This window comes from Arctopsyche grandis, chromosome 2 (genome assembly GCF_051622035.1).
Source record: "Arctopsyche grandis isolate Sample6627 chromosome 2, ASM5162203v2, whole genome shotgun sequence".
Classification (NCBI taxonomy): domain Eukaryota; kingdom Metazoa; phylum Arthropoda; class Insecta; order Trichoptera; family Hydropsychidae; genus Arctopsyche; species Arctopsyche grandis.
The window spans coordinates 19,638,903-19,710,991 of NC_135356.1; the positions used below are offsets into that span (position 1 = coordinate 19,638,903).

A 72,089-nucleotide genomic window follows, 5' to 3' on the forward strand; every position below is an offset into this window, starting at 1 on the left:
GCTCGCTCGGCGTCTCCGGTGCCCCTTACTGCAGCCGGGGGGGCGGCGCCGCGATGCTGCGACACTGGCCGCCCCATCTACCAGGATCCCCTCACAGGACAAACGGTGTGTTCATGCCAATACGAATTGTTCAGCTACCAGAGGCTCGCCTCGGCGGGGGTGCCCCTCTCTGTCTACAGTGCCCCCTACTCGGATGCTGCTGCAGCCGCCGGGATGGCCGCCTACTTTCCAGCACTCGCGGGCGACCAACCACCCTTCTATCCCAACGCGGTAAGTTTCACATCACATACCAATTAGGAAAAAATAGGAAAACCATAACCACAATAGGAAAAAAAAAAGTATTAATTTTTGAACGTTCCATTCTATAAAATACAGAAATCTGGAGCAACCACTTTTTTGAGTTGCTTCGCTCCGATACCTCGGTACTTGCTTCAACTTTGCTCCAGCTCCGCTCCGTGCGGTGACACGACAACTCGTTCACAGATTTTCCGTAAACCGAGGATGCGCTCCAGGCATTACGTATACGGCCATCTCTTTCTCACCCCGTCTGTTCACCAAGATATCGTTTACTATGCCATTACGTATGCAGCCATCTCTTTCACAAACCGTCTGTTCACCGATAACAGACGGTCTGTGAAAGAGATGGCTGCATACGTGTAATGGCATAGTAAACGAGATCTTGGTGAACAGACGGGGTGAGAAAGAGATGGCCGTATACGTAATGCCTGGAGCGCATCCTCGGTTTACGGAAAATCTGTGAATGAGTTGTCAGTTAATCGCTCCGTGCTCCGTATATGTAGTTTTAATAGGAATCATATTATTCGTCATCTTTCTTTATTTAATTTATTAATGTTACTCATACACAGACCCATGACAGGAAGTTCTTACCACTAGCGTAAAACTCGTTTTTTGTCGATTTTGTTAAATTTTAGAACAGGAAATGAAACAAAACTTTTTATTATACACGCATAATATATTCATCAATAATATTTTTCACCAAATGTTTAATTGAAAACCATCTAAGCGCATTCAAAGCTCAAACACAGACTGAAGCTTGGGACGAAGTTCGTTCGCTCATTCAGTGTAGAAATGACTCATTTTTTACTAACCACTTCTTACTTTCACTTACGAATCACTAGTCAAAACAAGTTTGTTGTCAATAAGTTGTTTATATTTTCTGGAAGAATTCTGAGAATCGGCACGTACATTCAATCGACGAATATACAAAATTGCACACACATGATGCAAATATGCGCTGTGCAAAGTTACATTCGTCATGTTCAGACTTGAAAATATTTTTTGGCTTTCATGCCTCGTAATATGTATTTTTTTGTCATTCTTCGAATACAAAAAAAATATACAGAGCTCACTGAAAATCGGCACGTGCACGATGTTAAATACGGTGCAAAGGTACATTCGTCATGTTCAGACTTTATTTTGGCTTTCATGCCTCGTGATATTTAGTTTCATTCTTTGAATACATAAAAATATACACACAAGAGTAAAAAAGAGCTCTCAGCAATCCAAGTAACAAAATGAGATGCAAATTGGTCGAACAACAAGAGAGGTAGAAATTTTCAAGTGATTGAAAAAGTGAAGACTTATGTACATGTACGTCCATACTCAATACTGCTTAAAGGGTTAAAATACATTTGTATATACGAATATGATATAAATTTACATGTATTTTAAATTCGCGAAATAAAAGTTGTTTATGAAATCTTTTAAAAAAATAACTTTTTTGCAAAATATATACAAGAATAATATTCGAATAACAAATGGCTGAAAAATCAGACGAATAATTCGAATACTCGAATATTCGAATATTTGATTGGGATCCCTACCCCACAGCCCTGGTACATAGAATACTTTTCAAAATGACAACCTTGAATTACATTTAAAATAAAAAAATAAACAAACAACTGATAAATGTATAATTGCATTATCCATTACAAAACAGTATTGAATATACCCGTTCAAATTTATTCAAAACTACACACTCGTCTACTTGTCTTCAACGGCTTGTACTCTTCCGGAAAATTCCCACATAAGATCAGTACGACCATCGTCTATTTTTAGCAGAGTGACTCGCATTTTTCACGTCGGCGACTCTGTGAACTTCACCGCGTATTTTCCTATTATTTTAAGTGATCCGATGTTAAATAAACCAAACTTGCATTCGCGATTATTGCATACTTGGCCGATGAGACAATCGGGTCGTGCGTTTTGCAGTCGTCGATTACTCATTAATTATACACGACACAAACAATGATCAAATACGACTTTGATTCGCATTGTCGATATATTTGGACATCATGCAGACAGGGCCGGACGAAGTATTTTAGACAATCGAGTAAATTTCAAATTTGGCGTCACCACAGATTATTTAGTATAATATGTACATACACTGTACGACATAAAAAGTACATGCGATTGTTTTCCAGTAACATTTCATTAAATGATTTGAAATAATATTGTAAAAAATAAACAATTTTAAGACTAGATTTTTTCTCTGTGGAAGAGTTGAAAAGTTTTTTTTTGGAGAAAATTCGAGAATCCGTGTAAATATATTGTGAAGAAAGTATTTTAAGCAAATCTTCCTGGGAACCGAGAGTCCAACAAAATAATGTATCTCTCGGGAATCAGAGAATCGCCTAATCACTAATCCGGTGACGTATGCAAGCAAGTATGTATGTAGGCATACGTAAATGCGATTGTCCGTGTATGTATGTACACATACATGTATGTATGTAAATTCTCTATCAAGCAACAATAACATTGGGTGATGGGTTCCGACAATGGTGTCGGATCGAAACGGAGAGGTGGGCTTTCGAAAATTCCAAGGTGAGAAGGATAAACATCTTCAGGCAGATTATATTGTTAGCATCCCCTAACAACGGTAATCCAAAGGGCTAACGACCCGGTCACGTCGCGGCCAAGCCGTACGCAAACAAACCCAACAACTGTCACGTTGTGTCAAACGAGGGTTAATCAATGAATGAATGGTTAACGGCGATTTTGATTTTTGTACACAAACTCCGGTCGTCCGTTGTGGTTTCTCTTGTACATACTATGTCGGTATAAACAAGCATACATATGCTGGTATAATGATTGTGTAGTGTGCTGAGAAGCTTCACACTTGAGATTTGACAGCTTTGAGATGACGCATTGGGATCGGTTCGTATAGTAGGTATATAGAAATTATAAGGTGTGTTAAATATACATATTGATTTGATGTTGTTTCGAAAAGATTCATTAATTTCATCATTGTCATCATTGACTTGTAACAGTTTCACATTTAAAACAAAGATTTCGTACATTAAGCATACATTACATTAAAAATATTACTCAAAGTGGTATTTGTGACATTTGTAAATATTACTCAAAAATTGCAATGGCTTTTTTTCACTAAATACCACTCTAATGTAATATACACAGATTATTATCATTAATGTTCTCTGCCTCATTAAATCATATGTACCATACATAAATATATGTACAAAGGTACATACCAGTGGCGTGCCGTCACTTTTAAAACAGGGGACTGGGTATGGACAAAATATATTTAAAAATATATATATTTAATTGTTAAATTATAAAATCTGTCTTCAAGTGATGAATGTAGTTTTTCATTCTTGTGCTGACAGAAATATCTCAAGTAGCTTACCTTTCTTAATAATATCTTGTCTGTCTTCAAAACTTAATTTTATGAATGCTTGAATGTCATATTTGTATTAAAAAAAATCTGTCCAAATGTGTGCTATTTTACTAAAAATTGTAGTTCAGAATGATGTTTGATAGACACAAATCAAAATATTCTTAGTGAAAATTCCATAAATGCTTGAAGAGACATTTTTTGTATTCAACGGAACGCCTATATGTACATAAAAATTTTTTCAGTACCGCGAAGGGAACATAATTGAGACGGTGAGTCCGTACAAGCGAATAACGCGGTGGACCATAACAATCCACTACCACTTCCACTAATTGAGGTAGGGCCGATTCTGGTTTCAATACTTCACTATTCCGAGTGAGCAATATCAATATGGACAACGATTTGAAATTTTTGTAATAGAATTGTTGATATTTTAGGTGACTAGCCTTGTCCCTCTAGTTCAATGACAGCACACCACTGATAAATAAGCTAGTGCGTATTCAGAAAACTTATGTAGTTACTATGTAATTTAAAATTAAAAAAAAAGCAAAATTCGCACCCCGTTTCGTAAATGTAATACTTGCGTGTATAAAGACCGGCTTATCTATTGGGCAGACATAGGGCACGTAAATAAAATGATTACGTGTGTTTTTTTCGTCGTTTATGACTGTCATAGTTTTAGAACGAGCGACAGAGAAGGAGAGAGAGAGAGCGAGAAAGGCACCGATTGAGGGATAGAGAAACCCTAAAAGGTTTTGCCCCCGGCGATAAACAATGTGTAATGACACACGATTACATAAATGCCTTTGCCGTTTCCCACACAAAAATGTGCAGATAATCCAATACACGGCCGCTAAGTATCCAATAACACGGGGCCAACGTGTACTGCTGAGGCTATGGGGGTGGTGGGAGGAAAGTGAGTGGGGTGTCGTGGGGGTGGTTGACTCGTGTCAAATACTCAAATTGTATAATCATATTACGCGTGAACATAACCACACACACACACACACACACACACACACACATATTACATTTATAATTTAAAAAAATCTTAATAACGAATATTTGTTTCATTTTCATGTCAACGTATCAACGGTCATGTACATATGTTTATTATACACGTCTAAAATAAAGTAATTTGTCTGTAAGATTTGTCCAAGCATATTGTACTTATTATAAAACCGAAAAAAAAAATTAATTTTGTGAAAACCACGCCATGTGTAGATTAACATATGTGCATAATTCAGCTTTCAATACCCCCTCTTAACTAAATTTAAAGTCAGTTATTAAATCAAAATGTCCATTATGTAAAGTTTGAAAATGACAAGTTTCTAAAAATATTTCAAATGAACCGAATATTTATATTAAATACCAGGACCGTGGAGTCAGAGTCGGAATCAACCGATTTCGACTATATATTTTTATTTTCTTTAATTAATAGTAATATGGTATGTGTCAACTAGAGTCTCCAATTTTATTGAAGTAAATCCGCTATTAAATTAAAATTTAATAATGTATTTATAAAAATCATGAATTTAAAAAAAATCGTTGAACTGCAGGTATTTTGATGTGTTGTCTCACATTTCTTCATTTCGAGAAATATATCGCGAAACAAATATGAAGTTTTGCGCTTAAAAATATTGGTGGCATGTAATATTTTTACTGTCAATATTTAGTGATATTGACAGTTTATTTTATTTACTGATCAATTAAGTACCGGCTAATACTCAATAATTAAGAAATTGTCAGTGACACTATGAATCGCGAAATATTTTTATGTGTGTATGTTGTTATTTTCTTGTAAAAAGATAAAATATATCAACAGCATTAAGATTACAAGTCGTTCCCATACTTAAATCGGTAAGAAACCTGATCTATGAATGTATGTAGGTGAACACTTAGTTATTACATAATTTGGGTAGACATTATATACCTATGTATGTACATATGTATGCTCGCGTTCTATATTACATATGTATTTGTTCGTTTAAGGTAGATTTGAATCCATGGTATGTGTGCTAGAGTGGCTCGTTTATCCGGCCTGGGTGTGTCTTCAGACACATGTAAGACACCTTCAGCTGAAATTGTGAATGATGTTCTCGACTCTGTGCCCGTAGGTTGGTTCCCCGTCCACGATTTCCTCTGTGCCGCGACAGATGGGACGGGAGGTCTGCCGGGAGCTAGCCTGGGATGGGACGGGACGGGATGGGGGAGGTTGTAACGGAGTTAGTCGAACCAGCGTCGTACATCCGTTTGCCACCCCTGAACTTGTGCGAGCGTCTGTAACGCGATCGGTGTTACTGTCGTAACGAGACGTCTACTTTCAATTATGTCAGAGTCGGCTGATTTTTAGCTATTAAACCGAATTCGAATATAAAGGTTTATATATGATTATATTAAATCACTTTTTATCTTAGAAGAATTTCAAGCCTTCAGGAAAATCTTTACTGGTGTCGAAGTGTAGATATTTGTTGCGGAAATAAAAATAGCTAATTTGGATTAAACTATACATTTGCTTAGTGAATACCATTTTAATTAGTAATAGTAATTAGTAACAGTCATTTATTGGATTTTGTACAAAATAATTAAAACGGAATGAACAATTTTATTTAACGAGTTGAGATTTGGGATCTAACTGAGGCGAGCTTTCCGTTGTCTTTAAATATCGCAAAATCCTCTATCTATGAAGAATTTCAATTTAATTAAATTATTTAGTATGTGTATTTACTATACACATAAATCTGTATCTGTATGTTAGTATGTGTGTGTGTGTATATATATATATATATATCTATATATATATATATATATATATATATATATATATATATATATATATATATATATATATATATATATATATATATATATATATATACATATATGTATATATGTGTACACCTGTGTGTGTATGTATGTGTGTGTTTGTATGCTACTTTTTTTTTCATTTATTCAATGGTTATTACTTTTTTTTGTAATTGGCCTGGAAGGCACATTGAGTTTTATTGTTAGGCCTTCCTGGTATACATATATGTATAAATAAAACAAAAAAAAATTCTCATACTTAACGGGTGAGGAAGCTGCTTTTTCATTCAATTTAAATGTCGGAAATATTGAAAAAAGGGATTTTGTCTTAATTTTGTCAGACATAGTTGTAAAATATATAATAATAACAAACTTAGTTGTGCTGATTTTATATCTGATATAATTAAATCTTCTTTTTTTACTGTAATATATTTATTTTAAATTTTTGTGTGCCTCTTTTGACTGATTAAAATCGATAAGGGGCCATACAAATATTTCGGTGATTAAAAAAAAATGGATGTCTGCTCTTTATATATTATATTTTGTAATATTAAAAAATAATCTAATGTAAAAATTCTAAGAAACAATTTCAATTATTTAGGTTTCACATTAAATTTTCCGACGCTTCGACATCTCCTTCCATTTTAGATTCGGTGTATTCTTCTCAAACATTTTTCCACTTGGGTTGTTTCGATTTGATAAGAATAGACAGTGAATTTGAATAACATTATAAAAACACTGGTTGCGAGAGATCATCGGTATAGCTTCGGGGACACGACCAGAATGGTTTCGCGCTTGCTCACTTAGATTCGAACTAGTTTGAGCTAGGGAATTGTAGGGATACCCGCTACATTGTGCAGGAAACACCACCACCCACATCCCCCCATACAATTCCCACCCACTCTGTCACACCTGAACAGGTGGGAGGGAGTCCCCGAACTGGCGGGAGTTCCCGACCAACTTTACAGCCTGCTAGCGCACGCTCTTACACTCACTTATATTATACATATGTATGTACGTATTTTCCATGAAACTTAACGATACACATAATATCTACAATATCTTTTGCAATGCGTAAGCTAAGAATGTACACAAGTACATATTTGGATGTGTATATTTAAAAAATATACTCAAACTCTTCATATAGGATTACTACATACATACGTACATAAATGGAAAAATATGAATGACATGGAATGGAGGACAAAATGGTAATATAATTTTTTCTAAATTTGAAAGTAAGTACCTATTTACAATTAATAATATTAACATTAATATACATAACTTTCAAAAGTATTAGGTATGTATTTAGATAGTATATTTTCAAAACTTAATCATTGACTCTTAATATCTTTAAAGTTATATAATATTTGGGTAGAATTACACCTTTTACACATTCAATTGAGATTTTATTTTTGGCTAAAAAAAATAAAATTTGGCATGAGTATCTTATATGTATTAAGAAAAGTCTTAAATAAGGACCGTTTTTTAATAGAATTTAGGGCACAATTTTATAGTAAAAAAAAGACATGTCCTACTTTTTGATACCATATGGTAGGTCTAGATTTTAGAGAAGCTTAAAAAAAATCAATTTCTACCGTTCAACTCTCGATCTATGGCTGTCTCTCTCGTTTTGTGTTCACTGAATGAATTTATTTATATTGGGGTGGGGGCTATAAAGGTCTTTTTTAATTCGACCGGTTGTAATGGGTGCCGAACACGTCGACCACCTACTGAGATATTTACCAATCTCTGGATTTATTGGTATCCCGCGCCGACCGGGAGATTTCGAGCCACTAACGGCTTCATTAGACTCCCGTAGTACGGTTTTTTGATTCCTTCGGCCGAATTTATACGTTATTTATACGAAAGCCGGGGAAAAAGTACAAAATAAAATATTCGGTCAAGCATTGCGGCGTGATATATTGCACGCTCGGTGATAAATCTGATGGTCAGATTAAACGCGCTTAAAGTTTGCCACCGTTGTATTACAATGGGCACGTTTTGTAGAGTTTGATTTAATAATTTGACGACGACGTTGTAGTTGAAACTTTGATGGGATTATAATCGTCTATGAAGTTGTATTCAGAATAAAATATTTTTCACAATATCAAATTTCTAACTTTGACAGATTGTACGTATACAATATGTATGTATGTAGGTACGTGTAGGAAGCAAGTATCTTATATGTATTCTACATACTATAGTAATGTGTCAATTTCGTTTGATTGCTATCAATGAAATTGTTGGAATGTAATTGATTAATGACCATTGTATAATACCTATATTATATACGTAAGTATACTTACCTACAATAGCTTGAATTTGAAATGATTTTGATTAATAAATATAATAATCTTATTTCCATGCAAGTAATGTCTATATACATGTGTAAGTATTGGATTTTCGCTTTCTATTAAAAAAAATACGATAAAATATTTAAATATTAGTTTAAGGATCTGTTTTTTAGTGGGATTTGAATGCTTTGTATACGAATAATATGAATGAATAAATGCAATCAATTAGCATGTGATGATGAAAACTCAAAAGATATTCAATAAGTACTCGGCTATAGCTATGTCTCGTGTGAAATCGTTAATTTTTATATCCAAACATAATAAATATTATTCGTATATACATATATATTTTGAGAAATAAGAACATTTTTTTTTTCGTTTTAAATGTGTGATATGCTTTTAGCGCCGGATATTATAGTGGCATTATTTATTTTATTATCGCGTGGGACACGGATGATTTCGTTCGTTAATTTATTTAACCATTTCATAAGCGTAATAATGAAATTGCTCGTGTGTAATAATAATCGATCGCTTTTGAACATTTCGCCGATTGCATATTTATTAATTGATTTAGGCAATGCGATGTGATTGCGTCCAGTAATTATGGAGCCGATCTATCACAATTATTCGACGGGTGATGTTGTGGTCTCGTACATGGTGTGGCTATATGGGCACCACTATAACGTCAATTGGCTACCGCTTTATGTGGCAACTTTTTACATACACATTTGTTAGTATTATATCCAATTTTGCATAAATGTGTGTGTGGGGATAGGGATATAGGGGCGCGATTCCTACGGTGCGAGTCCTTTCATTACGTAATTAACCCCTAAGTTGTCGTCCGCGTGTTGAGCCTGTTTTGTTGATTAACTTGTTCAGTATGTATGATACGACCATAATAATATTATACTAATCGTTCATTCTGTCAATGGGTTGATGACTTAATGTAGAAATGCTTGTTTTTTGTTGGTTTGACAAGTCAAATGTTTATTTTGAGCATAGCAGTTTGTTCACGTTATATGTACATACTTACATATGTACATGAACAAACTACATACAATATGTATGTATATACGTATTATAATTTTTAGAATCAAATTTAATATATTCTGCTTTGTATGTATGTAAATACTATAAATCAAAAGAATAACTTATATAGCAGGGTTATCAAAAGTAATACTTTTACAAATTATCATGAATTTTTTTTATGATAATTTGTAAAATTATCAATAACAACTTTATAACAGCTTTTGATTTATTTTAAACTAATTTAACGCTGCTACGTAGGAAATATATAAAATAGTAAAGAAAATATGAGTATTCGTATTAGAGTAATTCAAGCTTCTTAATTATAAAAAATTGGATTTTCAAAAAAAAAGGTTTCAAACATTGGCTGGGCTACAATTTGATAGGATTTATTTAAGATATAAAATATAGTGGATAGAGTGAAGAGATTGAAATGGCAATGGGCGGGCCACGTGGCTAGAAGAATTTATTTTATTTATTTATATAATTTTAGCTAGTTAGCTAATTTAATACAACTTCCATTTTTAATGAAATACATATTTTATTACATAACTCTAAAATTATACTATACTAAGCTTATATGCACTGTCTCTCACAGAGGTGTCTCCTCGCACCTTGCAAGAATGCATCCACGGTCTTAGAAGGTATGGTCGAAAAGTGGACAAAAGAAGTGCTAGAATGGTACCCAAAAGAATGCAAAAGGTTAAAAAGAAGATGATGGATGAGAGTTGCTCAAAACAGAGACGAATGGAAGCGTGTTGGAGAAGCTTTCATACAGCAGTGTATGGTGAATGGCTGTAGATGGTGATGACTTGAGATGTGTAATTTTAAAAGAAGGTTTGTAATATTAAAATAAACTTTGTTCGAAAAGCTTGGCGATAGTCTGTTTTTTTTTTCTTTTTGATTTGAATGTACCTATACCTTAGTTTAAAATTAAGTTTTTTTTTAATTGTGGAAAGTGCTTACATTTTACCTTTTAGATGAATAAATAATTTGAACGATAAAAATCGGATATTTTCGATTATTATTTTGATAAAATAAGGATAATGATTAATAAAATTCAAACTCGTTCTTTTAAATGCGGTATGTAATTTCATTACATAGTTTCTTCTAAAGTAATGACTGAAATTCGCTGTCTAGGCTAACATTTTAAGGTTAAGTTTAGATTTTGAATTTGAATTCTGCGAAACGGAATTCGAATATTACGCAACCGGTTGGCGTCCTATCGGTCGACCGGTCGATTCCGTTAAGTGTCGCGATCACAATAACCGGCGACAAATTGCGCAATGGATTCGACGCGCTCTTTATCGCCTCATTTGCGCCTCCGAGTCGCGGGCGACTGCAATTAAGCCGTCACCACCAGTGCATTCTCGAGATTTCTCGAGAATCGAGATTCCCGGTTGCACAATGCCGTCGTGAGACCGAGCGACGACCGGTTCGGGCGCCCTACAAATTGCCCTTGCTTTCTGACATTTTCACAACCGACGACATCGCGAGAAAAACCGAATAAAAATATTACGCGTTGGATTTGTTCGCTTTTTTTTACTGTCAGGGTTATCGCAACTTGGAACATTGTAGTTTATAATATTTGCACAGAGGCATTAGAAGTCGCGTTGCCATAATTCATGAGTAATCACAAAATAAACATCGCCCGCAAGAACTAAACAATAAGTTGAATTGCAAAATTGCACCCGAAGGTCGTAAAACTCTTTGTATGCAACTCAAATGCTGTGAATGTCGTATATTTTATTTGCGATGTCTAAAACGTTTTTTCAAGTACATATTATAAATATATCTATAGCATGGCGATTGAACTAAAAACTTTTGATTATAATACTAATTTTTTTACAAGATTCCATTTTTAAATTCGGGTTGGAATTATATGTACGTAAATGAAAAAAAAAACAAAATATTGAAAACTTATTGCATAATTTCATAATTTTTCTTTGAGTTGTACTACATCCCTACATACACATGTATGTATATGTCTTTTGAGTTTTCAAGTGTTTCCGGCAAAACTATGTTCAAAATTTTAAATTTCCAGAAAGTTGCTATTAAATGTCTTGCAATGTGCTTCTGAATTATTGGTAATGAAATATTTTTGAGATAAATTCATGTAAAATAGTGGCGTGTGCTTGAGTCATAAAGGGCATCTGGAGCTCGAAATATTTACATAATTACGTACGTACATATGTACGTAATGGGATCAAATAGATGTAGTCTATAATTGAAAAAATGATTTGTACTGGAAGATTTTTTTATTATATTTAAAACCCGTTGTTACAAAAACTGGATGACACTACTGCATACATCCCTACTAAAAAAAATGCAGGTGTGTTTAGTTTATTTTTTTCTCAAATGCTAAAATGTTTAATTGCTTATAATTAATAATATCTATTATTTATCATAAGAACAAACAATGTAACTATATGTAATAAGTAACTTTATTAGACTATTGTTGCACTGTTACCTACATATGTATGTACATAATTTAGAACTGAGATAATTTAAGTTATAAAAGATTTGATTATGTTTATATTTTCCAAGTCTATTATATCCGTTTACTTTACTTCATTTAAATAATAACCATCAATTTAAGACAGTTATTTATATATGGTATTAATGTTAGATTTAAAAAAATCTAGACATGTACATATGTATGTATGTATATAAAAATGAACGCGATTACACATCGTTTTATAACTACATAAATAGATAAAGCGAGTTTGATCAAATATACATTCAAATATGCATAAGTACATTTCAATTTACATTACGTAAAAGTGCATTCGTCACCGATCAGATCATCGACAAATCGTATCTGCGCCGAGCTCTTGAACTCAAAACCGACATTATAATAATTATATAATAATAATAATGATGATTTTAAAACGCAGCGACCCGCTTAGTGCAGGAATCCGTTTTTATCTTTGAATTATTAATGGCGACATATCGAGAGAAGCGCGAAGAAGAACAAAAACTGGTTCCTTAGAAAATATTATTTTCATTAAGGCACGACGACGGTGACACGTCAGAGACGAGATAAGACACAGAGGAAGAGAGTCGCATAATGTCTCTGCATATATACATACATACATATGTATGTGAATAATCTGAATGTGTGTGCATGTCAAATTATGCAAATAAGACCAAGAGCGAGCAAGAAGACCAAGGGTCACGTGAGAGTGCAACATTGTTGAGAATGCAACATATTAAAATGTGTGTATCTGTATGTACATAAATGCGCTCTCATTTATATTTCGATGTGATAACGGCGATGTTTGTTAGGCGATTTTAGCATATTATGCATTTAAAAACTGCAATCAGCCTTGCATGTACCACAAAAAGACGACACAAGCTGGGATCTTTGTGCACAATCGTTTATCTCTCGCTGGGGCCAGGTGCGTACGTACATATGTATGTGGCATTTTTTGTGTTGTCCAAGAAGAGGCTTGGGTTAGATTGGGCTTGTGTTTAGTGTACTTTTGAATCGGTGTTAAATTTAAAGGTGAATTTCGAACTCTTGATATTATAATTGTCGTTGGACTATTTCTGTGTTGTTCATTATTTTATTTGATGTAAACACGTCAAATAAAATAATTAATAAAAAATAATTTAAAAACAAATCACACGTAAACAAACGTTTACGTGTGATTTTTTTTATCTATATGTTTACATGCTTAAGTGTTTTCATCACACACAGGGCAATCACCCTCCTTCTTGTTTATAGTTTTTGAATGATTAATAACGAATAGGTATTGATTGTTACAGCAGATGGTGTAGTTTGGTTAAGGAAGTGTAGTCAAATGAAATTATCAGTAATTACTTAGTCGGTTTTTATTTTAATGCAATTTTTCTTACTTCATTCAATGATTCCTCTTTGTAAAGTGAAAGTACTGAATATGACAATTATTCCTTAATCGAACGTATTCGCTATAATTATTTTAAGCTAGAGTAAATTGCGGTTTATTTAAAGTTATATGAATTTTATTCGGAATCAGTTAAGAAATATTGGTATGAGTATGATGAGCGCATATCATATATGAATGTGATGTCATAATTATTTTTAAGTAAAATATATTTACTATCGTATGTACATGTGTATGTATGTAAACAATATTCATACAGAATAGTTTGAATTAACGTGTATTATGTATTTGAAATTGACTTACAATGTCTTTCTTACTCTACTTCTTTAGTTAGTACCTATTTATGTAGATATAAATCAGCAGTAAACTACATACATACGTAAAAATAAATTAAGCAAATCTTTCCACTGTGGTAAAACATACCAGGTATATTATACTTTAATCATAAAATTAGTAAACACCATTGAGATTTTTAATAAAAAATTTTTTTAGTTTTATTGTGTTTGTGCATTTTTAAACAATATATGTATGTATGTAATTAAATATAAATATATTAACCAAAAAGGTCTACGTTTAATATTAATATTAACACGATTTTTTGATACGTAATGTTTCATGGATGTAAGAATTTAGAGTGCATATTTAATATATTTTTTTGATATTTTCAGGCCGTCAGTATAGAGCTGAAAGAAAACCTAGCAGCCGGTGCAGCATCCTGGCCTTACCCTTCAGTCTACCATCCGTACGACACTGCATTTGCCGGTTATCCGTTCAACGGGTAAGTCCACAGTTTCTAAAACATTATTATTATTAATTGACGTATGTAATTGGTATACATTAGTAACAATGAGCGGCAGTGCGCTGGCCGAACATAGTTTCACCGAATGTATAATTTTCCGATTTAGACGCGGGTGAAAGGCGCACCGGGAACAATTGAAAGTAGCTAACGAACCACTTGACACATATATGTATACACACATATATATATATATATATATATATATATATATATATATATATATATATATATATATATATATATATTTATATATATATATATATATATATATATATATATATATATATATATATATATATATATATATATGTCTATGGATAGGACGCATACTTTGTTTCATTTAATCGAAGATGGACATACCTATGTACCTACATATACATAGTTTACTTTTTCTTTATCATATGATACTTTAGAAATTTAACGACACGACGTTTGGGCGATGATGAAATTTTAAATGTGTACCAATTAAGCAAATTAAAATTTTAATTTTATTAAAACAATATTTAACTACTTTCATATATTACATTTTAATTTTAATTAATTTTAATATAACAATGTAAGCTTTGATTCGGCGTCGTAAATTGTGCGCTTGACTTGTGTTGATGCGGAATTGTAGGATTATGTTCTTATTATATTATCTACATACACATACATATCATATTGTGTATTTTTCATATTGTATTTTAATAGTAGAGCGTTGTTTTTTTATCAACAGGGAGGTCATGACTTTACTTCCTGACCGGAATCATTTTTTTTTTTTACGATTACGAGTAAGCTGGCAAGATCTGGGTGGTTGCTAAATCCAGATCGGTCGTCTACTGTTAAATTTTGTTTCGATTTTTATTTAAAATTGGCCACCCATCCGCTATTTTCACAATTCAGATCGTCGTTCACAGACATTATTTGCTTGTACGTATACAAAAATAATATTTGATTTTTAATCTATGAAAAATCATTGTGAAAAATGTGTCACAAAGTTTGCATTACAAATTAAACTTTGATTATGTTGGAACATTTCTATTTGTGGATCGCGCTCTGAAATCTCACATCAAATTTAGTATTTAATTATGGATTTATATGTATGTGATAATTTGCATGTCCTATTTACTTATGTATAATAAAATGCATACATGTTGACACTTATCAATATTTTATAATATGTTCGCGATAAGACATATGTATGTGATATTTATCTATGCATTATAACGTAAGACATTATAGCGTTGTACTCATTTCATTTTGTAAATTTGAGCTGTCCGCTAAATGTCAAATGGTCGGTTTTACGGTGAGAAAGAGGAGTTTTTGGATGTTTGAAAATTATTAATGGATTGTGGAGGGAATCGTTTCGGTTTACGTCGGCCTTATAGTTGGCGACCACTTCGACCGCAAATCCCACGTTTTGAATCGCGGTTTTGAACCCCTCTCTAATCCGGAAAACGACAATACGAATTTTAATATTATATGAAAACACAAGCATCAGTAGGTATTTATTGTTATACTTATAATCTTAACTGATATAATTTGCTAGCTTGATAGTAATTTTCACACTTTCACATATCTAAAATATATTTTTCATATTTGATTTCGGCCAAACATCGGCACGAATTGAGGATATCGCTTTGTGAGTTTACTTATGTATGTATAAAATTTTAAGTATACAATGTATGTATGTATGTATTTTCAAGATTATGTATGCGACTTTTGACTTAATTTCCTTACACTTTACACAAAGAACACTGCATTTTATTATGCATGAAATAATTATGCATACGACGTGTATTCGCTATGAATTGGAAATCGGCCTTTGTGTCGCACAAAACATCGACATTTTAATTGAAGAATAATTTGTTGCGTTGAAACGATGTTGAATGCAAAGAAGTTGTCTTATATTGATACTGGTGTAAGTACATACATACACATGTATGTATAATATATTACACATTTAATGTAACATGTATGAACTTATGAAAGTACGATTTAATTGCTCGTTAAAATCAACAAGAAGACTCTTTATAATTGCCAGCATATTTCAACGTTATGTTATTATTATCATCATCATATGTATTATCAGGGCCGTAGCTAAGCAGGTGTAACAGTTGCACACGCACAGGTCATGAAAATTTAAGCGGAGGAGGATATAAATTGCTCAATATTTCGATACAAATTATTTTATCAAAATCAAAATAATGTTTATTACATTTTTTCGAAATTTTATCACAATTTATTTAATCAAAAATATGTGTATATAAAATAAATGCTCGGGTGGGTGGAAGTTAAAAAAAAAAAAATCTTTCTCCAAAACTTTGTATAAGACTCGTTGATCGCGATCACTTCCAAAAATCGTCTACTGTTTAAATTATGTATGTACATACATATGTAGAGAATTTAAGAGTACCAAAGTACCAAATTATATGGTTCAAAATTGAAAACTACATATGTATATGTATTTAGCAAATAAACAAATTAGTAATTCATCTTTATATATAATTGACAATAAATTATAATCTTTAATTCGATCGATATTTCAACATACGTGTATTTTAGTACGTACATGTAAACAAAATTAATTGATTTCCGTTCGATCAATCGATTATCACGAGCTACTGAAGATTGCAATGCTCAACGCACGTTCTCAACATTATCACCGCCGTTTTGTTTTTTTGCCCGTTTTTATTTTATTTACCCGAATAATAGATATACATATATACATATATGAACACATTCAAACGAAAATATGTCGCGGCGATCGGTATCTTCGGACCAGAGGCGATATATCCGACGAGCAGGTGTACGTGTCGAGTCGGTTAATTGCGTACGAACGCTTGTAAGATTTTTCGATTTGGTAAAATCTCTCGTCGCTTAATTCGATACCGTTTTTTCGATGTCCATATTTATTATAGAGTGGTTGATTTTTCATTGAAATTTTACATACATAAAGTTGCACTTGAAAAAAGGCAACATTGGTTGCTCAATACACGTATGTGGGTGTTGCAAATTAGATACGTAGTACATATGTAGGTATATACATACATACGTATGTGCATTTGGATCTTATATGAATATTGATCATTTAGTTTCCGGTCGATCAGTTACGATAAAAATGTGATATAATTATTTTATTTATTAGAGATTTGTATGACTGTTTACGTATTTACATATGTATATACGTTTATATTGCATATTTTAAATTAGTATTGAATGGAAAACCAAACGTAAGATTGTATCGTATCTATGTATGTATGTACATACATATGTACTTAAATTTTTGAGATTTGTTAAATTTTATTTGAATCTGAAAGATATAGAGACTGTTGACGGAAACTATTTTCTCTTTTCATTCGTATTAAAAAAAAAACTCAAACCCCAATAAACGATCTTTCTATAGAATGCTGTTTATAACAATAATTACAGTTATATATATATGTACTTTGTAAATTGAAAGTTTGATTTTAAATCACGGTTTATTTTATAAGCTTATTAAAATGTTACTGCAACTGCTTGCAATGTTTGTTTTATTTCAATGACTGTGATAAATCGTTTATGTAAAAGTTCCTTTAGTATTTTTTCTGAATATTATTAGACTATACACATTTTAAAGCTATGTAGAGTGAGTATGTATGTACATATGCATTTCTGTTTTGAATTTGACCCAGTAAAAAAATGTCAGTGTAATATTTCTGAATTATATGTACATACATATATACCTGTATATATATTTCCGATTTCCGGTTTTGATAAAGTTAGATTACCAAACGAGTGCTGAACGTACATACATATGTATGTACGTCAACGTCATAAAGCCCGACTCACACTTGTGTGAAAGCGTCAGGGCCGTTAATTAGTTTCGTTCGGTAGGACATGTCGACATTGTTCGACAACAATAACGACGAACATTAAGTTATGTTATACATACATATGTATGTGTATATGTAAGTGTACATACATGCATACGTATATACATACATACATACACTTACCGAAGAACACAATCGATCCATTAAATAAATAAAAATGAGAACTCGAAGCGCCAACTTTTGTACAAGGTGGTTCATAAGTAACGGGAGCATTTTTTTCCCCATTTATTTACGGAATGTCACGTTAAACGATTCGAATACATATTTCTATATGAGAGGTATATATACATCCAAAGTTGACAAAATCATACATATGTATACGCTTTCATTTGGGAAATTACATAAATGATGCAATGCAATTATGTCATTACACTACATATGTAGAATCGAATTGCATTAGTAAAATTTGAACAAAATATGCATTTATTTACATAGCTGTTTTTGTATTTATATCTCTCATATGTGGCTACTGGCATTTTTAATGCTATGTATGGAATGCAGATCGATCCATTTCTGATCATCTTTTTATTGATCCAAAATAAAACATTATATTATAATTTCTGCCTATCAACAAGGGCAGTAAAAATTCCCTTCTAATGACACTTTATAAAGAAACGGTACTAATCACCGCCATGGTTCGATCCTCTAACGTTTTTACTCTAAAATTTTAAAACTATTTGAAATATAAATGTAGCGTGTAATTGGCGTTAAATGTTGTCAAATTAATTACTTAGTATGTGTACGTATGTTCATATATACTTAGTAACTTTTTTTTTGAACTCGCAATTCATTTTGTTTATAAAGTGGGAGAAAATTTTATGCGGAGCTTCTAGTTTTGATTCCTAGGAAATATGGCCACCTTTGTATAGGTCTTCTCTTTTTTTATATTTTTGCAACTTAAAATTCCAATTGCTTTCACGAATTGAAATGTAACGAGCTTAGAAACAAGTTTGAATATTGGAAGTACTTATTAATAAATTATATTAAAATTTTAATGAAAATTCTGCAAAGGTTTGAATCGGGACGATGATTGGTACCGTCACCTTTTTAAGTAATATGAATGGTACAAAAATTCGTTCCGTTTCAAATGAAGTGGATGAGATCTAGCAAGTATGTCTGTACATATGAGTAGGCAGTGTGTTTACGATGTTAAAGTAAATATCTATGTGGAGCTGATTTTCTAAATTAAATCTTAACATTTCATCGAGCAGTTCAAGAGTTATTAACGAGGCAAACACTTACAGCCCACCTTATACTTAATATATACTAGCAAACGTATCTACTTAACCGTCTGTTTCTGGTGTGGTGCGGTCAACCTTTATGAATATGCTAATGGCTGTTGACGCGACAATATAGCCGGCCAAGGGTCACATCCATAATGTCGGCCACGAAAATCAGCATTGTATGTGAAGTAACAACATTCGAAAGTTTTGTAGCTACTAAATAAGCGTTTTTACATAATTAATAGGGCGCGCGACCCCATCGAGCTTGAACTTTTGCCATGTGTACTCGTATGTATGTACATACATAAATGTATATACATTATATGTATGTACATACGTACATGCATGAGCATGGCGGTTCGGTTTATTTGTACTGTGTCTACGAATCGAGCTAGTTTGAATTACATGTTTTCGAAATGTGTACTTTTGAAATAAGCGTGTACGAGTTGTGTGTCTGCGATGTGGATTTTCCCCATTGTAAAAGTTTGCAATGCTATCACTTTTTTCGATTTGAATTTTATAGAATTGTAAGCATTATACAGAATACATTATATAGTTTCATAAGCTATGGATAAAAAACTTCAATGCCTGAATCGTAACATAAAATTGAATTCCATTGAAAAACGTTTCAATGTATGTAAATTGAACTGGATATATGTACATACATATGTATGTAATTTGTAAACCAAATTCTTATCACCTTTTTCTATTATAGGTTTTGTATACAGGCATGCTTATATAACATGTTTAGATGCTGCCATTTCATCAATATTTTAATTATGTATGTACATACATATGTAGGTACCTGCATATCTGAGTTTTGGTTATAATATATTAAACTTAAAGATAATAATTTATTTATTTATTTAATAATAGTTGGGAAGGGCGGCAAAGCCTATATTTTCAAGGGATTTGATTTATTTTTATTTTTAAATGCTTTTTATTAATACTAAATTATGCTCACAATACATATTTTAACGGCTACTGATCTACTGATCATTTTCTATTTTACAATTTTAATTTAATTTTGTTAGTGACCATAATATTATATTATTCTAATATTTATGTACATCATAATAGAAAAAAGAGCTCAAAAACCTATTTACAATAACTCAAGGGGTTTGATAATCATACAGTAGTACAGAAATACAAATATTAAATAAGATGATGCAAAAAAATAAAAATAAAAATCAAAAACAAAGAAAATATAAACCACTCGAAACAGACGAAGATAAAATAAACATGAGAAAATATAAAAGATAAACCTAAAAAAAAAGAAGAACCCATTCATTTTTAGGAAATCATCAAGATTATTTTTCAAAAGGCTTAAGTAATTAATTCATTGGATAGACTATTCCAAACTTTAACCACTCTATTTGAAAATAAATTTTAAGCAAATATTTATTTGAAAAAAAATTATTCGTTTAGTATTTTCGTTACTAATTATTTACAATAAAATTGGAAAAGCTTAAAAAATTTTTAAGTATGTACATACATATGTAATTTTGTTTCTGTAAATTACATTATTTATGTGTTCGATATACATAGTTACATATGTACATAACATTTTTAGAGTCCACCCTGATCTGTTCCCAATGCTTTATATGTATATTGAATTTGTACTTAATCTCGTTAATCTTTATCATATGAAAAGGTCAATATATGTAATGTAACATAGATATCGATCTATAATTTCTTCTACAGAATCATATTATTCTATGAAAATTTTACAAATACGGAATAAATTTTCCAATATTAATGATGAAATAAATGTTTGGATTAAATCAGTGCGTTAAATCAGCAGTTAACATATTGAAATTCAATATAATTAGGTGATGGTTGTAAGGACTGAACGATAGGTATCGCAGAGTGTAAAAATATCCGATGACACACTAAGCTTCGGACCGGTCAGGGCTCGAAAACCGGTATTGATGTGTAGTATTGAATTAGTGAACCGGCGATGTAGTGCCCCTGGCCATTTATTCTAGAGTCGATTCGATGTTTCTGGTAATAAAAGTGCGTTTTTATTGTTGATCCGTTGTTATCATTACTAACGATACACTCGGATGCCCATCCGAAAAACCGACAATGTTCGACATCAAAACAACGTGCCGACATTCGAAAAAAATCGTAATAGTGGTAAGAAAAAAAAAATAGTATCTCTCACAGGCAAGGTTCGATGTAACATTTTTAATCGTAGATGAAAAATCGACAAATTAACCGAACGAAATGAAAATCTCTGAACCGAATTACTTGCTTCCGCGCGTTCCTCAGTTCGCTAATTAATAATTATAATAATTAATTGACCGAATAAAACGAGACGTCGACGAGATTGTATTTATTATTATTGTGCGCAAAAATAATTGCGAAAAATATCATCATCATCATCATCATCATCATCAACGGTCGGTTTTCTCTATCGTTCCACGTATTTATCTATCTCGCTCTCTTTCTATGTGTGTAGAAAAACTGGATTCGAGTGGTGTGTATGCAAATCGCGGATTTCGAGTCGATTCACTTATCTGCGCGAGATTTGAATCCCGTTAATCGCAGTCTCTTTAGATCAAATCTCATTTTAACGGTTAATTATTTCGCTCGCACTAATCATATGTTTGTTCTATTGGAGTCTTATCCAAATTTTAATTTACATTATTACTGTTTACTTAGATTGGAATTTGTAAGAGTCTGTCGAAAGCAACTTTCGATACTGTTATATGAATAAAATACATGCTTAGATATACATAATTAGTTAAATATAGACATTTTCTTTACAATGAGATAATTTACATAATTTGTTATTCGAAATGTTTCACTATGGAATAATTGACCTGGGCGTTTGGTTAACTTTGTAATATCTACGCATCGCTATCTTTGTTCCTTGGCATTGGAATTAAATTCGATTTTAAATGCTAAAATGATTAATTTTCCCGAAATGTTAAAGATTTTCAATAACTTCTCTGGATAATTTTAAATTAAAATCAAGTCACCGGGAAAAGTGAGTGCATTGGATTTTATGTATAATATTGGCATTCAATGTCTAATGTCAAGTTTCACATCTATACGTCATCACTGGCAAAAAACATTGATCTAAGATCTGTTTCTTCATACAAAGTGGCATTTTTGATTTATAAACGGCGTCCATTCGTCCAAATGCATCTCATCCCAATTTCATGTCTCTTTATTCGCTATTTTTTACCGGACATGTCTGTTATTTGCCCTAAATATAAATTATTACTCACTACTTCTACTATTTTATCAGATGTATGTAAGTATAAATTACATCGTCCGCCTTTGTTCTTGAAGTACCCAAAATGAGCATAAATATTTCAAAAAATCTACGTATGACAATTACAGGTACAATTATAAAAAGAAATTTTAACCTAAATTTTTGTAACAAATTTGAATTCCCAGGTGATAATCTTCATAATTAATTTTTACTTACAAGAAATATAATGCTTCAATTCCATCACTTTTGACGGCACCCACAATCACAGTTAAAAATACAACTCATAAATATTACAAAGAACAATAAAGTCTACATACGCTAATTTTTTAACTAATTGCACGGTAATGCATATTCGTAGATAGCAGTACCTACTTACAATTTAATGTCGCACAAACACAATGCAATCTCACGACGCTCTTTCATTATATTATACGGTATTACACGTATTTACTTATATTATTATTATAATAATTAAATTGTACGATACGTATGGGAGTGTCTATGTATGCATATGTAATTTTACGTGTCGTTGGATGTCAGCCAGCTCTCTATGCAGACGATATAAGGCACACGTCGAGTTAACTCTTTCGGCGCGGTGCAATTAAAAATGCATAAATCATATGCAGCCGCCACGTACCCCTCTCCTCTCACACCCCTTGCCTCGCTCGTTACGGATGCGCTAATGAATCGTCTGGGGAAGGGGTTGAGAGTGAAGCAGGGTGTTATTTCAGGCGGTCGAAAAATAAAAATAATAATATTTTTAAAAAATTAGACAAGCGACTGTTTTGTACGTTATTCGTGCCCTTCAAGTCAACCCTAATCTGTCTAGGTATGTATGTCTGAATGAAGTATCAATCAAGAAAAGTGTCACTAGGTACTCAAGCAGTCGGATCCGTGACAGTGAATTTAGTCGTACTAATGTTAATCGAATTTGACATTAACGACTTGATTGTTATAGAATGGTTAACGATCGGTTCACTATCATTTTATATTAGTAGTTAGTGTTGGATCTGAGCTACTAAATTGTACCGAATGTTATGCTTTCAACGTGACGCTAAATTAAATTAAATTACAATAGTACATCGCAATTGATAGACTAATAGAAAATTATACTGGTTAGAGCAGTTAGTAATTATTGGTAGACAGACTAATCCTGGATATATGTATGTATGAACATTGCTATATTTTTTTGCTGAAATATATAATATTTAGTTATAACGTTGCTAGCCTAATCAATTAATTTAATGTTGTGCTTATTGACCGTTTATTGTTTTTATAGAGTCGTTCTCACATATGCGACTTTATTTGATTAGCCATTTAAATAGGTGAATTGAAATTGTTGTTATAATAGTACATGTAGATATTGTACGATACATACATATGCACATTCTTTTGTATATTTTGAATAAATAAATATAAAGAGAATTGGTTTGTTCGACTTTGATATGTGTGTATTTATATATTTGAATCTTTTGCATGAACGTAATGTGACTTTTTGTTTTAATTTTTATTTCAATACGAGATAAAACTTGTAATTATTTTAATTCGTCCTTTCAAAACGGAATGAAATCAACTGAAATCGTTAACACGACATAAACGCGAACTTCTATCCTAATATTCGTGCGCTGTTATGACTCGTTAACAATGGCAAACACGAACTCGAAAGTTATCTCGGGTATTGTGCATTATTTGGTTAAACTAACTGTATTATTATTATACACAACATATCGCATAGGAAGATATAATCAATGTTTGCATGTATATATTTATATTGTGATAAATACTTTTCGATCGATATTGATTTTTTTATGTGAGACAAGGAAAACTTGACAGATTATAAGTTGAATCAAAATAATTAAGTCTTCCAAATTTATATTGAATGATTATGACATTTACATATATTTTTGGATTTAGTTGTTGCACACAAACAGAAGGATTCATATTATATAATATATGGGTATATCGATAAAGTGCTTCCAAATGAATTGTTGCATTTGATAACATACCTATGCGTACGTAGCGTAATACACAAGCGAAAGCTCAGGGAATGCGAATTAATATTCCGAGAAACGATCCGAGTATCGACCGGTTGACAATAAATTATCGGATAGGTATGACAATAAATCACTAGAATCGCCCCTACACACTCGTAGATGAATACGTATGTATGTATGTGTATTGTATATCCCTTCCGACAAGCGAGATAATGTCCAGAAACTCGATGTCTATTCAAATATGTAGGCATGTAGAAATACGTACAAGATTTGAATTTGCTTCTTTATCTTCTTTTATATACCTAAAATTCTGCTTTTAAATTGAAATATACATATGTATATCATACGTTAGAAACTTTTTAAAATACTATCAAACTTAAATCCAATTAGTCTAAAAGAATATATATTTTTAAATTATAGAAATGAATACAGTTCACAATTCAATATCTCATATTAAAAAGTATGATTTTTTCTTAAAATTTTTCTTCAAATTTCGTTCTAGATATTTTACGCCCCATTAATACATGTATGAATTTTTATATACATAGATGCTGTTTTTATATTTGATTATATGTACATTTGAACATGTCTGTTGCGACTATAATGTGTAGTTAATATCTATATATGTATTCGTACTTAACCATAACGAGCTTTTCAACCCTTTGACCGCGCTAGATCTATCTACATACATATGTATGTATGTATGCTACATATGTTACCGACACAGGAGGTGAGCAATTAACGACAACAGAACGTGAAATAAACAAACAAAAAAAAACTCAAAATATAACTAAAGAGGAACGAGGATAGAAGAAGTAGTGTATGGATATATACTCGTGATGTGACGCACAGTCTCGTTTCGCGTTTCGTTTACACGGCGCGCCCTCATCAATCACATTTTTAACGCGCATCTGTTTTGAATGTGTCTTCTTTTTCCGCGGTGTCGTTTCATTAAATACGTATATCTAAGCCCCTGCATTTCATTTCGCCGTGACTGAAGATATATTTCATGCTTGTTGTGCTAATGGCATCTGCTCTTATCGTACCCTTCAGTTGTCGCCGCGATCCGAAGGGGTTGACGATTTTACATGCGTCACATTCAATTTTATACAATACAAAAATACTCAAGGGGTGATCAATCGAATTTTAAATATTAAAATATGATGCTAATTTACATTTTATTACATACATATATGTATGTACATATTTGTCGGTTTACAATTGCATTTTATGAATTTACATCTCCGAGCTGGATATTCTTCATCACCTTAAATCAATGATTTCCGAACTGGAAGGCACGAACTAGTACAAAGGTGCTGAAAGTTAAACTCATAATAAAACATAAAATAAAATAATATATACTTTTAAATAAACTTTAAAAACACAACAATATAACCCATTCCAAAAACGCACGTAATTTTTACTTACCTCTTATTATTGACTGGTTGCAAGAGAAAAAATTTCAATAATAGTGAAGATGCTGACGGTAATACAAGTAAATATAGTAGGAATATAGGGAACAAGGGAGTAGAAATATCAAGACAATAAAATACGATTTATCTTATTTATCAATGGGATTAACAAGTGGTATTATACATACATACATACATACATATGTATGTACATACATAATGGCTTGGAAAGATGTATTCGCTCTGTACGAAAGTTTTGGCTACTGATAGTATGAGACCAAGTAAATTAATACGGTACCTTGAAACTATGCATTCTGATAACGTTGGAAAACCCATATAATTTTTCCAAAGAGAATTTAATTGGCTTAATTAACAGAGACAAACGTTCAAGAAAATAGTTTCTGTCCCAATATGCATTGCTATCGTACAAAGTTTCTTACAGAATTGCAAAATGTAAAAAAAACAACGTATAAAATAGGAAACATTAGTTTTGCCAGCAGGATATCAATAGATATGGTTGAAATAATGTTAATCGAATTGGAAGACAAATCCCGCTTGCTGAGTTGAAAAATAATTTTATTGTTCCGTCAATTATATTTGTATTGTACTATTTTATGAAATGAAGAGGGAGAGAGGGGCACAAAAATTTGATTTTTTAAAGAGAGGTCAATAAATAAATCAATCAATAATTTTATTCCGAGGAAAATTCGCTGAGATATAATTTACAATTACAATTGCAGCCTTCAAATTTTAAATTAAAACTGCATTCCAAAGAGCGCTTACAATCCAAAGCGACGATAGAATACGTGAAACAACATATAAGAAATATTGCAACGGTCAATTGTGAAATTGAACGAATTGTATCATGTTTTGATGGCTTCCCAGTATTCGCGAATGAATTTTGTCATGACCCTCACGATTCATGATTCGAGTGTTAGCATGACACGATGTTCGTCAACACACGTTGTGAATGATCAATGAATGTATTGAGACATAAACATTTGACCCAAAGTCAACGAGACGTTCTACACCTAGGCCGGAAATAGACCGTCGGACATATGTAGATATCGGAAATCAAATTCCCACCGATGATTCGATTGGAATTTCGTAAGAATACTGCTACTGCTAAGATTTAATCGCGATCGAGTGTTTTTATCATAATGAACACATATACATACATATATTCATAATGCTATGCCAATGAGGAAAGTTTGAGAAGCTCAGTTGTGTGATTCGGCACGCGCGCGTTTCCCTCTTAGCACTTTCTGGTCACGACCATCTCCAACCCAATGCAACAAACAGATATGTGAGTAATTACCGGGAATGATTTATCAAACATGGTACGAACGTCCGGTGTTGTATTATTGACACACTGTATACATTTAAATTTTTTTCGCAAACACGAATAGAAAAAAAATCGTGTGGCGAACGGACACCTCAAGCCGCACAATGTACATAAAAATGCCTATTCATATCTAAGATTCATAAATATCTTTTATGTATGCGAATAATTCTATATTGTTTCTACCAGTCCAATGTACTCAACTTTGTATATAGTGTTGTATGTATGTTCTGTATAATTTGAACAGATAGGAAATGAAACACGAGGGTTTTATTGGGGTAATTGACACAGTGCAGCGAATTGATAAATTTAATTGACTGAGTGCTCCTAGAAGAATGGATCAAAGCCGCTTTAATTTATTTATTTATTTATACGTTCAAAAAATAACCATTTTACGCAAAGAAAAGAAAAATTTAAATGAAGTAAGCGTGTGGGGTTAGGTGGATAAGTGTGGCTCTGAAAAGAGATGAATGATAGATAGGGTGTTCTTCATCCGGCGATGGATGGTGAACCACTGCAAATGATAACTGCTTAAAGCTTGGGATTGTTCTAGGTTTGATAAAATTTGACCAGTTACTCAACCGGTAAGAAAATTTATCTAAAAAAGATCTTAAGTGTGTGTTTGAATATTATACTAATATTTAATTAAAGCGATCAGTCAAATAAACTATTTCCGCTTGACGTTACCGTGTCAAAATATTATATAGCATCACGACATCGAAAGATTTCCGTCAAAACTATAAATGTGAATCATCGAGGGCTTCCGGCAAAAAACTCGCAGGTACGAATCAAACTCAAATACAAAACGGTGGTAGCAAAGTCCTGTTTCCGGCCGTTGAAAATAGATCTAGATAAAAGTATACCTCATCGGGAAAATAACTCAATCGTCACATTTAATATATCGAAATGTAAAATAGAAAACGTAATGTAAATTTACATTTCTATACCAAAAGATCGACCTTTGCTCCATCGACTTTATTTATTTATGATGTTACGAGCGCCTGAGTCGATAGAACAGGTGAAACCTGTTAACCCTTCTAGTGCTTGCTTTTGTTCGAAGCTAAATAAATTACGTCTTTAAGTATAAATTAATAATATATTGCTGGTACGAATCCCGGGCCACACAGAACCAACATTTGCCAAAGTAAGTTGTTTCGACACAGCAACTCTTAGTAAGTTTTAGTATAATGATTAGTAGGTATTAAATTTCATACAACAAATTGCTTCACGTATCTTCATATGATAAGTTTACATGTGAGACACCTATGTTAAATTTTATATTTGAAAATTTCAGCCATTTTGTTAGGGCATATTTGCAATAATTTAGAACGCAAAAATAATAAATCCTAATCCTTCTGCAATTCCAGATTTCTTCACAATGATCGTTTTGTTTCCTTAAAATCTAGAAGGAAAATTTATGATTTATGTCTTTTGTTTAAGCTTTTGAATTATATAATTGATAGCCTTATTTAAAGAAAGATCATATCCTAATGTCCAATCAGATCACCTTAATTCTTCATTATTTCACATTTATCTCTGTTCTAGCAACTATTCCTGTAATTTGTAATGTTGTAATGCAACTGTTTGCTTTTAAATAAATAAATATTAAGTTGATTATTCTTAGTTCTACAAAAAATCAAAAAAAAAATATTAATATTGAACATCATAAATTCATGACTTTTTTGAAATATATTACAGGAAACCGTATAACCTAATAATGTTATTAAACATTTTTGGAAGTTCATAAAAAAACCCCTTTTTCATAGAGGGATAAATCAATTGGTCAGAAGCACAGGACATTGTTTAAAATTAAGTTATTTTTTATTTGTATTTATTTTATCTGTGCATTTTAGAGTTTTGAACAGACTGTAGTATAATTTTTATGCACGGTAAAACCAATTGTTAATTCGCGTGTGTTCACTAGGGTCGGCGGCAAATATGGCGCTCATGTACACCTCATAGTACACGCGAACGATAGGTAAGCCTAAATAAGGTGTTAACAATCGTATGCGTCGTTCGATCGTTTGTTCGATCTATTATGACAAATGGCGACTATGGTCTCCGTACATGGTACACTGTGCCGTAGTTATCGTATTGTTTGACGGCCAGCGATCGTCAACCTTTAAAATAGCATATTAATATGCTTGTGACGCTCCTCCGTCCAACCGACGGTGTAATTTAACGAAAAGTCAAAACAATGGATGTAAAAAACGAGTCGTCATTAGCGCTTTAATTGCGGCTATTTCTTACTTTTCGCTTTCCGCCATTATGATGAAATTTTAAATATTATATTATTATAAATTACATATTATTATTATTTTTTAAATTGTACACTAGCACGACTATCGTACTGTGTACGTTCAAATTTGGCGAATTCGCATGATTATTGCATCCACTGAAACGTCTAATCTGATTCATATCAATGTGATATTTGCGAGTAAAATCTGGTGATTTATTTGTATTGAGTAGTACTTGTTTAAATTCCAAGGAATAAAATTATGTATGTACATATAATATATGTTCCCTACTGAAATTGAAACATTTTTTGTAGTTTTTGACGTGTTTTATTACTAAACATATTGAAACGTCTTTTTCTCAATTTGATTTAATATTATTTATCAACTCAACGTGGTTGATTTTATTTTTATATGTATGTACATATGACCTTGACAACATTTCAAAGGAATAGTTTAGTTTAGCTTTTGTACAAAATTCGTAAACCGGAAGTAGTAATTTTACCGTTAACTGTTGTATCTTATTTATTGTACGTACATGTTTCTATGCCGTCACATAATTGACGTTACCGTAGTACGTTTACGTATTTATTACGCTATTAAGACATAGTAAAAGTGTCGTTAAAATTGACGCAAAGGAAGCGGACACCACTCTAGTATTTTATTTCGTTATTATTGACATGAATAAAGTTAGTGTTGGCATAATAAAATCTATTTATCTATGATCGCAACAATTTTTAATGTTGTTGAATTTATTCGTAAATACTGCAGAGAAGCAATTTTTTTCATTTGATTTTAGTGTTTCAGTCATATAATTCACTTAACTTTCATATATGTAGGTATGTATCTGTGTGTATTTAAATTATTAATTAAGTCGATTACTATTTTAGCTATGTATTAAATATGTACAAATGAGCATAAATGTAGCAATTCATTAAATTTTAGATATAACAAAAGACAATTTGTAAAAATCAAGTTTTTTCTTTAAAATATTTCAATTATGGTGCATATTTAAATATATTTAAATTAAATGTTAAAATATAAATACCCTGTTAAATGCACATTTCTATTGGATGATTGTATAAGTTTGTGTCCGGTTTTATAGATTTTTAACGCTAACTATGTATGTAAATTCCATAATTTTGATTGATTGTAATATCATTAAAGATACATATTATTATTTTGACATTTTTTTTGAAACCCGTCGATACGGCAATTAGAAGTGTATGTACATATGTATATGTTACAGTTGAAGTGTATCTTCTAGTTGTAATATATTTTGACTAGTCGGAATATATTTCACCTAGCCCACGTATGTTGAATACTGGTTAAAATATATGACAGCTGAAAATACAGTTCAACCAAAAGTTGGTATCAGGTTAGATGGAGAGGTTTGGTCTACGTGAAAACGTCACTTGATTAATTAATTGAGTTGAAAAGCAACATTTTTGTTTTGAACACATTCTTAGAGTTATCTTAATACGATACTCATTACATTTGTTCGTAATACCTTGTAAATATATTGTTAACGCATTATTGAATTCTAAAGCATTCGTAAAAACATCAGAACTGTCAAAACTCAACTGTTATATTACAACTGGCGCAAATTGTTAAAAATATATTTGCGCTTGTAGAGATATCATTTACTAGTTGTATTCCAATATAAATGACCTAAAACGCTAATTGGAATATATTACAATTGAAAATACACTTCGACTGTAACATACTTGTATACATTTGCATACTGTTTGTTGAAAGAGTATTCGCGCTTGTAGAGCTAAAATTTACTAGTTGAATTATATTCGAATATGAATGTCTTAAAACGCCAGTTGGAATATACATATTACAACTGAAAATACACTTCGAATGTAACATATACATACATACACATATCAATAAGCACTCACACATCGAAAAATAACGATATATTTATGCACATGTCAAACAATATTTTCGCAACAATGTCAGTCAAATTTTTTATTCATACTTAAATACGACATTTTGAATTCACGACGTGTCACTATGATGTTGTTTCCTATTTCCGGTCAAATTTTTCATTTTTAATTTCAATTTTTTTTCCTCCCATCTCGTCTGCGTGACGTGACTTCCACCCGACGCTGTATATTATATTATTAAGCATCATCGCGGTGTAGGTGTGCGTGCTCGTACACTTTTATAGAAAACAGGCGCGTTTCATGTTGACACAATTGACAATCGTGATTGACATGGGAGAGGTAGTCATGCAATACATGAACGAACTCATACACATATGTATGTATTAATGAATTTTTATACAATTTATTCGTACGTATAATATATTGGGTGTCATTCACCCGGTATTTCCTCTGCTTATAATGCGAATCTGCTCACACCCACACCTGCACTCACCTGCGATTATGATCAGGGCTTCTGATTAATAAACATCGCCGTGGTTTTGCTTTTATTATTCTTTTTTTTAATTTTTACCTCGACATAATAAGTTTAATCGATTATCTTGAGATTTCTCGCAGTAGTATGCGTATTTTTTTTACTATTTTTAGTTTCGGATTTTAAAAAATCCGCTAAAAATTGTAGCGCTCAAACGACGATAGCGATCTTAATAGATTTATGCGCGTATTATCAAATTACCGGTCGGAGATTTTTTTTTTATTTCGCCTTATTCTTAAGCTACTGTGTGTGGCGTTTTTTGTATCGCTGTGTTTTTTTATATATAGGGTGATGCAAACGTTGTAGAATCATAATGGAATTTTGTATGTGTATTATAAAAATAATTTAAAAAAAACAATGAATTGTAGTTTGTTTGTATCATGTGATATATTACAGTTTGAATAACGAACATTTTTGATTAATTCTTGAAGTTTTAACTTTGCCTATTAAAATTAAAATTTGTTTCATCATTTTAAAATGAAATAAATTTACCATACGATCTTATTTATATGTATTAATTATTTACGGCATTCTTTTCATTGAACAATATTGTGTGCACATCAATTACTATTTATTTATCAAATGTTCGATTTCATTGATATGATACAAATAGTATTTAATTGATTACGACTTTGACCTGAAATGGAGAATTTATATCAATTGTTAAATTTGATAAATTGATTGATATGAAGGGAGCAAACCTAATTTCTATACTAGATGTTTCATCTTTGGAACGCGATAATAATAATTGTGTTAATGAATATATTACAATAATAACTGGTAGTTTAATTTTATAAAGTAAAGTATGTTAATTAAAAAACGACGTTTTCGATAAAATCCTATCAATTTAAAAAAAATACAACATAAACTTATAATGGTCCGTATAATGACCGTATCTCTGATTTCCATTATTTCCGTTTTGATATTTTGGCACGCAAGCTAAAATAGGCTTGGCATTCTTGATGTAAACTTTAATAAGCACATTTTAGAATTCAATGTGAGGAAAAGTCCCTAATTTGTATGATACACTATGGGAGTGATTTAATCCCAAGACACCAGTTCCTTTTCGTCAATTTAGGGTTGCTAAACACGACCGAAACATCAGCGACAACCCTGTCAAATCTATCAACTTGACATTCAAGACGCGACCACTACCAAACGGTTGCGTTTAACAACCATTTTTGGTGGTTTTGTCGCGCGTGATCCGCATATGATCTTCCATGACTGTTAACACTGGAACAATACGCGTTTCAGACAATTCTCTCGATGACCGGAAGTAGGTTTTTTTTTTACAGTGATCGATGTTGGGCGTCGTTCATTACTGTTTTTAATTTTCGATAAAAATTTTGTCGGCGTTCGTTACGCAAGTTGATCTATTTATCTGAGCGCCTGTGTGGTCCATGGACATTACTGATTCCCATTATTGTATACATCTTTTTGTGTCAATTTTTTTTAACAACTCACTCGGTGGCAACTCACTCAACCATTAAGACACAAATCAATGAAATGTCAAAATTTCATTGATTCGTGTCTAAATGGAAATTTTCGATAATTCACCCCACATCGAATGTATATAATACATAAAAGACGTTTTGTTATTATATTTCTACGTTGGGCATATTCGAATGTCAATCAAAAGAACTTTGCCAATGTAATATATAATATAATACATAAGTTGTGAATGTTTTTTCTACATAATATATGTATACATATGTATGTTATTAAAATAATATTTGTTCTTAATTTTACAAACTATGAAATAATTTCTAAATCAACGTTTAACATTTTCGTTTTGATATCTGCCGCTCGAATGCAATAAATTCGCAATCGTGGCCTTGACGTTTTACAAGTTAACGACTAGTTCATGTGTGTACTGGGCTCGGCGTTCACATGTGTCGTTTGTATTTTTATATTCTCTATGATCAACGTATGAAATGTTTGACGATATTCGTTTTACGATAATCGTGTATTGTCAATGATTATTTCACGACACTCGAACAAGTACAAATTTCAAATTCGTGTATCTTTTTAATGTCTTCCTGTTATCGTGTGGCGATTGTGCTACGTGGGCGGTCAAACCAATTTTTTTCTCCTTTGGTAGGGAAGGTGTTGTCAACACGCCAATATTATTATATACTCAATTAGTTAATGTATACATATGTACATACGCTGTAACAATGAAATTATTTCAGAATTTACAATCGAGAAGTTTAACGTAACCAATATATTAAAAATAAATAGTTTTAGTTATTATAAATTTTCGGTGTTGACTTTGTATGATATATATATATATATATATATATATATATATATATATATATATATATATATATATATATATATATATGTTTGTTATTTATTGTGTATTTAATTAGCGTTTTTATAATGTGTTTCATGTTTGGATATGTGTACTTGTCAATTAATTTATAATCAAGTTCACATGTCAGTTGACCCGTGGATGCTGTTTACATTTTTTTTTTCAACGCTAATAATTTTCGATATTATTGAAATAAAAGCTAGTCATATATGTATGTAATATGTAAGGCCGATACTCAAACGTTACGAACATTTTCACCTTTCGGCTAAAAACCTCTGAATTTGTATAACACGGGATATAAATACCTCGGCTAATTGACATTCTGGTAGTTTAACTATTTATCAATCTTTCATTTGATCGAATTAATTAATTTGTCGCATATTTATGGATGGCACTGGCGAGGAACGATAAGAATTTTTATCGTTGGAAGAGTTTGTACGAAATTTAATTTATTTGCTATTAATGTTTCCAATCAACATTTCGGTTCGCTTTTAAAAATAAAATTAACATTCGAATTTTTCAGCGATTTGAAATAGATACAATAGATGTATATGTACATACAAATATATCTTTATATGTACATATACATATACATACATATATTGTTTCCAAAAACTTTTATGAATGTAATCTTTTTGTAGTTTTTACAAAATATTGTATCATAATAATTACAATGAAAAGTTGAATTCGTTGTCAAATGTACAAATTTAATTTAAATTTAAATTTTATTAAAATGTACAAATATATACATACAAATAAGGTTATAATAATTTAAAAAATGAATTTTATACAGCAGATATTTTTATTTAGAATTGTTAAGTTAATCTTTTCATCCGATGCAATTTATCTAACATTCCCTTAATGCCATGATACAAAAAAGCTGTCAAATTAATGCGCTTTTTCAATTAGCGCATTTAGAAAAAGTTACAAAATCTGAAAACCGCTTTTGGAATACTCTTCATCTTTTTTTTATATTTTTAAAACGGAACTGACGCTATTTCACATTTAAATATTCGAGACAAAGACAAAGTTAAAATTTGCCAATTAGCAAAATGTGATGCTTAATGGAGATTGAAAAACGGCGCAGAGTTTTCCAATAGAGGTTTTCCGATGTCCGCCAAAGTTACCCTCCCACTTAGTGGTGTACACAAGCGTAGGAATGCATTTTTATTAAAAATTAAGAGACAATTCGAAAGAGAGATGACCGAAAAAGGTAAAGAAAAACATAGATAAAGTAAAAATATCAGAAAAACCACAAACAAAAAAAATACACATACACCTTCGAGCAACAAGCGTCCATTAGCGTCTAAATAAAACGCCTTCACCTTCTGAAATGCCGAAAAAAATTTCCTGAAAATTTCCGCAGACCACTTTCACGCTCTGATGTGTTCGCAAGGGTCTCGCAACTCATGCAAAGTGACACAAACGAGGCCGCTGCTCATCGAATCGTTAAAAATAAGAGAATGGTCGAAGAAGATGGCGGCTCCTGTGACCGTATAAGCTTATCTGGCTGTTTGGGCTTGTTTGCCTTGTCCGTTTACAGTGCATACCCTTTATTTTAATTTTATTATTTTCTTAGTGCCTCGATCGGTTTCGATTAGGAGAATTTTATATTCTTAGTTAAATATGATTATACAAAAAAAATATATAGATTTTTTCTTCCGATTCATCATTTTTAATGACCCAATGACAATTTTCGTATTTTTATTTTTATTTTGCATTGTTTTTTTTTATGTGTTCATTTCAACTGCATCGAATAAAAACAATGAAAATTTAAAACATACCATTTATTATTATCGATTTCCACATTAAACTTATTAAATCAATAAGCAGTTATTTTACTCTGTCGATTAAAATTACACTATAATTTAAAAAAATATATTCAAGCAAGAAAAAAAAATACCGCAACTCAAAAAATCGGAATAGATTATAGTAATTATGAAATTTTATCTTAGGTCTATTCTAATGGTTTCTGATATAGTAATAATTTTCTATTTTACAAATTATAATTGCTTTTGTTAATATTTAAAGTATTGTCTTATTTTAATGTGAGTACAACATCCATAAGGAAAAAAGCTCTCAAACCTATTTACAATAACTGATAAGTTAAAATTATTCCTAGCTATGTACTTACATACATATGTATGTAAGAAACTCGAAATGCCGCACATTTCGGAGACAATGGCCGTTCATGTGACGAGCCGTACTGACGTGGTTTCGAATTCTTTTTCTTTTTTCACATCGTTTAGCATGGCCCAGCCTCTCTTATTTATTCATTTTATCGTCAATATCCTCTCCCCACGAGCAGGTGTCTTTAATGCGTTATTACTTCGATTCGATCGATATTGAAATTTCGCTCACGAACATTCGAACGTTTCATGTTTTAGTACGGCAACGCATCTTTCCCGACCAACTTATTCACTAAGGCAACCGAAGATTGACGTTAATAAATAGAATCGGAACCTTTTCATATAATATAAGGGACCGTTGGCAAATGCCGCATGTGGGACGTGTCTTTGCGTGTTCAAATTTGGACTGACGTGAAATGAAATCCTCACCGCACAGGTGAGACGAATCCGAGGGGTTTTGTATTGAGATACATGTGGGACACACATGGGTAGATGAAGGTGAATTTGGTGAGGGGAAAGACGAAAGAAGGATGGAGGGATACGAGAATGAAACAAAACAAAACATTATCTCCATTTTGTCAAGCTTGTACTTTTGAAATCCGATATTGACATTTGTTAAACAGCGCGCGTCAAGGCAACGTATTTATAAAATGAAATAAAAAAACGAGTTTTCCTCGATCGGGTGACAGCCCCGCCCCGCCTATATGATTCAATATATACAGGATAGATATTAAGTATACGTCTACTTTAATTCCGGAATTGTGTCAAGTAAATGTGTATTAAATCAGGTTTAAAATTTATGTACATATATTATCACCTCGTGTACCTTAGAGTATATTCCTGAAAATTCATAAATACATGCAAGTCTTTGTCCAGGCTTGTCATAAGAATCCCTTGCAAAACACCAATTCTCGTTAAATGAACTCGCCATTTATATACTTGTTTCGTCGGTACTAGGATCATCATCCTTGGTACTAGGATCATCATTCCAGAAAAATTGTCCAATATCTCTACTATGTTACGACTCATCTCAACTTTCAATTAAATATTTATTAAATGTAAATTAATTACTTTAAATAAAATTATTACCCTACTTTTTTCAATTTAAAAGGTTTTGGTTTCATTACATACATACATACATATGTTTTAAGCTGGAATAAATATTGATGACCAATTATATTCAATTATAGAAACGAAGAGTTCATTTAACGAGAATTGGTGAAGCTAGACCCACCATTAGACAATAGCTATATGTCAAATAAAAATAATGTTGAAATCAAATCATTGACTGATTCATAACTAAGCCATTCCGACAACAACGTTGTTCATGATGAAAAATTTATAACGGAAAATCCGACATTCGATATCATAAATCAAGTGATGCAGTCTCTAAATTTATTGTAAAATTAAACAATGCATACAAATCAAGATAAAATGACAAAATGAAAAAATTTCACCTAGTATGCGAAATATGCTAGAAATGAATTATTATTAAATAAATCTATTCGCTCTTTTTTTTTAAATTAAAGTATGTAGTATAATGTGCAGCATTGCGTCGAGCGGCATTCGCAAAGCTTTGCACTCATATGCACGTATTAGTCTGCAACTAATGTTGCACATTTCGATGCAAAGCTTGCACACTCATAATATGTGTATGATAAGAAGCTTATAGCTCGTATCGGTGACGCGTAAAAGCTTTTGACACTTACCGCATCTTTCTCTCTCTCTCTCTCGCTCTCTCGCAGATTTTCACTTATCTCACGTGCTCGCGCAACGAAAGTTGCATCCGTTTCATGCAGATATACCTATAAATACGTAAGTACATGCAGATATACCTATAAATACACGTATTTCTTTTGTCCATTGAATTCCAGCTTGATTTTGAGTTTCCTCAGTATATACACACAGTTTGCTGTTTAAGTTATGACCAACTCCACGCATGGTTTCAATGCTTGAATGAAAGAATTCTGTTCTTTTGGAACTTTTTGAGCTTTACCACTTCGCCCGTTGTCGTGCTAATAAAAAGTATAGTCTTGTTACTAACATCTTCTTATTCATACTGGATGTCGATGTGTACAACTTAAAGCATTGATCAACGTTTGAACTACAGCTGATGAGTCGCGTATTTATTTATTGTCTGTATTATATTGATAATTGATTTGTTGCGATCGCATGTTGGGCTTTCGGTTTAACGGCCATGGGGGCGCGTCATGCGGCCGCCCTGGGGCGACCGCTTTGTTGCAGTTTGCGGTGCTGCGTTACAATGTTGGCGGTCGTTACGCGGCCAGGGGTAGCCATTAACGGCACGCGGCCAGTCCGCAGACGCAGGCCGTCCCGTCTGCCATTAGTGAGACCGGAAAGTATGCGACATTCGATTTTACGAGGCGATTTATTAAAACGAAACGACTATCCTCTGGCCATAATTTCGGTGTTTCGGGAAAATTCATTTATCGCTTGTATACCCTGTTTATACAACTTGAAATCCTTCCGAAGAAAATGGCGAAAAACCATAGCTTCATTAACATTCACTTATCATATGTACATATACAATGTAAATCGTATTAATAATCTTACCATGTACATAGAAAGACTTCCTATTCAAAACCTGTTAAGTATTTTTATATATTTTATACGAGTCACACGGGAAAATTGACCGGATTTTATTCGATTAATTAAAAAACCTCCATTGATATATTCAATATATAAAAAATTTTACACTTGAAGCGTGCGGCTGAATAAAAATATATGTTAAAATTTTACAAAGCTGTTTATATACTTATTTTAAATAATTGATTTATATAAAATTAAAGAAGTTTCTTTTTACATATTTTCAATTTGAATCAGTTGTTTCTTGTATTTATTTGCCCACTATTGATTGATTACTTTAATTGCTACACTAATGCTTATGTGTTGCAATCGATTAGTATATTAGACACAGTATAAAACATTTGAAATATTCAGATATAAGTAAATGAGATTCAAATAAGAATTTTGATGAAAAAATATACTATCAATGATTAGCAAAAGTGTTAATGATGTTATATGTCGAATTTATAAAAAATCAGTGTAATATAACTGAGGAAAATTAAATAACATGGTTGTTTTGTATTGTTTTATTTTAATTTAATCAAATATGATTTTGAACACAATAACCGGAAGCGATTTCGGCTTGTTTTGATTCGTTTTTACTATTCGAATGTTTCTCATTTAATTTATACAAATTGGCATCGTATTCGTTTGTCCTATTCTACTTATTATATTTTTAATGCTTATGAACGTCTATTGCAATGTGAAAAATGTGGAAACTCTGTTATTATTTATTCAGCGCAAAGCGGTCGTACATCAGCAAAAGTTTCCGGACTAAAACAAAAAAATGAAAAATAAATAAAAATACCATCAGGGGAAAAACTGTCGTGCACGATTTACGGCCGAGTGCGTCTCAATTATACAGAGCGTTTGGACGTGCGCGCTCGCTTTTCCCCGATGCTCTGGAAAATCGGGGAAAAGCGTTATCTTGCGTTCCGATCGCACCGAAATAATAACGACCAGATGCGTCAGTGTGCCGGTCGAGGTTTATCGCCGGTTAAATGCGCCAGGGGAGGTTTACACCCCCACACACCGCAGCGGTCGACAACAACCCGGACGATCAACTTCTCATCGCGAAAATTTTACCGCAGTCTCATATATGTAGACGACCTTTTTCATCATCGATTTCCATCAATTACATGATTAACACATATGTATCTGTATATATACATATATGTATCTGTATACATATATATGTGTATACGGTGTATATATATGTATATACATATACACAAACGAAAATATATTTAATATACATATATTTATATTATATTTGCATGATTTTTCACTTTAATTTTCCAACCAATTTAACCCTTAAGATACACCCAAAATGTGGCTTAAAATGCTAGCTTTTGAGTATTTTTATATGTTTTATTGCAAATAATACGAATAGATATTTTGTATGTATGATGGCATAACCCCGTGCCCGGTTTTTATAGGTTTTTTAACTCTAATAATCTATTATAATTATTAGAGAGGCAGAATAATTGATTGGTCTTCTTAAAGTTTGACTAATGTTAATTACACCATCCGATTCGCAAAATTAAGAATAGCATTTTGAGTAATTAATTCCACTAACATTTTTTTTTTTGATATACTTTTTCAAAATAATCATGAAATCATTGCTTTGAGCAATGAATCGAGTCTTTGTTGTCAATGTAAATTTGGTATGTTGAGGACCGCTGACACGCGCTGAGGCTTTCACGCTAGAAACGAAATTCGAGGATATCTATAGGAGGGATGGGTAGAGGAGGGAGGTAGATCCGACCCTCTATCCACCCCACCCCCATCCCTTCTACCGTTCGTCGGTCCGCCACGGTGAATTTTAAAACTGTCGGCCCGTGAACGCCATTTGCCATGCCGTGTAGGGTGTCGGCTCTCTCACCCTCACTCCACAAAGCCCGTCTTTTGCTCCTCCCTCCCGAGAGCCACCTGTGACCCCACAATCCTCCCCCGCTACCTGTCGTTGCGACCTGTCTGTCTCTCCTATACGCAAAAGCCTGACGAAAGCACCGGGTATATTTGACTGCTGAAGAATTTAATATTTTTAAACGTCCACCCCCTCACCCTCCAGACACATCTCCTCTCTTGCACCTAACACCCCTTTCCCTTTTCTCTCTCATAGTGTCTGTTTCCCAAACGCCAGGGTAAATCGAGTTACACGGTGAAAATCCACCCTCCCACGCTGCGTTGTTGCCTTCATATCGCAGGACGATATTCTCTTCGTCGTTTTTTTACCTATTTTATTTATTTTTAGCAGGATTTTCACACTGCAGGGATGACGGAATAGACAGGGGGAGAGGGGAGGATGTGTGAGGACTTTTTTCCGTTAGAGTGAATTTCGTATCATTTATTTAACGCATGCTTAAGCCGCGAGCGAGCGCGTAAATTACTTGACATTTCAGTACAGGTAATGCAATCTCAGCCTTTGCAGTCACAACCTCAGCTTCCTATAAAATCGCGTCGTTAAGTGTTACTTGTCTTTCATCTTGCTTTATGAAATAAAGCCGAGAAACACGAAAAACTTCCTAAAAATGGATAAAACCATTTGATATGTGAATTAACCGAAAAAGTCCTAGAAAAAATGTAAACATTTATTTATTTAGACAGGTTACACCCATTTTTATGAACACTTCTCTGTCAACATTGTACATACTTACATAGATAAGTACATATAATTCAAGGCCAATTGCAAATATCGATAATTAAATATTACAATCATCGTAGAGAACTCAAATATTGCGAGAAATAGGACAGGATTGCCAATTTGCAGAATAAATAAATACATATCACATATCCAAGGTCTGGTCAACAACATAGCTAGGAATAGAACCCGTGACTACACAACCGAAACCATTATGTTAGCCACTGATCTATGTTGTTGGTTAACAAACAAAGACATGTATGTAAACTCAAAATAATATCTATTATAGAAAATTAGTCCGGTAAAAAGACGGATCTCATGTTGAAAAATTTTAACAGTATTAGAGAAGAACTTCAATGAAGTTTTGTCTAGCTTTCAACAATACTATCACAGTCAAAATAAACGCCAAATTTCGCTAAGCGCTTAAGGCATATAAAGAAGAATTTAATCTCAAAAGTATGACTCAATTGGAGTTGGCAAGAAACATTCGATCCACTTTATGCTAAGAGAGAATTGAATGGAAACTATTTTTAATCACCTTTAATCAAACGTGAGCAGTGCGGAACATTTCTGTAATTCGTTTTACGATTCTAAAGCCGTTAAGTTCTGTATGACGCCCTTAAAATGGCGCGCGCAATTCGATCGCAATTGCTGCGCATTAAAAACGCTGATATAATTTATAAACATAAAAGTCGTATTTTACGATGCCGTGTGTGCGTGCGGAAAAAAATACAACCGACGGGGAGGGGCGGGAGGATGTGGATGGGTGGGTAGATGGGTGGGTGGGTGGGTGGGTGCGTGTCAACGAAAAGAGCGTTCAGTTTAAAAAAGTGCGCAAATCCGTGTAGCGCTTGTAGCGCGTTAATAATAATGGCTCACTTTACGCGCCCGTAGAGGGCTCCGCTCCACGGAGAACGGGAGGCTTACGGGGTGGTTTGGCTGGATGGGAGGGTGAGAGAGAGAGTACCTATCCTTCCCCCAGAATCCTCCCACTTCCACCCCTTCCAAAACAGCCAACCAAATTTCATCCGATCCTGGTTCATCTATTATTTTACACGATAGATAAAAATAGGTTAAAAAATACTTTCCTTTAATTAGCGCACTGACGAGAGACGGGCTTTCAGTTAAATGCGAATTTAGTTAAATGGCAAATTTAAAGCACAGTACGATCAATTTATATAAATAAATAGACGAATATTTTAATGAAACAAAAACAATCTTGATCATTGACTAACTTTGGAGTTGACATTATGATGGTATGGATTCATATATTTGACTTGACTGATAGTAATATCAATAAGTGAATACACAATATAGTAGAACTTTACTTCTTAATTACTTGCATCATGTATAAGCACCTTAATTAATGATGGGCTGACATACAATACGAAGTAATTTCGAATTGCATATATAGAAATACTGACTTTAGATGTACATACATGTACATATGTAGGTATGTACAAAATTTTATACATTTAAACCTATTTAATCCAAATATTATATTTCATTTCGGTTAACTTAGTAGTAGGAAAAAGCGAATTATATCTTAGCAGACCGATAGAAATCGCGTATTTTTCTTCATTACTTTTAATCTTACTTATAATGTGATATTTTCAAAAATGATTCTTTAGTACATATTTGAAAATTTTTCATTCTTTTTTACATTACATTAAACACGACATATATGGTAAGTATTACACAAGTCAAATACAAAGATCGATTAAACATTAAATATCGATTCACAGAGACACCTATGAACAAATTTTGCGAGAAAATGGGTAAAGCTTGCCAATTTGTTGGAACCGTTTCAATGAAAATCGGATAAATTGGCAAACCATGATAGGAAACGATCGACCTGGCGTCACATATCCAGGGTGTGGCCAACAGCAACTGGTGGGATAGAACCTGTGATCACTTTGTTCGAAAGCATTATATGCTAACCGCTAGTCCATGCTGCTGGTTGTCTCATAGTCGATATAGAAAAAACATATGAAACTATGTATATTTCGACCATACAAATGTACATTTCAATTAATTACATAATCAAGTCTATAATATATTAAAATATTAAATAATTAAGTTTATAGAAATTAAAAACCGAATCGAGGCAGTTGACAATACGGTTTCTAAATCGTTGACTAACCGGTAAACCCGACCGCCCGTAGTAGTACATACTTCTAGCCCTGCACGGTTTCGGCTCGTGTTTTTTTGATCATTTTCAGTTTAACCCGCTCTCTGTTGATGTATTTTTTTCAGGATATTAGCCACCCCAAGGCGATGGTAGTCTCCTCGGTGGCGGATTGAATAATTAACCTCTGCTAGAGGGGAAAAATCTAAATGGATGGCGGAACGAAATAAAATTATACAACGAGCCGGAAAATACCCACACTTTCGTGTGCATCCTGTGTATAATACGATGGTGTATAAAATATATACTTTTTTAACGTGTGCGTTTTTACGTCAGCGTTCTCCCATAAAATTGCATCGGGGGGAAGTCATCTGCGTTTTTCTATCCATCTTGTACTGAACGTATCCGTCAAGTGCATGTAATGCTACATTATACATAATTTATTTGTTTCATTTATTTATTACTTTATTTTTTGTATGGTAATAAAAGCAGTCGTAGCACAGAAGTCGGGTGAAAATCAAATATATCTTTCATTCGGCTCCCGTGCAATCTTAACACGTTCGTGCACGCAATGCTCTTCGCATTTAGCAGGTAGTGCGAAATAAAAACAGCATATCTAATAAATAGACACAACACTTCAATCGTTCTTTTAATTATACATCTCAAGTTGAGCGACAACTCAATTTTAATTATAATTTTATTTTATCTGTTTCGTCTTGATTGAAATTGATAACGTAATTCAATAATCGTTTTTCGCATTCGCAGTAAAATCGTTTACTAAATTAAATGGTATATATTTTTAAAAGCTTTTCGATGAGTTTTCTCATACTTGCCCACACTCCTTTTCGCTCTTTTCTAAACTTCTCTCCCTTCTTGTTCAGTTCTATTTAATAAGTGCAAAAGTAGCCGTATCCGCTTATCAGAGATTAAACTTCTCGAACAACAGTAGTTAAAAGCGCCGAATCGACGAGATTGAAATTAAATTTTCCCTCGTATAATACCGCGATACAGTTATCTCATTGTCGTTTCCATTTCGGAAGAGATTCTCCCATTTTCTTTCATTTTCCTTTTTCTTTCGATCTCCCCCCTTCTTTCCATCCATTAGATTTCTTTCCAGCTCTTAATATAACACAAAAGTTTTTCGTTTTGTTGTTGAACGCATTTTTAACGTCGCTAAAATTATTTTTGAATTCATTATTTAAAAAAAAACTCACATTGAATAGATGAATTTAAGAAAACCATTAGAAACAAACAATATTAAAATTTAGCAAATACCATTTACGGTTTTCATTTCAAATCATCAACAGTCCTAAAAGATTCTATTGGTATGTAAAATAATTGTAGAATTTTCATTGTATAATTTAATTATATAACTGCTGATTTGAAACAAATCAAATATTTACATTGTATGTGTATGTATGCATACTCATAAAATCATTATTTTTATGTCAGACCTCTGTTATGAGTTTCATATAATACATTCTTTTGTATTTGTATGTAGATAGTTGCCAATAGTTAATTCCAATTTAAGGAAGGGCTACGACTTTACGTTAATTGACGACTGTGGTAATCGAAGGGTTAACCAATTTACGCCACCCGTGCTCATCCTCGCTAACCCCATCCCAATCTGTGGAACTTCCCCTAGCGCGCGTCCCGTTAATGGTTTATAAAACACAGGTTAGAAACAGACGTTAACACTTCGAGCGCCATAAAGAGCGACGATAAAGGACACTTTGATGGCCGCTCACCCCAGGAGATTACGTCTCCAGCGAACGACAGATGTCCAAGTCCCGTAACAAACTTAAAGAATCAATTTCATCCCACACCCCTATAAGCCTTCTCATCCTCTGCACTCCTTTGCGGTTGGTTCTGAGCATAGCCTGTTCACTTTAAAACTTCAAAATCACGTAGAAGACGCATTTACTAGCCACAATGATAGTACATTGGACTAGAAGCTCCGGGTCGAAACCTTGAAAGAATTAAGAATGGTTTTTATCTTGTATTTAGCACAAATAATCCCATCCCCTTTCTGAATTTGCTTACTATTTTAATTAAACTAATGAACGGACTCTCTGAATATATGTACTTATATGAATAGAAAATTAAATAAAAACGATTACAGAAAAATATTATGCGTATATTTCATACATATCTATACATATTCATAATGAGATTGTTTTTAATATTATATATACAATCTACTATTTAATTATGTGCTATTTTCATTCACACAAACTGTTTCAATGCTATTTTTGTTCTTAACATTTGTACAGTGAAAACGAATTTTAACGAATTTTATGACGTAGTTGATGGTGGTAGATTGGTTCAATTATTATGGTGACTGAACATCATACTATGAATGTCATAAAGCCGATCTTATATTTTTTTATAATCAAAAGTAATTAATATACCATAAAACTAAATGTGTCACACAGTCTGCTGACTTATGTACATATTTTTAATAAAATATATTCATATGTACCTATATGAAAGAATTTTTTATGAATTGTACGTTTCAATTATACGGAGTTTCGTATTTAGCTAAAATTGCTTAAAATGCTTTCTATATATGAAAATCAGGATATAAAACCACCACAGAGTGTATTTAATAGTGTATGTGTTTAAAGAGAGAGAGAGAGAGGGGGGGGGGGAGATTTCACAAAGAGGGAGGGTCGTCGCTCGAAGGTGGATCGGACATGGCAAAATTATGACCTCTTTAAAAAGGAAGGGCCCTCTCCATAAGCCGATGATAAAATCTAAGTGGCCATCCTTCTGTAATGAGGGCCTGGAAACACGGGACGCCAACCCTCGCGTTCGATACCCCTGGCAGGAAATTACTTTACGATAAAGCCAGGCGATTCTTTTTCCGGGGATTCGAATGCGCAGCATTAACATTCAGATGTGACTCTGTATATATGTACATATGTATGTATGCATAAGAGATGTGATAAAAAATCGACCAGTAGAGAGCCCTTCCCAATTGAACGCCACTGGCTTAAATAATTCTGAACATTTAAAATACGATAATTTAACAATTAAAAATATATAATTTTTAAGCTGAACTATCATATATAAGTACCCATATATAAGTTACATATGTATATGTAGGTACAATAATTATATCATAATAAAATGTTTGCTCTTATTTCACTTTATATTAGATAAATATACATTTAAGCATATAAACATATTAAAACATGTGAGCTGTATTTTTTTGTGTTTGTTTAAAAATATAAATTTACGTTTGTATTGTCCTCAGGTACGGTATGGACCTGAATGGGGCGAGGAGGAAGAATGCCACGCGGGAGACGACCAGTACGTTGAAAGCGTGGCTGAACGAGCACAAGAAGAACCCGTACCCGACCAAAGGTGAGAAGATCATGCTGGCCATCATCACGAAGATGACTTTGACGCAGGTGTCGACGTGGTTTGCGAACGCGCGTCGCAGACTCAAGAAGGAGAACAAGATGACGTGGGAGCCGAGAAATAGAGTGGAAGACGATGATAACAACAATGACGATGACGACCACAAAAGCACAGATGGAAAAGACGTCTTAGGTATTATAGAATTTTTTCTTCAATAATTTTAAACACTCGGCGTCACACACCTTATAAATTTTCTAATCGAATGTCTTAAGTCAACTTCTTTTTGAACGCATTCGTATTTACTATTGTGAATGGAATATTACTATGAAAGTCAAGAATGAAACTTAAAATAAATATGCCTACCATATCACAAGTTAGTCATACGTGTTTAATGACATTGCTTACAGAGTTTCGATCTCGCAAAAACTATTTTACTTCGCTCTTTAGTTCGATAAGACGTGAAAGAACATTTTCCTTTCACTAGTCATCTCAGACAGAGATGTTGTTGTTGCGAATTACACTATCGCACATATTCTGAAGCTCATATATACATATAATTTATACATATGTAGCTCGTCTGCGAAGTTTTTAACTCAGTGGAAGTTAGTGACAAAGCCGCATAGAAAAATGTGAGCTTGAAAAAATCGTATTCAGAAAATTGCATATTCCCACTTGTCATTGTGGTCATAAACATATTTCAAACGCATTGTTTATATTACGCAACGTTTGATCAAATTTCGCCATCTCAAAACTTGTGGAGTCGCTAAAAAAACACGACTCTTTTTTTTTCCACAATCCGACTCTGATTTATTTTTCCAATGGGTTAACTTTCGAATATCTCTGGAATACTTGTATGAAGTGTAGCATATCTACGAGCTGATTAAATCATTAAATTTTTATTATTATTTAGTTGAAGTGAATTTTCAGTTAATATATTTTGACTAGTTGGAATATATTCCGTCTAACCGACGTAAGTTGATTCATATGGTGAATTACATTAGATGGTCAAAATATACTACAGCGGAAAATACAGTTTTAAGTATACATAAGTTGGTACCAGGTTAGATGGAGAGGTTTGGTTTACGTCAAAACGTTACTTGATTATTAAATTTAGTTGAAAAGTCACATTTTTGTTTTGAACATATTCTTAGAGTTATCTTAAATATATTGTTAACGTATTATTGAATTCTAAAGCATTCGTAAAAACATCAGAACTCAACTGTTATATTACTGGCGCACATTGTTGAAAGTGTATTTGCGCTTGTAGAGATTTAATTTAGTAGTATTGTATTCGAATATGAATGACCTAAAACACTAGTTGAAATATATTACAACTGAAACACTTTGACTGTAACAAATACATGACACCAATATAACGCAAGAATTCAGAGTAACGGATTTGTCAAATATCAGAGCTCTCCTCAGTTTGACTTAAATATGAGAAAAAGACAAATGTTGAAAAATTGTGTCACAGATTTACATATACATATGTGAGATTTACATATTGGTGAGTCACTTTTAGGGAGTAATTTGATATTAATATACATATGTATGTATATTATTAAGTAAAATAATAAATGCGATTTAAAACTTTTTAAAGACTTGAACTCTACACGATTCGTTTATTTCGAGTTGTAATTTTTAGTAAACAGAATAGTCGCATACGGTATGATTTTAAAGTTTTTTTCGTTGTTGCAGATTCTAAAGATTCAGTGACGGGGTCCAGCGAGGACGGCGACCGCCCAGGTGGCGGTGGAAGATTGGAGGGCGGAGGCGCTGGGGGCTCGTGGGCGGGAAGCGGCCCGGCGTCACCGGAGCCCTACCCACCAGCGGCGTACCTGCCGGCTAGGCGCCCCCCGCCGCCCACGAAGCCTCGGATCTGGTCCCTGGCGGACATGGCGAGCAAGGAGAGCGACCGCGTGCCCTCGTCGGGAGGGGCGGCGGGCGGGGGCGCCGGTCGCCTGCCGCTTTCGCATCCGGTCCAGGCGCACCCCTACCGCCCTGACCTCTACCGGCAGCTGTATGCGCCACCTCCCCCGCCCCCTGACATGGCGCTCCTGGAAACCTACTCACGGCTCGGCCAGAGGGCGCCCCCACTCTCAATGCTGGGTGGGGCGCTCGCCTTGCCGCCCGCGCCCCTAGCGAGAGCCTCGCCTTCTTCTTCATCCACGTCCTCCATTTCGGAGCAGCCGCCCCCACACAAACCCTGACTACACTGAATGGACACCCATGTAAACGTTACTCATATTTGACCGATTCGTTATACTAGTTAACCACCCCTTATAAGTATGTATTTTTCATTTCTTCACTAATTTACATAATGATCCTAAAATAAATTTAAAAAATCTAGGATGAGGTTTGATTTGCAATACTGGTTAATTTTAATGAAAATATGCAAGTGCTAAAGTTGTTCTCAATCTCAATGTTTAGCAATGTTGCACAAAATAATTGATATCTTATTGAAAATCAAACACCCAAACAAGTAAATGCATTCATTTCATTTAATGTGTAGATGGCTTTTTTTTTATCTACATTTGGTTTTTTTTTATGTACATACATATAAATGTATAATATACAAAATAATTTTCAATTGACCATGTAAATACTGTGCCATTTTTATGTTTTTACTTAGTTTAAAATAATTATAAAAATACCTATTTTGAAAAAATTCTCATTGGAAAATTGAACTGATTTTATGTTAAAAATCTCGAATGATTTCTTATTAAATTTATTTTTTAAATTAGAACCAAATTGTTTCTATGTAATTTAAGTTAATCTATGAACCTACAATGACAAATGCTTACGGTCTTGTAGGTAATATTGGTTCGGTCATTATTTGAATAGTATTTATACAGAATTTTTGTATGTTTTTATTATTTCATTTACAAATAGAGGTGGCCTTAACTCCTTTGCCTAGAAATATAACATAACGAAAAGTCATTTATGAATGGTGTTTAAAGTGAAGTCACTTTTGTTACGTCGTCTCACTTATAAAATTTGGTTTGCGATAGTTTCCAGATTTGATGTATGATAAGTATAAAACGAAAATGTTTAATTTATTTTATTATACTTAACACAATACCGAGGGTATTTTATTTTTTGTTTTAATGAAAGTGCAATATGAACTTTGTGAACCTAAAATGGGACGTGTCACTTGCCTTCTACAACGAGAATTTATGAATTAATAATAAAAAGTAAAAAAAAAATACCGAGCCATGGTGAATATGTAAATATTTTAAGTTTTTTGGACGAAGAAATTTGCAAATATTATTATTAAAAATAAAAAACTAAATAAACACTCACTCGAGACGAAGATGGACAATAATAATACATTGTGATTTTTATAATTAATTTAATAAAAAAATAAAGTAAATAACACTAAGCGTAAACAATTATCGCATCAGGGTACACATATTGACAAAATTGGAAGAATTAATTATTACCCCAGAGAAAATAAATGATACAATAAAATGAACATTTTGAATAGTCGTTGTTTGTAAAGAAAAAGTAAAAAAATGTACATGTGATATGAACCAATTTTTTTTTTAAATTTAATTATATAAATTTTTTACTTTTTACTGTTCCTTTGAATTATTTTATAGATGTTGCATTGCATTGGTGCGATCTTTACCGAATAAGTGATAGGTGTTAGGTTTACCGAACGTGCCAGGGACTCGTCAGGAACACAGGTATTCCTAAATAGGAAATCCTAATCAAATCCTGGAAAGGCCCTGAAATATCAGGGGGAGTCTTGGTTATTTTAATTTTTTTTTACAATGAAAATCAATATTAAATTTAATTCACTTTTTAATATACGTTTAAATTTTCACATGAAATCTTAAATTAAAAATCTCTGACAATCCATTCGTATTTTTATGCATTTTTTTTGATCGTAAACGAACGAGCCTCCTCACTCCCAATTCATAACATCAACGAAGTATATATTTTTTTGTAATTAAATTAAAAACAAAAACTTGTAAAATATTTTTTAAATAGTAGGTACTATCCGTTTAATTGTAAATAGTACACCTAAAATTAGCGTATATAAATATATATATTATAAAAGTTAGTCGTATTGACTATCATTTAGAACCAAAACTCTGCATTGTGTCACGACGCTCGGTCAACCATCTCTGTATAGTAAGGTGCAGTAATAAATGAATTTAAACATAAACATTTGCATATATACGTATCGTATATTGTATTATTACTATTATTATAATTATAATATTATTGTATGACGTAGTACAGTCTATAATTAATGGCATATACATGTTTTAAAACAGTAGTGTTATTTGGTAAAAATGATTAATTGAAGGAAAAATGTAAAAAAAAACACATGGATAAATACAAAAATGTCATGTTTTTTTGATATTAGTGTACATAAAAATAAATAATAATTATTATAAAAAGATTTGTATGTACGTACTTGGCACCTTGCGAACACGAGGAACATGTGAATTAATCATAACGTCATGAAAAATTTTTGAAGGAAAAAATGTGTAAATAAAAAATCATGATAATAATTCGATTAATTGAAGAAAAAAAATTACTCTCATCGAAATTGACGCGAAGTAAGAATAGTATTTTTCACGCAATTTATTGGATATTTATATTCATTGGACGAAAAAATTCACTGATATTTTGTTGTCATGATTTTTTTTTGTTTAATCGATAAGCAGAGCGTTGAACAAATTCAGTGCTGTTGTTTTGAATAAAAATGTATTGTTTAAAATTATTGCTTTCGATTTCAAAACGACACTTGTGTATGAAATATGACAAGAGCGCGTTTATACAATAATAATAATAATAAAGTGTATGAATATAAATTTATATATAAATATATAGAAAGGAAAAAATATGTGAAATCGAAAAGACTTTATTTTATGTTTGTTATTATTAATAATGATTTTTTACAAAGTAGAAAAAAAAATGTATTTAGTTGAACTGAGTTTTTTTTGTTTGGAACAAAGTTTTTATTGAGACAGAATTAAAATAGTCGCGAGAGTAATCACTATTTTTTTTTTGTCATCCTCCTATTATCGTGTGTTACTAGTTGAAATAAATTGCTAATAATGACAATTTTCAGATGTTTTTCATTGATAAAATCGAACTCCCTCAACACTTCCTACCATAAAATTAACTATATACTTATAAATACATATATGTATGTATGTATGTATAGAATCAGACATTCATCCGATTCGAACAGACTGTTTCAAATTTTCATCTATGTATAATATCTACAACTGAAGCGTGGAACATTCAATATTTTTACTTTTACATAAGAAAAATATTGAATGTTGTTCCTATTTTCATAGGAAGGATTCAAGTAAAGCCATTTCTTTAAACCATTTCTACAATAAGTTTTTTTTTTTAATTTTACATAAATCCAGCAACAAAGCTCGGCGGCTACTGTTCAACAGAGGGATCATGGGTTCAACTGAGGGATCATGGGTTCGAGCTTTGACCCAATGTTACTGGCCAGACCTTAGATATATGTGACTATATAAGCATCTATATTTGAAAGTGGCGGAAGTCCAATTTTCAGTCCTAAAAACACTATTTCTATTTGACTTAATTCACAAATTGTTATCACTTATTTTAATTCCATATGCCCAAAATTTTGGAAAAGCAGAATATACACAGGACACCAATATTTTTAAATATTGTTAAACGCAAAATATTATACTTAATTTTTAGCGAGATATTTCTCGAAATTAAGAAGAGTGGACTTTTGCCACTTTCAAATATAATGGCTCAAATAATTACTTTATATTTTAATATAAATAATACAACAAATAACAAGTACAACAAAAACATTCGGGTGTGACCAACCCATGACTTCATCTATGTATTTGAGGAATATAAGAAGGTTACAAAACAAAATTCGATATTGGACCGTACAGACAGATTATGAAATACTAATAACTATGACAGCATTTTCGATACAAATTGAGCGCAAATGTATAGAAACTTGCACAAGACAAAAGTTCTACTTCCGGTTGTCGGATTTTGTTCAAACTTTTTTTGGTACTTAAAATTACTATCAGTATTATACACATTAAATATCAAGAAAATATAAATAATTTAAAAGGTCAAAATAAAATAATTAAATATTGTTTTAAAAAAAAATACTACTTCCGGTTTACGAATTCTGACCAAAACCTTATCAGCTCTAAGTTAGTCCATAAATAATACAAATATATATTTTCAGCTTGATACATTCGGGGGTGTGGACAGAGTAGTGGGCACAACATTTTTGACCTTTCTAACAGGAAAACAGGGGATACCTATCAGGGGAGGTACCATTTCCGGTCAACTTAAAAATTTACGTCATGTCCATAAGAATTTCACCAGTTATTAGACATTACACCAGTACGTCCGTTTTCATACAAATGAGCGATAGCCGCCACACTATGCGGACCGCCCGCAAGCCCGTCGTGCGAACCGCAGGCCTCTGCAGATGTTTCAATTCCGCATGCGGTTGTCAGTCGGTCGTCGGCGCGCGTATTCGCGTATAGCTTGAGTACTACACGATTTTCAACACCGGTCGATTCATCAAGTCCAAAGTAGAGTGTATGCCTTTGGAACATGAAAGACAAAAGCTACAGTGATAGGACCGCAAAAAGACGAGCATGGGACAAAATTTTAAAAATTCCCCCCTCAATGCGGCAGCGATCGTCCGGAACGGCTACCGGCAGCTTGCGGGCCGCACCGGACGATCCGGCAAGTGTGCTGAGGCCCTTAATCGAAGTCTTTAAAATAATAAATAATCATCATAAAGTCCCACGTTCAACCATTGACGTCATCTCGTTTCTAAAATGTTCCACTCTAACAAATCAAACGCAACGAATCTTTGCGCAAACGCAGCTGTATAAACACAACCTCAGAAAAACCACATATTCTAGAAGCTTCCACCATAACCAGCTACATTGTAACCCATTGAAATAACATCCAGACTCTGCAGAACAAAGGGCGATAAAAACTAAATCGAGTGGAACGGCGCCACATATTCTAGAAGCTTCCACCATAACCAGCAAAATTGTAACCCATTGACGTCATAAAGCTTCCAGAACGAAACAAAACAAACCCTATATAAACCGGCACAGCGGACTCAACAGTCAGTCGATTCATTAATTCTCACCCACGCACTTGCAGTGAACGGTCATGCTCCGCAACCACCAGCCGTGTTGCCGCAACCGCTACCTGCGCCAGCCGTACTGTCGCAATCACCAGAAACATCAGAAACACCAAAAACGTCGTCACAATCTACACATTGTAGCAGACGCCACTACTCGCTACTGGCATCAACCATGTCGGTAGCAACGACGACGGACAGCGAAGGGAGCTCCAATAGCGAAAGCAACACTGACGCCAGCAATGACAGCACCCTCAGAAGAAAGGCTGTCAACATTAAAAAGCCCAAAGCCCAGAACAAGGAGCTGAAGGACCGACTCTCGTCCTTTGAGAATGCTTTCCAGGAAGCACGTGCTGCCTATACCGCAGACCGTTTGGCCGATCGAGCTGCTTTCGCAGCCGACATCGAGAAATTACTCCAACTGCACAAGGATAAGGAAACTCCAGTAAAACAGTAGACCGAGAAGTCTGCCACGTCATAGCCACGTCCCCCACACATCTCCAGCAGTGGTGAAGAAGCGCCGTCTAGAGTCTTCCATCCCCCAGCCGGCATTACGTAGCACCACGCCCCCACCCCGCTCCGCTTCTCTCATGCAAGTAGAGAGTCAGGTGCCTAAAGGTAAGTCTACACCTACCCCACATAATCAAACTCCTCCAAAAGCTGTCGAAGAAAAGTCTCGCCCAGTTGGCGTCAGGCGAATTGATGCTAACGTACAACGTCGATCTTCACGACTTCCACTGCTTAACACACCAACGCCAATAACAACACACACCAACGCCAACAACAACACACACCCGCTCAACACCAATCACTCAGTTGACAGCCCCTAGTGCTTCATCCTCTACCTCCCACACCCTCTCAATCCCCGCCTCACCAACAGCTTATGCTGCAACCACGGCATCACCAGCCACTCGCACCACCTCCATCAATTTCGAGCGCAGCCCTCAAAGCAGCTCCAGATGCCGCAAACGCCAAACCCAAAGTAGCCTCAGTATTCCTCAAAAAGCCCTCTGACTACCCAACTATCTACCGTAAATTTATGATCAGGATCTGAAATTCGAATCAGTTTACAACAGTAGCACCGCCAAAATCACCCCCTACACCATTGTCGACTACCGTGCCATCAGCCAACTCCTCCAAGACCAGAAATTTGAGTTCTACGCTCATGCCCTAACGGAGGATAACCCGTTAAAAATTGTAATTCAAGGCATTAACCCTAGCTTCACAGAAAAATAAGTTCTCGAAGATCTAACCAGCCTTGGCTACAAAGCCTCCAAAGCCAGCGTAATGACTTCTCGACGCAACAAGCGCCACATGCCCATGTTCACCGTCGAGACTACGGGGGAAGAAACCCTTCAACCTCTCCAGCATCTTCGGACAACTGGTTCGTACCGAATAGCTCCGTCACGGAGACACTGTACCTCAGTGTCATTCAGTGACTTTTGCCAAATGGTTGAAAGCTCCGTCAATAGCTACCTCTAAAACCCAGACCCCGTACCCATTGTCGCCACCTCGCCGCTTGAAGTTCTAAACATTATCAAAAACATCGCCACCAAAGAGGCCCCGGCCCGGACGGAATTTCCAACAAAGCTCTAAAAGAACTCCCTCAAAAAGCCATCGCTGCACTCACAGCAATACTAAATGCCACCAACAGAATCTGCTATTTTCCGAGTCAATGAAAACTCGCCAATGTCATTCTAATTAAAAAAAAACCCTTTTCAAACCCCTCTCTCGCGACAAGCTACAGACCCATCAGCTTGCTCTCCTCACTGAATAAGATCCTGGAACGGATCTTAATTTCAAACCTCAACAGCGAGATCACTAAAATTGACCTTCTTCCCAAAACACAATTTGGCTTTATACCTCAACATTCTGCAGTTCGTCGAAACCATGATAGGTGGCTTCGACCGAAACATGTCTACTGGAGCCATCTTCCTAGTTATTTCCAAAGCTTTCGATGAAGTTTGGCACTCAGGCCTCCTTTATAAAATGATTGCCGCCAACATCAACCCCCACTATATACGATCCTACGCATCCTTCTTAAGCGAAAGGAAATTTCAGGTAAAACTTAAGGACCACATGTCAACTCAGCGAGGCATCTCCGCTGGAGTTCCCCAAGGCTTCATCCTCAGCCCCACACTATTCAACCTTTAAACACACGAAGTACCCACTCCCACCCACAGGTACACAAACATTGATGACACTGCCATCTTAGCGAGCTCTATTGGCCCCAAGGGAGTCTCGTTCACTTTCCAGAAGTACTCGGACCAACTGGTAGCGTGGTACGACGATGGCTGATGAAAATCAATCCGGATAAAAGTCACACAGTATTCTTTTCCAGACGTAAAAAACGGTGCAAACCAGCCAAGCCAGTCATTATAAACGACAAACCAGTGCACTGGACCACGACAACCCGCTATCTGGAGGTAATAATCGACCGTAAATTAACCTGGAGACCCCAGATCACAAACACGGTGCATAAAGCTAGGAGAGTTGCGTCAGAGCTTTACCCACTATGCAAACCAAACAGCAAACTCTCGCTTAAAAACAAGTATTTGCTATTTAAATCCATCATCCGCCCACAAATCACATATGCGAGTCCCGTCTGGGCTCATACAACCATATCCAACAGATCCATACTCAAAATACAGACTGTTCAAAACAAATTCTTGCGACAGGCAACTACGATTGGTACACGTGAACCACAATAATTCACAATGACCTAAACATTGACTACATTGACAAACACGTACACAAACTCGCCGTGAACTATTTCAAGTCTCTCGGCAAGTTTGACAATCCCCTCATTAGTACCCTGGGTGAGACTAAACTCACGCTTAATCAAAGGCCCATCGACGTCCTGAAGATGGGTATAGGCTAAACTAGGATAGATAGAATTAGGTTGTAAATACATATCATAAACCCTAATCATAAGTTAACCAAACCACTAATATACAATTAAAACTGTTAATAACCCCACTAACCCACAACGACATCCTAGAGTAAATGCACTAACCCTATAAGTGTTCCAGCCACAAAGCACATCATCGAGCGAGCAGCTGCCAGATCGCACAATCCCCATCATCGTGAGCCCGATCTTATCCAACACGACGGATAGATAGGTGTGGGAGCTTGCTTCCCAAAACTATCACAAAATCATTACCCACTACTACTACTTCAACAGTCAGTCAGCTAGAAGCAGCCGACCAGCAACCATCAACCAGAACCAGCCGACCAGCAACAACCAACATGGAAGAGCTGCTCTAACAATACAGTCAGCCAGCAACCACCCTACAACGCTGACCTGGAAGACCAGCCAACAACCAGCAGCCACCACGACAACAAGTCATCCAGACTCACTCATCCAGCAACAACCAACATGGAAGAACCGCTCCAGAATACAGACGAAACCAGCCGCTTCGAGAAACTCCCTCAACATACCCGCTTCATCAATATAACCATTTATATACTTGTATACCAAAATTTATAATAAAACATTATTCAAACATACAGCCGTATTTCAACCATTTGGAAACTGTCTTAAACACATAGTGACTGATTGTAAAGAACACCTTCACGACTAAACCAGTCCCCATAAATGTAGTAAATTCTGAAAACCATAATATTTTTTTATAAACAAGCTAGAAGTCTTTCTTAAACTTGAAGATTTTTGTTTTTCTTTTATCCAATATCTTTTCTATATTTTTGTTTACTTTTAGTTAATATGTTATTTATTATTATGAAGTTTTTATAAGATATAAAAAAAATCATAATTTCAACATTATCACCATAATTTGTTAATTAGCATTTGATTTTTTAGAACACCAATATTAGGATATATATTTTTTAAGTGATGAAAAAAGAGAGGGGGGGGGGTGTCATACAAATTAAACCGCCCTGGTTTTTTTTATTACTAACCTCTTCTTACTTTTTACATACCTCCTTTATTTAGCACTACACCACTGGATAAAACCATCAAACCATCAGCATAGGAGACGGTCGATTTGGTATTTATAATTCGATTTAAACTGGTAAACCAGTGCGCTATGCCCCACCGGCTACTATTTGGAACTAGCCGACTCAAATATTGATTTATCTGGATCGAGATTTCCACGCACCGCTTAAATAGTTGGCCACACTGTCACCGAAGGAATCGACTGGTTGAAGACGAATGAAATTCGAACAAGTCGTCGTAACCGGTGTTCTTCGTTCCACTGTGTATCTGTCGTTGACTTGGAAGTCGTGCTGGTCGTCAAATGGGCGACCACCCGACAACAATGCCTGCCGCCGGCCTATTATGTCATTCTGAGCCAGGGGGCCCCTGGGGCCACAGAGGGGCCTCCTCGTGTCGACCGGTCCAGCACACCGCGTCACAATGCACCATTTGTATCCAATAATATCACGTGAATTTACGAGTATTTGCGCACAATTCGACAGTTATGCAGTACAGTTACCTGGGCACAGCTGGACTCGAAAGTCGTCCGATCTTGGCATATGTATCGTGCGGTGTCGAACTGCTTACTAAAAATTTTCACAAATTAGAAATTCGATCGTATCGATCGATTCGACGCTCGGAAACCGGATTCGGATCAAATTTACATATGTACATACATTTACATACGTCGATAATCTAGCTGTGGGTCCGTTCGAACGCGTAGTCTGCTCGGTGCCAAACTTGAAAGGTTTGTTGGAGATTTTATTCAAAGTTTAAAATAACGTCAAAAGCTATACATGTATGTATGTATGTATATATCAGTGGCGTGTCGTAACTTTTAAAACAGGCGACTAGGTATGGACAAAAAATATATATGTATATAAAAAATGTTAATTTTTAATTTTTGAATTATAATAATTTGTCTTGAAGTGAAGACTGACATTTTTCATTTTTATGCTAACTTAAATAAGTAAAATAAGTAGCCTACCTTTATCTTATCTTATCTTGTATGTCTTCAAAGCTTAATCTTTTGAATGATTTGTCAAATAATCGATCGAGAATGCAACATTCCATTATTTGTTTCCATGTGATCCGCATTGATTTATTCTAGGCGAATCGTTTCGTGAGCTGGGTACCTTGCCATATTTATACTCAAACAGTTCTGTGTACTTATGTGTTATTTTAACAAAAACCGAATGTAGTTCGGAATGATGTTTGATAGACACAAATCAAAATATTCTTAGTGAAAATTCCATAAATGCTTGAAGACACGAGTAAATTAAATTTTTTTTTGCCTTCGATGGCACGCGAAAGGAACAGAATTGAGACGGCGAATCCGTACAAGCGAACGATGCGACGGACTATACCATAACAATTCACTACCAATCAAGTGCCGATTCCGGTTTCTGAACTTTGCTAAGGTGAATGAATAATATCAATATGGACAATGTATAAACATTTGTACATATGTATGTATGTAGTAACTTTTAACTTGTCAAACTGTTTAAAAAGACATCGTATGTATTTTTGTTTTTATTTATCAAATGTAGGCCATTGTGGCGCATTAGGTTCTTCCTGTTACCAAAACTAACTAAATATCGTACAATATAAATATCGTAAAATCAAATTTGTTTTGATCGAATATAATAAATTGAAAACAATACAACACGTATGTGTGTAATAGATATTTCGATTTTACATTATTGAAATGTATTTAAAAAATCACGCGTAAAATTTAAAGCAGATCTGAAGCAGATTGTGAAGGGTAATATTTAAAGTATTTCATAACTTAGAACCACTGATCTATATTTACTAGCGTTTATATTTTAAGGATGTTTCAAAATACATATATATATACATATATATATATACACAAATAAATATATATATATATATATATATATATATATATATATATATATATATATATATATATATATATATATATATATATATATATATATATATATATATAAATTTAAAAAAAATATATATATATATATACATATATTGCATATATTTATGTATGAATGCTAGAAATTTTGAATATGCTTTTGATAGTAATGCGAACAAAATATGGAATACAATTGAAATATATGTAAATAGGGAGGTAATAAATTTGTAAACGTAAAATAGCGAAAATACGTCTTTAATGAGCTGTGTATGTATGTATGTATGTATGTACTATCGGGCATATAGATAGCGGCACGGAAAAGGTTAAAACAATTGCCGACAAACGATTTCGTGATTTTACAACAAAGCCGACTGATATATCGCCATGGCGATATCAGCGAAATGATTGGCCATGTCAAGAAGGGGTATGTTACCCGTTCGCCGGGGTTACCTGGTTCAACGCGTGTCGTGTGTTCACGACGCATCTCACAGACAGGGGTCGTCAAACGACCCCAAACTTCGAACAGTCTCGAAAAACAATGTCCAACATCGGAACATTCGATTTAATGAAATTGGAAATTGAACTAAATAATTTATTAAAAAAAAAAAAAACTAATGTTTGAAACCCCTGATGTCTTCGATAATGCCGTATATTTCAGCTGTGAAGTGTAACTTCTTCTTTTTTCGAAAACATCCACGTTTCGCTATGATACACGCGAGTGTTCGTACGAGACAACGCATACAAGATATTCATACCTTGACCCATCAACTGCCTCTTTCGATTGAATTAAAATTTATCAGTTTGAATGAATTTTTGAATTTCGTCTGAGTCGTTGTTGAGAGAGTGTCCAGTGTGCGAATTCTATGTAGTACTTTTCGATTAATCTAAATCGTCGTGTCGTCGGCTGGGAGAGTAATTGATCTTTGGTCGTAGTCGTTGAGGCGCGAACGTGTTGAGTCGTCGTTGTCGGTTGTAGTAGGGTCACAGCGGCCAGAGGGTCCCAAGGTGAAACATGTTGACGACGACTGGCATGTTGCGTACATTATATGCCGACCACTGGCATTCCTGTCCTTGTGCATAGCGACGCTGAAACTTTTTTTTATACAACTCTCTCACTTGGCGAAATGTCGAAAAAACAACATTAAAATATACGTATAATATCATAAATCGGCAGATTATGTATTTAAGTCTTTAAGTTTTTGTAAAATTAATTATAACCTATGAATACATACATAATCAAGGATATAATTATATTTTCACTACGGAAATTACATATTCACTGGGCCCTATTAGTGAAATTATAATTATTGACAGTTGAATGATAGAATTGAACTTAAGATTATTTTATAGAATGTTTTACGATTCAATAATTAATTGACATGACGTACTAAGAAAATAAAGTTTCTGATTATGACGACCCGAATGAAGCTTTTAAATTCACACCAAACTAAACGAAACACATATTATCGTCAACATAGAAGATTTTATTTAAATTTAGCATTTTGAGTTCACTTATTTCAACATTTTCTAAAAACTAGTTTTAATATCATATATATAAAGACGGTAATGTGGGTGTGTGTGGGTGTGTGTGTGTGTGTGTGTGTGTGTGTGTGTCCTCACTCTCGCCGAACATAATGAATGAATCGATAAAAATCGATAAATTAATTTTTCGACGAGACGACTTTGTCGCGACTCGAACCGATCACCCCAAAAGCCTGAATATGGGTCTAAATTGAGCTAATGGTCACGTGCATCACGCCAAATCCAATTCTTCATTTCGCCTTTTTTTTTAAACATTAATTGAAATATTCCTTCTCGCCATATAAAAATACGTAATTATAATAATTTTATTAAGCGAGGTTTTGAACCATTTTTTTTCTTTTCATATAAAACAATTAAATATATATTTTCAATTGAAATTATTGAAATTAATTTCTATTTAGCGATATTTGAAAAATAAAATTAATTCTGGATCACGGGGTCGAGCTGGGGTCCTTGGGCTCAGAACATTCACGCTAACCATTAGACTACAGTCTCGATAGAAAAAATGCTCTAAATTACGTACATAATATTCGATTACCCTTTACAAGTATGGGGAACCAATCATTCGCGTATCTTCGGCTTTCGTCGACAATCGACAATCGACTTCGGCTTTCGTCGACAATCAAAAAAAAATTTTTTTTTCATTTTTTTCTTATTTTTCATTATTTTCAGTTTTTTTTCAGTTTTTTTCATTTTTTTCAAATTTTTCATCTTTTTCATCATTTCCATTTTTTTCATTTTTTTTCATTATTTTCAGTTTTTTCATTTTTTTCATATTTTTCATTTTTTTCATTTTTTTCATATTTTTCATTATTTTTATATTTTTCATTTTTTTCATAATTTTCATTATTTTGTGCCTTTGTCTTTCCGAAACTAGTCGATTCCATATGTTTAACTTTATTTTTATTCGAGTTTCAATTTCTTTTCGAAACCACCCGTTGAAATCAACGGGCCCTACACTAGTGATATATCATTTGAAAAGAGACTTTGCATATATGTATGTATGTATGTATGTAACCTTCGTTCGGAGACGACAAATTCGATTTTTTTTCGATTCATAGGCGCCGATTCGATTTTTTCGATCAAAGGACTTAAAGTTCCCGGGGGCGAAACCTCTGGGGGCGCAGCCACCGAGGGCGAAATCAATTAATCAATCAAGTGACAGTCAATTTAACAAAAAAAAAAAACAAATGAGTATTCAAATAAATTTATATAAAATTAAACTATTAAAATAAATTTAATAAAATGTTTAGATAAATTAGATTATTCATGTTTAAGCGGTTTATATTACAAATACCGAGCGAAGCCGGGTAAAACCATTAGTCATCAACAAAGGTAAGTTATTATTAAAACAATACTTTGTTAATATTTTTCAATTTATAAAATTATAATTTTTATGATTTCACTGACATGAAGAAGTAAATTTATAATTCTATTGTTACATCCGTACTCACTACCCGAGTCTGTAAAATAATAATTTCCCTGAAAAAAAAACAATTTCACTGTAACATGTCTGTGTATATATTTATTTTAAGCACAATTTTAAAATAAAATCAATTTATGAAATACTTAGTAATAAACAATTTAAAGCATAATAAATTATTTAGAAAAAATAATATGAAAAAATACACGAATATAAATTGTGAATACATCTACATATTAGAAAATACTAGTTAATTCAAACTTGAACAAAGCTAGCCAGTTAAAATGTACACAAAATAACAAGTTGGCGAACGAACTAGTGTAGTTTGTTCATGCACACACTATTAGCCGTAAGTTTAATAATCTCAACAGTTTGTGTCATCTTCTATGTATGTATGCTATTGCTAACCCTGGGCTACAATTTTTTGAATATTAGCCGAAACGGGAATTATAGCAACGTTGTTTTCCGTGGGATTTCCCTTTTAAATACTTGGCGTTTTAACATCCCAAAGGCTTTAACAGTTTCATGCGACACCTGGTAAGTATATTTGAAGATAGCGTTTAACTTTTAGCACTTTAACTAAAACCAATAGTTCGTGTATGAACAAACTAGTGTGTTCATAAATGAACCAAATTGAACACTTAAACTGTATCAAACATTTATGTACATTATTGACCAGTTAAAAATGTATTAAAACGCGATTCAGAAAAAAGACAAAATAGTGGGGGAGTCACTCGTTATTTACGACTACGACCACGAATCCACTGTATTCACACAGCAAATAGCCAGCAGAGCAGGTGACTTCATCAAACACCGAACTTTCAAAATCACAATTTTTTTTTGGTTTACCTGTGCGAGTGAGTATGTGACTAAGCGCCAACGTTAATTAGGACAGGAGGGCTCGCATGGAGGGAGTGAGAGGAGGGAAGGAAGGGGGGGGGGGCGAGTGTTTTATTCACGTGGGTTTTAGCGGTTATTTGTGAAAAGGGCCATAAAAATGTTTCTCGATTCGTTGGCCATTGTGGTCGGCCGAGACCAATTTGGGAAGGACGTGGCGCCACCCACAATAAACGCCGCCACCGACAATGGCGCGACTATTTATTGCCAGAGCTTTTTATTACCCCTTCCCTACACCCTCCCCCTTCCCCCTGTAATATATTTATTTATTTTGTATTATTGATATTTATTTGGCCCGGGGTTGGTTGTTGTCGATTATTGTTTTTGACGGTCTCGTTTGATTTGTTGGGTGTGTTCGCGGCTCGGCGCACGAAGTGGCCTCTGGGTGAACCCGTGGATTTATGCAAAAACAGGATCCATTGTCCTACCTTACTACCATTACTGCATTGGGGAAGGTACTCCTTATCCGACTGGTGTGTCTGAAAGAGGTGATAACTATGTGGTAGGACTCTCTTGAGGCTTAAGCCAAATAATAAGTGAAAGCCATACTCACTATGCACTTATGTATCTAAAAGTTCATCTCATGGTTTGAGCCGTTATATTTGAAAGTGACGAAAGTCCAATTTTCATTTCTAAAAACACTATTTCTGTTTGACTTCATTCAAAAATTATTATCACTTATTTTAATTCGGTATGTCCAGAATCTTGGAAAAGCATTTTTAAATATTCTTAAACGCAAAACATTATATTTAGTGTTTTGCGATATATTTCTCGAAATGAAGAAAAGTGGACTTATCTAAATCTTACGTAAACTTATGTCACTTTCAATTATAATGGCTTATTTATTTTTATGGTATTAGCTGTAGTCGCAACTTGAAAGCTTCTTCATACCTGAGCGTTGTATAATAAAAATCGTCGAATTGTATTTTGATATGTTGTGTTTCCTACGTCTCATTCCTTTTTCTATTAAATTGTTTTATTCATTTTTATTTAGACTTATTTAATTACCAATAATACAATAAATTGGGTTACATGCCAATTTCTAGTGATTTTAATTTTTTGGACGTTGGCAAGAAAAGTCTACGTATCTTACAAAAATCATTCAAGTTGTAGTCGGAATCGGGTTCCAATCATAAGATAAAGTCAGATTCGGTAAATTTTGAACCGATCCACACTACTGATCAATTCCCGGGTCAATCCCTGAGTTCACCAGGATAGAAGAAAATTTATTCAGAGTATTTCTGCAGTGCTGCTGGTCTGATTTATTTGTGGTTCTAAGTTTCCTACCAGAGGTTGCCGATTTATTTGATTTCATTGTTGAAACAGTTCCTCATAAAATTTTCAAAACCATCTTACCTACTATTTGTCACCACTATTTGAACATTATTTTTCAAATTTATATATTGATATGTATAAATAAGTTGAGTAGGTACTATAGTTGGATAAAACTCATTATAGTATATACTATATAGAAAACGGAATAAGTGTGATAAATATACAGTGGAGAGTGTAAAGAGATTGAAATGGCAATGATTGGGTCACGTAACTAGAAGAATAGACGAAAGTAGTGTTTGAATGGTACTTGAAAAAATGTAATAGGGTGTAAAGAAGGTCATAAGGGAGATGGATGGATAAAATTAAAAAAAAAATCGAATGAGATGGGAATTGCTCAAAATAGAGACGAATGAAAGTCTGTTGGAAAGGTCATCAATGACTCATCATCCACCATTAGATGAGTAATGGCTGTTGATAATATATTGAGACTTTGTGGAAGACAATTTGCTCCTTTTAAAATTGGTATAAGTTTATCCTTCGGGGCACATATTAGCGATAACCGCGTTGTTATCTCGATGAATAGAACAAGAATGGTGCTTTGTTACAAAGAGAATTAGTTGACCTGGTGGAACACAATCAACTTGCAGTATGGTATGCTAAAAATATCTGTAGTCTTGTTAATTACTGTGATGTATTTAATATTAATGATTTTATAAAATACGCCATATGTACATATATTGATGAGCGAAATTTTCATCAAATCACATTTTTTTCTAATATGCATTGAGAGAATTCAAAAAATATACGATCGCTTTAGGTAGATGTACTAACGGACGGCTTTTTCAATTAACGAATGAGACATTTGAGACTGTTAAGTATACATAATTACTTTAGAGAGAAATGTGCATATAATGTTATATGTGGATATGTGATATAATATTTTTAATAATATGTATATGTACATACATACATAACAACTTCCCCTATCCAATCCAGTCATCATCCGTTTTCAATTCTGACAATAACTTTGTACATTATATGTATGTATAATACTTTACAATGTACACTGACAAATTTCATCAAAAGTTTTTGAGACCGAAAGTCATAATACGGGGAGGTGAGACGGGGGGGGGGGAGTAGGGGTTTTTGAAGCACGAAGACAACGACTTAGCCGACCCCCTTGCAGAACAAGGGTGCCGAACCCCCGAAAGTTTTGTGTTTTTGCATGATAATGTAATAATTGGAGTCGAGAATTTGGCCACCATTCTTATATTATATTATGTTATATAAGTACATGTGTGTGTGTTTGCGCGCTTAAAACTCTCGCCTTTGTTATACACTTATTTCATGGCGTGTAAACGCCTATTCTAAAACGTCGTAACACTCAGGGGTGTATCGTCACACTCGTATTTAATAATATATAATTATGGAAAAAATATATACTCATGCCCGAACACATAATGAGAGCTATTTTGTCAAGTTACATTAAATATACATTAGACGTTTATATACCTATCGAAGAAAAAAATGCTATTTTAATAGGATTCGAACGTATTGTGAGCCAATTTTCAAAGCGAGTGATGATCTCACGAATTTTTAGCATTAAAAATAATAATAAAATGGTGACTCATTCTCGTTGCATTATATAAATGTTTGCAAGACTGGAATTGAGCAATTTTTTTGTATTTTAGATATTTCTTATTCATTGAAGTTATTGCGGCAAAATGCAAAACGTTAGGTGAATCAAATTAACCAAAGTTTTATTTGTCTTTTCACAATCAAATTAAATCCAAAAATATAAATAAAAAAATTGTCTCAAACACTAATGTGCTTATCGTTTTTTTTTAATTATATATCAATATTTGTTATATATAAAATGTATTTTAATTATAAAATATGTATAACCGATGAGTTTTAAATATTAATTTTGATTTTTAAAAGATTAATTAGAGCAACCAAGTCACCGTAATTTCCGTTTTCCGGTAATCCGTTATTTTTTTACCAATTATTGGTTTATCGGTAAATTACCGGATTTTTCAATCTCAAAAATAAACCATTTTTTTTTAACCAAATGGCAATAAATATTATTTATTATATACAAAACAAAGTTATGAGTGGTAATGAATTCTTTATATATTAATATTTTATAAAGGGCTAAAAATATATTTGGTGTTTTATTATTCGTTTGAAAAAAACAGTGAAGAAAACATTTTCGGTTTTATTTAATTTCACCCACAAAGTTATTTACTTTCACACAATTTTTTTTTTCTGAGTAGGCTCTTTTTACAAACTGCCTTTTTATTTATATTTCTAAGATTAATTTGTAATAACTAATTAAAGCTTTCCTGTGAAATATCAAACATCGGAATCTGAAACCGATAGATTTACATACATACTATATCTTCCTTATAAATACAGTCTACATATAACTTCTATTGTTTCATATCTACATATATATATAAAAAAATGAATGTCTGTGTGGGTGTGTGTTTGTGTCTCGAATAGGCTCCTAAGCCACTGAAGCGATTACGATGGAACTTTCAGGATTTGTTGTATGCATGTCCGGAAAGATTACTGTGAAAAAAAAACGGGAAAAAACCTCTTAATAATAATAAAATCGTAATTACGATTTTACTGACGCGAAATTAAAGTTATCCTCCCGCCTTCAACGCATCACACCGCGAGTGTGACAATAATCGCGGCGCGCCTACCTTGCACTTGAATGTACTGACCAATTCAGGGCTGTACCACAAACACGCAGCGGATGGTCTACGTCAACAAATATATCTATACATAAAATTAAATATCCGTGGAACGGGAACAAGAACGGGAACGGGAACGTGAACGAGAACGGGAACGTGAACGAGAACGGGAACGGGAACGAGAACGGGAACGGGAGTTGTTCAGCTAGTTTGTATATATTTTTTTCTTGGGTGAAGTACTTGGAATATGTTTGGTTGATTTACCGGTAAATGAAAGAATTTACCGATAAATTACCGATAATGGACTCCGTAGTTCATATATACATATATTATGCTCGCATACGTCTCAAATTTAGTATACATAATGGCTACTAATCCAATGATCACTATCCATTTTACAATAACTTCAATTACCCTGACTTAGTTAGCATCTGATATTAAAAAATCATTACAAAACTAAAATATGAAAAGTCTAAAATTAATAATACTATTAATATCAATTGTATATACATACATTTAAATATTCATTTTGTAAATATTTAAACGTATATTTAAATAAAAGAGTTTATTTAACATTATATTTCTGAACAGTTTTTGAATTCATAAAATATCATGTTTCTTTCTATACCATTTTTTCCAGTTCCTCAATGTAATTAAGAATTTGTAAAATACTGTCAAACTATCACAAACATTTTTTAATGAAATTTGGTTCGATTTTAACACAGGTATGCGTAAATTTATATTCCTATTTATCATCAAAAATCTTTTTTGCCTAAAAAAAGTCAGTATACTATAAATTTATTGCTTGTAAAAAATCGATTCAATTGAGGGGTGAATAGACTGCGGGCCTGGAGTTTGATGCGCCTGTCTCGTCGAAGGTGAGGCGATTATTCGGTTAAGTTGCGGGATTCGGGAGTGTGTTGGGTGTTTTTACGGGGTGCGCACTGAATAAATTACCACGGCTTATTACGACCACCCAACCCCTCCCCACAGCTCCAAATATGGTGGTCTTTCAAGGGGTGGTGCGTGGTGGGTGAATGGGGATGAAGGCGTAGAAGTTGGTCGAATGAATTAATATTTAGATAAATGGAAAGAAAATGGCAGCGCGAGAGAGAGGCTTTGTCTTCTCCACGCCTGAGAAAGTTGCGAACAAACCGAAGATTACGTGCTGGAGAGGTGGGGGTGGGTTGTGTGGGGGTTGGGGGAGATCCTACGGGGTGGTAAAAAAGTATTATCGTCGCCATTGACGGCACAACTTTTATGTATACAAACGCACGCGTGCGTTATTTGTAAAGTGCTTCCTTGATTTTGGATTGTTATTGCGCGTTTATTTGTCACTGGACAGCTCGTATTCAAATTCCAAATCTTCTTATAGTTTTCTGAAACAATTTTGCTATTACTTCAATTAAATTACAAGGTATTTTGAATTCGGCACTAGTAATAAGTCGACTAAAAAATAAAAGTCCTCGAGAAAAGTTTCCATTGGTTGTATTTTGCCTGTTGACAACCAATGACTAAACTTTTTAGTTGTCTCTTTGACATGTTTGTGTGTGTATGTATTTATAAAAAAAAATCAATAATTCCGAACACAAAATATTCACTTAACTTTCGCTGAATCAGGTCTTAATTCGTCCATTGAATCCTCACATCCATCCCCTCACAGTTTTGACATCTCATTCTGGACCGTGTCTCATTGTAACGAATCCGTCAAAGAACGACTCGATGACACCAGTGCGTCCAAATGAAACGATGACTTGCCAAAACAAGTGATTGTCGTCGTATACCACTAGATCTCCATCCAAGCGATTGATATATTACAATATATGTACATAGTACATACACAACTACACAAACAGTACGCAAGTGTATACTAGTATATACATATGTTACTTTCGAAGTGGATTTTCAGTTGTACATTGAGAAAAATACTTAATCTTAAAAAAATATTTGTGAATTAAAAATTTACATTATTTTTGGTGCATTAAACAATCTCGTATTTTGCATCGAATAAAATATTTTGGCATTATAAAGTGACCATTAAAAAATATGAAACGATTATTTGAAAAAATAGATTTTAGCATTATATTATGTATATGTAGATACAATATTCATGTATGTTATTAATAAAATTTAAAAAAAAATATATATGGTTTTTTTTATAGGTAAAAAAAACAGAAAATGGGAATTATGAGTTTACGACGTTACCATAGCATGGAAAAGCCCTGATATGAACCTGATAGAAAATTTGCGCATGATTATACAACGCCGATTAAGCAAAGTGAACATCAACACTGCGTCAAAATTAAAAAAATGCAAGTTATAATGTGTTGTACAATGAAATGTCGCGATACATTATAGAAGAACTGATAAATTCCATGCCTGTTAGTTCGAGAACTGAAAAACAAATAAAGTATTGTTTCAATTATCTCTCATGTATGACGATCATAATCCCTCACAAAACCATGCATTTTAAAATTGGGTCCCTAAAACTTTTACAACATCCCTTTTTTGTTTAACTGTTACAGTAGAATTTCACAAGGATATGATCCACCTTCTAAATCAATTTGAGCAGTGATTATAAACGAAAGGAGTCCGTAATACGCAAAAAACACGTTTTTTCAAAGTGATGCAATTTATGTGACCGCCAGTGTATGTACCTACAAACATATGTTCATACTTTGGACAAAGGACCATCTTAGTCGTGAATTATGAATATAAAAAATAAAAACATGACAAATCCAAGTAAAAGTCTGATTATTAACTAATGAGAGGTATCAATTTTGATAGGTGTGGAAAATATATCATGGGAAGATTCCATCTGTTGTTTTACAACAAAAGTACTTGATAAGTTCAATTGATGAACTTTAATTAAGAGAAGCTTATTATTGACAGATGCTTTTGGAATAGATGAACCTCAACCCAAGCAAGATCAAGGGACTTCAAAGTAAAATATTTTACTGACTCAATATTCATACTTTATATCTGTTTGACACAATTTATTCACACCACCATATATACATATGTATTATACATACATTGAGATTAGGGGTTCGAGTTTTCAAACTCCGCACTACCTGAGAGGTGTCAATTAGGCATGGAAGTGGTATATTGTTAGCACGATTAGCTGCGAAGAAAGGGTGTCTGTGGTGGTCATGCAATCAGCACAGTTCCATCATGATGACCCAGCGCATTGCGCAAGACCCACGTCACATTGTCAACACACTACCATCAACGGTGTTGCCTCTTCTCTCGATGACATGGTGGAATTTAAGATATTCCTCTTTCGAATGTGATCGTGTATGTGTGTGTCGTATCAAATTATTTAATACAGTTGTAATATTGTTGTGTTTTTTGTCAATATCAATGTCAAAGTCATCGATCAAGCGTGTCGGTCGTCTAACAAATGCAGGCCGCCGATCATAAGACCTGACTCTCAATCGCGGCGCCCCCATAACAATCTCATATAAAATATGATTAATTATGGCCTCGATTAATGCAGATATGTGTGCAGGGGTCGACAGTGGAACGATCGTTGCAATAATTTTCCAATAGATTTTAAGCAAATTGGCAAAATCATAATTTTGAACATATTTATTAAAATGTAAAATAGTATAATTTAATTCGTATCATCAAATTTCTTTTGATGATGCTGATGTTTGGTTACTTTTTTCGATGTGCATTTTTTTTGGCTTTAATGTTCTTATATGTAGTCATTGAGTGGTCTCAGTTAAATTGGCAGGTGCATATTCTACATGTGAGTTCATAGAAGACTTCAAAAGAAAAGTTTGTCGGCAAAACGAGAAAAGGCGAATCTGTCGGTTTAGTAAGAAAATGCTGATAATCTTACTAATTTAATTAAAATTTTGACAGTTCACCTTGAAACAGAATTCCCAAAATTCGTTAAAATTTCATTACAAAGTAGTTAGTTTTTTAACGCCATATGATACA

At 33.5% G+C, this 72,089-nt stretch overlaps 1 protein-coding gene across 1 annotated transcript; it reads left to right on the top strand.

The window, feature by feature from the left end:
• The first annotated feature begins 243 nt into the window (after nucleotides 1-243).
• Nucleotides 244-50,783, top strand: mirr (iroquois-class homeodomain protein mirror). Its single transcript, XM_077445977.1, has 4 exons — nucleotides 244-270; nucleotides 14,321-14,430; nucleotides 47,227-47,525; nucleotides 49,032-50,783. The coding sequence occupies exons 3-4, from the start codon at nucleotides 47,234-47,236 to the stop codon at nucleotides 49,541-49,543; spliced, it is 804 nt and encodes a 267-aa protein (XP_077302103.1). The 5' UTR covers nucleotides 244-270; nucleotides 14,321-14,430; nucleotides 47,227-47,233; the 3' UTR covers nucleotides 49,544-50,783.
• Nucleotides 50,784-72,089: the final 21,306 nt, after the last annotated feature.

What these genes read in the sequence shown, in the direction of transcription:
- mirr (XM_077445977.1), top strand. Translation starts at nt 47,234, where the DNA reads ATGGACCTGAATGGGGCGAGGAGGAAGAATGCCACGCGGGAGACGACC. An exon ending in AGATGGAAAAGACGTCTTAG is followed by an intron (nt 47,526 to 49,031) that starts GTATTATAGAAT and finishes TCGTTGTTGCAG; the next exon opens with ATTCTAAAGATTCAGTGACG.